The sequence below is a fragment of the Manis javanica genome, chromosome 7 (genome assembly GCF_040802235.1).
Source record: "Manis javanica isolate MJ-LG chromosome 7, MJ_LKY, whole genome shotgun sequence".
Taxonomy (NCBI): Eukaryota; Metazoa; Chordata; class Mammalia; order Pholidota; family Manidae; genus Manis; species Manis javanica.
The window spans coordinates 78328969-78401057 of NC_133162.1; the positions used below are offsets into that span (position 1 = coordinate 78328969).

Consider the following 72089-nt stretch of genomic DNA (forward strand, 5'->3'; position numbering starts at 1 on the left):
AGAGGCTGGTAAGAAGATGGAAGTGCACATATGCAAAGGGCTGCACCTTACCTTCCCAGTGTCCCAGAGGCCCCATTCATCACATGTATGTATTCAGTGCCTATTAGCCTCTGTGGCTCCGTCTTCAGTGCTACCCCCAAACAATCTCTTCTTCCTGCAGGTGTTTTATTTTTTCAATCCCTAAGAACATGGTTTGGAAGTGAGCTTTAATCACAGAATGTGTCAACACTGACATAAAACTATCATAAACATATGTATATCACAAATGTATCAGTTTCATTTATGAACACAGATAAACACTGAAGTAAAGCTGAAAACAGATACCAACAATTAGAAAGTGTCATATCCAAGGTCATCACGGTTTTTTCTGGGTTGCAAAATAAGTTAGCTTGGGAATACTTCACAAATATTAAAAGGGGCAAAAATTCAAAGAAATACAATCCAAAAGAAGACTCTCCTCTCAGTTAACTTTATGTGCAAATTCCTTGATATTGTTACAAACTGCATAAAGTTTTGTGACTATTTCATCACTGAATAGTATGCAAGGAAAATCTTTATTGGTAAGTGTATTTTATTTTATGTTTTTAATTTTTTTTTTTTTTTTTTTTGAGAGGGCATCTCTCATATTTATTGATCAAATGGTTGTTAACAACAATAAAATTCAGTATAGGGGGGTCAACGCTCAATGTACAATCATTAATCCATCTCAAGCCTAATTCTCGTCAGTCTCCAATCTTCTGAAGCATAACGAACAAGTTCTTACATGGTGAACGAATTCTTACAGAGTGAATAAATTCTTACATGGTGAACAGTACAAGGGCATTCATCACAGAAACTTTCGGTTTTGATCATGCAATATGACCTATAAACCATCAGGTCAAATATGAATATTCATTTGATTTTTGTACTTGATTTATATGTTGATCCCACATTTCTCCTATTATTATTATTATTTTTATTTTTAATAAAATGCTGAAGTGGTAGGTAGATGCAAGATAAAGGTAGAAAACATAGTTTAGTACTGTAAGAAGGCAAATATAGATGATCAGATGATCAGGTGTGTGCCTATGGACTAAGTATTAATCCAGGCTAGACAAGGGCAGCAAGACATCCACGGATGCAGAAGATTTCTCTCAAAGCAGGGGGGGTGAGGTTCTGAGCCTCACCTCTGGTGATCCCCAAATTCTCACCTGATGGCCCCCCTGCGACTGTGCCTGTCTTAGGTTGTTCCTCCCTTGAGGAATCTTACCCGTCTCTGGCTAACCAGTCATCTTCCGGGGCCATACAGGGAAATGTAAAGTTGGTAAGTGAGAGAGAAGCCATATTGTTTGCAAAGGTTAGCTTTTTACTTCTTTGCAGATTTATGCCCTGTGGCTTCTATGCCCAGCACTTGTCTCGAGGTATCTTTACCACCTGGAGGAATTATGATACTCGGTAAATTCGATATGAGGCACGAATTCTATTTAAGGGTTGTAATTAGGAAGGAAGAAGAAAAGCTATAGATGTAGCATACGAAGGAAACTTGGGAGGATTGATTATTTCTTTGACATATCTTCTTGTATAGTACCTTAAGTATGTATAGGTTTTAAACTACTAACTAATTTGCACACATATATTAACATAATAGGAATACGGTGACATAAACAAAGGAAATCGATAATTACCAGCCATCTCCAGTGAAACCAAGAAAACCATTTAGGCACCCTAGGCATTTGTGAAAATTTATCTATGATATGATGGATATTGTCCAACTGTACTTGAACCATCAGACAAATTAAAGCAGCCCATTTCTGGGATCTGTTCACATCCCATATGTTCTTTTAACCATAGATAGTCTATAGTCATGAGATTTTGGGGTGCTACAACTTGCACCCCTCCCAACTCCTGGTTGAGTTCCAACAGTACAGATCCAGTCAAATTCGTTGTCTCACTGTATGCACATGCCAGCCTAGACATCTCCCTCCTCCTTCTTATGGCAAGTCCAGGAGACGGTGGGCTGGATGCAGCCACAACCGCAGCATCGTCCGGATCCCTGTGGAGGCTTTTTGATGATCATCCCCCGGCACGAGTCCTCCAGAGAGTGCTGATGCCGGAAGCTCCTCCTCATATCGTATCTTAGTTCATTTTCTGGGTATCCAAGCTAGGCCTTGATCTTCTGCGTAGAAACAAACAGACCCTTTGCCCACACTTTGACATGCCCTCTATACCACTGTGCAGAACTCATTGGAGGTCAGCACACAGTAACTGCTTTTTTTTTTTTTTTTTAATTAAGAGAAAGGAATATTATCAGAAAAGAGTACCTCCATAGCTGATCATCTGACACCCTTTAAGTGATCAGCATTAAGGATATTTAAAGCATGCGTTGATCTTTGATTTACCAATAGTTTTATCCTGTTAAGGAGTAATCCCCCTTTTCTTTCTTTCTTTCTTTTTTTTTTAAAATTTTTAATCTACACTTACCTGAAGAATACTATGTTTACTATGCTCTCCCCTATATCAGGTCCCCCCTAACAACCACATTACGGTTACTGTCCATCAGCTTAGCAAAATGTGGTAGAGTCACTACTTGTCCTCTCTGTGTTGTGCAGCCCACCCTCCCCTTTCTCCCTCCCCCCCATGCATGCTAATCTTAATACCCCCCTTCTTCTTCCCCCCCCTTATCCCTCCCTGCCCACCCATCCTCCCCAGTTCCTTTCCCTTTGGTACCTGTTAGTCCATTTTTGGGTTCTGTAATTCTGCTGCTGTTTTGTTCCTTCAGTTTTTCCTTTGTTCCTATACTCCTCAGATGAGTGAAATCATTTGGTATTTCTCTTTCTCTGCTTGGCTTATTTCACTGAGCATAATACTCTCCAGCTCCATCCATGTTGCTGCAAATGGTTGGATTTTTCCACTTCTTATGGCTGAGTAGTATTCCATTGTGTATATGTACCACATCTTCTTTATCCATTCATCTACAGATGGACATTTAGGTTGCTTCCAATTCTTGGCTATTGTAAATAGTGCTGCGATAAACATAGGAGTGCATCTGTCTTTCTCAAACTTGATTGCTGCGTTCTTAGGGTAAATTCCTAGGAGTGGAATTCCTGGGTCAAATGGTAGGTCTGTTTTGAGCATTTTGATGAACCTCCATACTGCTTTCCACAATGGTTGAACTAATTTACATTCCCACCAGCAGTGTAGGAGGGTTCCCCTTTCTCCACAGCCTCGCCAACATTTGTTGTTGTTTGTCTTTTGGATGGCAGCTATCCTTACTGGTGTGAGGTGATACCTCATTGTAGTTTTAATTTGCATTTCTCTGATAATTAGCGATGTGGAGCATCTTTTCATGTGTCTCTTGGCCATCTGTATTTCTTTTTTGGAGAACTGTCTGTTCAGTTCCTCTGCCCATTTTTTAATTGGGTTATTTGTTTTTTGTTTGTTGAGGCGTGTGAGCTCTTTATATATTCTGGACGTCAAGCCTTTATCAGATCTGTCATTTTCAAATATATTCTCCCATACTGTAGGGTTCCTTTTTGTTCTATTGATGGTGTCTTTCGCTGTACAGAAGCTTTTCAGCTTAATGTAGTCCCACTTGCTCATTTTTGCTGTTGTTTTCCTTGCCCGGGGAGATATGTTCAAGAAGAGATCACTCATGTTTATGTCTAAGAGGTTTTTGCCTATGTTTTTTTCCAAGAGTTTAATGGTTTCGTGACTTACATTCAGGTCTTTGATCCATTTTGAGTTTACCTTTGTATATGGGGTTAGTTTCATTCTCCCTGATGAGATTCTCCAGTTTCATTCTCCTACATGTAGCTGTCCAGTTTTGCCAGCACCATCTGTTGAAGAGACTGTCATTTTGCCATTGTATGTCCATGGCTCCTTTATCAAATATTAATTGACCATATATGTTTGGGTTAATTTCTGGGGTCTCTAATCTGTTCCACTGGTCTGTGGCTCTGTTCTTGTGCCAGTACCAAATTGTCTTGATTACTATGGCTTTGTAGTAGAGCTTGAAGTTGGGGAGTGAGATCCCCCCTACTTTATTCTTCTTTTTCAGGATTGCTTTGGCTATTCGGGGTCTTTGGTGTTTCCATATGAATTTTTGAATTATTTGTTCCAATTCATTGAAGAATGTTGCTGGTAATTTGAGAGGGATTGCATCAAATTTGTATATTGCTTTCGGCAGGATGGCCATTTTGACGATATTAATTCTTCCTAGCCATGAGCATGGGATGAGTTTCCATTTATTAGTGTCCCCTTTAATTTCTCTTAAGAGTGACTTGTAGTTTTCAGAGTATAAGTCTTTCACTTCCTTGGTTAGGTTTATTCCTAGGTATTTTATTCTTTTTGATGCAATGGTGAATGGAATTGTTTTCCTGATTTCTCTTTCTATTGATTCGTTGTTAGTGTATAGGAAAGCTACAGATTTCTGTGTGTTGATTTTGTATCCTGCAACTTTGCTGTAATCCGATATCAGTTCTAGTAGTTTTGGAGTGGAGTCTTTAGGGTTTTTTATGTACAGTATCATATCATCTGCAAATAGTGACAGTTTAACTTCTTCTTTACCAATCTGGATTCCTTGTATTTCTTTGTTTTGTCTGATTGCCGTGGCTAGGACCTCCAGTACTATGTTAAATAACAGTGGGGAGAGTGGGCATCCCTGTCTGGTTCCCGATCTCAGTGGAAATGCTTTCAGCTTCTCGCTGTTCAGTATAATGCTGGCTGTGGGTTTATCATATATGGCCTTTATTATGTTGAGGTACTTGCCCTCTATTCCCATTTTGCTGAGAGTTTTTATCATGAATGGATGTTGAATTTTGTCAAATGCTTTTTCAGCATCTATGGAGATGATCATGTGGTTTTTGTCTTTCTTTTTGTTGATGTGGTGGATGATGTTGATGGATTTTCGAATGTTGTACCATCCTTGCATCCCTGGGATGAACCCCACTTGGTCATGGTGTATGATCCTTTTGATATACTGTTGAATTCTGTTTGCTAATATTTTATTGAGTATTTTTGCATCTACATTCATCAGGGATATTGGTCTGTAATTTTCTTTTTTGGTGGGGTCTTTTCCTGGTTTTGGTATTAGGGTGATGTTGGCTTCATAGAATGAGTTTGGGAGTATTCCCTCTTCTACTATTTTGTGGAACACTTTAAGGAGAATGGGTATTATGTCTTCTCTGTGTGTCTGATAAAATTCCGAGGTAAATCTGTCCGGCCCCGGGGTTTTGTTCTTGGGTAGTTTTTTGATTACTGTTTCAATTTCTTTGCTTGTAATTGGTTTGTTTAACTTTTGTGTTTCTTCCTTGGTCAGTCTTGGGAGGTTGTATTTTTCTAGGAAGTTGTCCATTTCTTCTAGGTTTTCCAGCTTGTTGGCATATAGGTTTTCATAGTAGTCTTTAATAATTCTTTGTATTTCTGTGGAGTCTGTCGTCATTTTTCCATTTTCGTTTCTCATTTTTTCTCTTTTTCTCTTAATAAGTTGGGCTAGAGGCTTATCTATTTTGTTTATTTTCTCAAAGAACCAGCTCTTGGTTTCGTTGATTTTTCCTATTGTTTTATTCTTCTCAATTTTGTTTATTTCTTCTCTGATCTTTATTATGTCCCTCCTTCTGCTGACTTTAGGCCTCATTTGTTCTTCTTTTTCCAGTTTTAATAGTTGTGATGTTAGACTATTCATTTGGGATTGTTCTTCCTTCTTCAAGTGTGCCTGGATTGCTATATACTTTCCTCTTAAGACTGCTTTCGCTGCATCCCACAGAAGTTGGGGCTTAGTGTTGTTGTTGTCATTTGTTTCTATATATTCCTTGATCTCTATTTTGATTTGTTCATTGATCCATTGATTATTTAGTAGCATGTTGTTAAGCCTCCATGTGTTTGTGAGCCTTTTTGTTTTCTTTGTAGAATTTATTTCTACTTTCATACCTTTGTGGTCTGAAAAATTGGTTGGTAGAATTTCAATATTGTGGAATTTACTGAGGCTCTTTTTGTGAGCTAGTATGTGGTCTATTCTGGAGAATGTTCCATGTGCACTTGAGAAGAATGTATATCCTGTTGCTTTTGGATGTAAAGTTCTATAGATGTCTATTAGGTCCATCTGTTCTAGTGTGTTGTTCAGTGCCTGTGTGTCTTTACTTATTTTCTGCCCGGTGGATCTATCCTTTGGGGTGAGTGGTGTGTTGAAGTCTCCTACAATGAATGCATTGCAGTCTATTTCCCTCTTTAGTTCTGTTAGTATTTGCTTCACATATGCTGGTGCTCCTGTATTGGGTGCATATATATTTAGAATGGTTATATCCTCTTGTTGGACTAAGCCCTTTATCATTATGTAGTGGCCTTCTTTATCTCTTGTTACTTTCTTTGTTTTGAAGTCTATTTTGTCTGATATTAGTACTGCAACCCCTGCTTTCTTCTCACTGTTGTTTGCCTGAAATATGTTTTTCCATCCCTTGACTTTTAGTCTATGCTTATCTTTGGGTTTAAGGTGAGTTTCTTGTAAGCAGCATATAGATGGGTCTTGCTTTTTTGTCCATTCTATTACTCTATGTCTTTTGATTGGTGCATTAAGTCCATTTACATTTAGGGTGACTATTGAAAGATATGTACTTATTGCCATTGCAGGCTTTAGATTCGTGGTTACCAAAGGTTCAAGGTTAGCTTCTTTAGTATCTTACTGCCTAACTTAGCTCGCTTATTGAGCTGTTATATACACTGTCTGGAGAGTCTTTTCTTCTCTCCCTTCTTATTCCTCCTCCTCCATTCTTCATATGTTGTGTGTTTTGTTCTGTGCTCTTTTTAGGGGTGCTCCCATCTAGAGCAGTCCCTGTAGGATGCCCTGTAGAGGTGGTTTGTGGGAAGCAAATTCCCTCAGCTTTTGCTTGTCTGGGAATTGTTTGATCCCACCATCATATTTAAATGATAGTCGTGCTGGATACAGTATCCTTGGTTCAAGGCCCTTCTGTTTCATTGCATTAAGTATATCATGCCATTCTCTTCTGGCCTGTAGGGTTTCTGTTGAGAAGTCTGATGTTAGCCTGATTGGTTTTCCTTTATAGGTGACCTTTTTCTCTCTAGCTGCCTTTAAAACTCTTTCCTTGTCCTTGATCCTTGCCATTTTAATTATTATGTGTCTTGGTGTTGTCCTCCTTGGATCCTTTCTGTTGGGGGTTCTGTATAATTCCATGGTCTGTTCGATTATTTCCTCCCCCAGTTTGGGGAAGTTTTCAGCAATTATTTCTTCAAAGACACTTTCTATCCCTTTTCCTCTTTCTTCCTCTTCTGGTATCCCTATAATACGAATGTTTTTCCTTTTGTATTGGTCACATATTTCTCTTAGTGTTGTTTCATTCCTGGAGATCCTTTTATCTCTCTCTATGTCAGCTTCTATACGTTCCTGTTCTCTGGCTTCTATTCCTTCAATGGCCTCTTGCATCTTATCCATTCTGCTTATAAATCCTTCCAGGGTTTGTTTCACTTCTGTGATCTCTTTCCTGACATCTGTGATCTCCTTCCGGACTTCATCCCACTGCTCTTGCATTTTTCTCTGCATCTCATCCCATTGCTCTTGCATTTTTTTCTGCATCTCTGTCAGCATGTTCATGATTTTTATTTTGAATTCTTTTTCAGGAAGACTAGTTAGGTCTGTCTCCTTCTCAGGTGTTGTCTCTGTGATCTTTGTCTGCCTGTAGTTTTGCCTTTTCATGGTGATAGAGATAGTTTGCAGAGCTGGTACAAGTGACCGCTGGAAGAGCTTCCCTTCTTGTTGGTTTGTAGCCTTTTCCTGGGAGAATGGCGACCTCTAGTTGCTTGTGCTGGGCAGCTGTGCGCAGACAGGGCTTCTGCTTCCTGCCCAGTTGCTTTGGGATTTATCTCCGCTGTTGCTGTGGGCTTGGCCTGGCTGGGGCTGTTCCTCCAAAATGGTGGAGCCCCGTTGGAGGGGGAGCAGCCAGGAGACTATTTATCTCCGAAAGGGCCTCTGTGCTCCCTGCTGCCCAGGGGGTTAGAGTGCCCAGAGATCCCCAGATTCCCTGCTTCTGGTCTAAGTGACCTGTTCTGCCCCTTTAAGATTTCCAAAAAGCAGTCTCCAAACCAAAACAACAGCAGCAACAATGAGAGAGGGAACAGAAACAAAGAGAAAAAAAAAAAGGAAAAAAAAGGAAAAAACAAGCAATTTTTTTTTTTTTTTTTTTGTCCTCAGGTGCCGGTCCCAGGCACCCGCTCACTGGTCCTGCTGCCCTGTCTCCCTAGCACCAGGGTCCCTGTCCTTTCAAGGCTTCCAAAAAGCACCCACCCACCGGTCCCGCAGGGAAGGAACGCTCAATATTCTTTGTCCTCAGGCACTGGTCCCACGCACCCGCTCACCAGTCCCGCCGCCCTGCCTCCCTAGCACCGGGGTCCCTGTCCCTTCAAGGCTTCCAAAAAGCACTCGGCAAAAAGAGAGAAAAAAAAGGGGAAAAACGCGCGATTTCTTCCGTCCTCAGGTGCTGGTCTCAGGCACCCACCCACCGGTCCCACAGGGAAAAATGCGGGATATTCTTTGTCCTCAGGTGCCGGTCCCAGGCACCCGCTCACCAGTCCCGCTGCCCTGCCTCCCTAGCACCGGGGTCCCTGTCCCTTTTAGGCTTCCAAAAAGCACTCGCAGAAAAGAGAAAAAAAAAAAGGGGAAAAACGCGCAATTTCCTCTGTCCTCAAGTGCCGGTCTCAGGCACCCGCCCACCGGTCCCGCAGGGAAAAACGGGGGATATTCTTTGTCCTCAGGCGCCGGTCCCAGCCACCCGCTCACCAGTCCCGCCACCGTGCCTCCCTAGCACTGGGGTCCCCGTCCCTTCAAGGCTTCCAAAAAGCGCTCGCCAAAAAGAGAAAAAAAAAGAAAAAAAAAAAAAAAAGGGGAAAAACGCGCGACCTCCTCCGTCCTCAGGCACCGGTCTCAGGCACCCGCCCCCAGGTCTCGCAGGGAGAAACGCGGGATATTCTTTGTCCTCCGGCGCCGTTCCCAGGCACCTCCTCACCGGTCCCGCCACCCTGCCTCCCGAGCAACAGGGGCCCGTCCCTCTAAGGCTTCCAAAAAGCGCTCGCCAAAAAAAAAAAAAAAAAAAAAAAAAACCGCTCCGGTTTCTCTCCACCCGCCAGGAGCCGGGGGGAGGGGCGCTCGGGTCCCGCCGGGCCGGGGCTTGTATCTTACCCCCTTCACAAGGCGCTGGGTTCTTGCAGGTGTGGATGTGGTCTGGATGTTGTCCTGTGTCCTGTGGTCTCTATTTTAGGAAGATTTTTCTTTGTTATATTTTCATAGCTCTATGTGTTTTTGGGAGGAGATTTCCACTGCTCTACTCACGCCGCCATCTTGGCTCCGCCCCTCAGTGTTTTTAATTTTTTATTAAGGTATTATTGATATATACTCCTATGACGGTTTCACATGAAAAAACAATGTGGTTACTACATTTACCAATATAATCAAGTCTCCACCCATACCTCAAAGCAGTCACTGTCCATTAGTGTACTAAGATGTCACAGATTCACTATTTGCCTTCTCTGTGCTAAACTGTTTTCCCTGTGACCCCCCACACCATGTGTACTAAACATACTATACCCCTCAATCCCCTTCTCACTCCCTCCCGACCTGCCCTCCCACACCCCTCCCCTTTGGTAACCACTAGTCCCTTCTTGGAGTCTGTGAGTCTAATGCTTTTTTGTTCCTTCAGTTTTGCTTCAATGTTGTACTCCACAAATGAGGGAAATCATTTGGCACTTGTCTTTCTCCGCTTGGCTTATTTCACTGAGCATAATATCATCCATCTCCATCCATGCTGTTGCAAATGGAAGGATTTGTTTCTTTCTTATGGCTGAATAGTATTCCATTGTGTATATGCACCACCTCTTTATCCATTCATCTACTGATGGGCTCTCAAGCTGCTTTCCATATCGTGGCTATTGTAAATAGTGCTGCAATAAATATAGGGGTGCATATGTCTTTTTGAGCCTGAGAAATAGTATTCTTTGGGTAAATTCCAAGGAGTGGGATTCCCGGGTCAAATGGTATTTCTATTTTTAGTTTTTTGAGGAACCTCTATATTGCTTTCCACAATGGTTGAACTAGCTTACATTCCCACTAGCAGTGTAGGAGGGTTCCCCTTTCTCCACATTCTTGCCAGCATTTGTTGTTCTTAGTCTTTTTGATGCTGGCTATACTTACTGGTTTGAGGTGATATCTCATTGTGGTTTTAATGTTTTAATTTGCATTTCCCTGATGATTAGTGATGTGAAGTATCTTTTCATGTGTGTGTTGACCATCTGAATTTCTTCTTTGGAGAATTGCCTCTTCTTATCCTCCGCCCATTTTTTAATCAGGTTATTTGCTTTTTGGGTGTTGAGGTGTGTGAGTTCTTTATATATTTTGGATGTTAACTCCTTGTCAGATAAGTCATTTACAAATAAATTCTCCCATACTGTAGGATGCCTTTTTGTTCTGTTGATAGTGTCCTTTGCCGTAGAGAAACTTTTTAGTTTGATGTAGTCCGATATGTTCATTTTTGCTTTTGTTTCCCTTGCTTGAGGAGATGCATTGAGGAAGAAGATGCTCATGTTTATATTCAGGAGATTTTTGCCTGTGTTGTCTTCTAAGAGTTTTATGGTTTCATGACTTACATTCAGGTCTTTGACCCTTTTCGAGTTTACTTTTGCATATAAGATTAGACAATAATCCAGTTTCATTCTCTTGCATGTAGCTGTCCAGTTTTGCCAACACCAGCTGTTGAAGTGGCTGTCATTTCCCCATTGTATATCCACGGCTTCCTTATCACATATTAATTGACTGTATATGTTGGATTTATCAGGGCTCTCTAGTCTGTTCCATTGGTCTATGGTTCTGTTCAGATGCCAGTACCAAATTTTCATGATTCCTGTGGCTTTGTAGTAGAGCTGAAGTTGGGGAGCATAATCCTCCCAGCGTTATTCTTCCTTCTCAGGATTGCTGTGGCTATTCGGGGTCTTTTGTGGTTCCATATGAATTTTTGAACGATTTGCTCTAGTTCATCAAAGAATGTTGTGGGTATTTTGATAGGAATTGTATTGAATCTGTAGATTGCTTTAGGCAGAATGGCCATTTTGACAATATTAATTCTCTTAACCATGAGCATGCAATGTGTTTCCATTTATTGGTATCTTCTTTAATTTCTCTCGGTCTTTCACTTCCTTGGTTAGTTTTATTCCTAGGTACTTTATTCTTTTTGATGCAGTTGTGAATGAAATTGCTTTCCTGATTACTCTTTCTGCTAGTTCATCATTAGTGTATAGGTATGCAACAGATTTCTGTGTATTAATTTTGTATCCCTCAGCTTTGCTGAATTCAGATATTAGCTCTAATAGTTTTTTAGTGGTTTTTTAGGGTTTTTTAAATGTACAATAGCATGTCATCTGAAAACAGGGACAGTTTAACCTCTTCCTTGCCAATCTGCATGCATTTTCTTTGTGTTGTGTGATTGCCATGGCTAGGACCTCCAGTACTGTGCTGACTAGAAGTGGGGAGAGTAGGCATCCTTGTCTTGTTCCTGATCTTAAAAAGCTTTCAGCTTCTCGCTGTTAAGTATAATGTTGGCTGTAGATTTGTCATATATGGCCTTTATTATGTTGAGGTACTTGCCCTCTATACCCATTTCCTTGAGAGTTTTTATCATGAATGGATGTTGAATTTTGTCGAATGCTTTTTCAGCATCTATGATCATGTGGTTTTTGTCCTTTTTGTTGCTGTGGTGGATGATGTTGATGGATTTTTGGATATTGTACCATTCTTGCATCCCTGGAATAAATCCTACTTGGTCGTGATGGATGATCTTTTTGATGTATTTTCAAATTCAGTTTGCTAATATTTTGTTGAGTATTTTTGCAAATATGTTCATCAGGGGTATTGGTCTGTAATTTTCTTTTATTGTGGGGTCTTTGCCTGGTTTTGGTATTAGAGTGATGCTTGCCTTATAGAATGAGTTTGGAAGTATTCCCTCTTCTTCTACTCTTTGGAAAACTTTAAGGAGGATGGGTATTAGGTCTTCACTAAATGTTTGATAAAATTCAGCAGTGAAGCCATTTGGTCCAAGGGTTTTGTTCCAAGTAGTTTTTTGATTACCAATTCAATTTCGTTGCTGGTAAATGGTCTGTTCAGATTTTCTATTTCTTTCTGGGTCAGCCTTGGAAGGTTTTATTTTTCTGGAAAGTTGTCCATTTCTTCTAGGTTATCCAGGTTGTTACCATATGGATTTTCATAGTTTTCTCTAATAATTCTTTGTATTTCTGTGGTGTCTGTCATCATTTTTCCTTTCTTGTTTCTGATTCTGTTTATGTGTGTAGACTCTTTTTTTCTTGATAAGGCTAGCTAAGGGTTTATCTATTTTGTCAAAGAACCAGCTCTTGATTTCATTGATTCTATTTTATTCTTCTCAATTTTATTTATTTCTGCTCTAATCTTTATTATGTCCCTTCTTTTACTGACTTTGGGCCTCATCTGTTCTTCTTTTTCTACTTTCATTAATTGTGAGTTTAGAGTGTTCATATGGGATTGTTTTCCTTTCCTGAGTTTGGCCTGTATTGCAATATACTTTCCTCTTAGCACAGCCTTCGCTGTGTCACACAGATTTTGCACTGCTGAATTACTGTCATTTGTCTCCATATATTGCTTGATCTCTGTTTTAATTTGGTCATTGATCCATTGGTTATTTAAGAGCATATTGTTAAGCCTCCATGTGTTTGTGAGTTTTTCATTTTCTTTGCGTAATTTATTTCTAGTTTCATACATTTGTAGTCTGAGAAACTGGTTGGTACAATTTCAATCCTTTTGAATTTACTGAGGCTCTTTTTGTGGCCTATTATATAATCTCTTCTTGAAAATCTTCCATGTGCACTCGAAAAGAATGTGTATTCTGCTGCTTTTGGGTGTAGAGTTCTGTAGATGCCTGTTATGTCCATCTGTTCTAATGTGTTGTTCAGTGTCTCTGTCTCCTTACTTATTTTCTGTCTGGTTGATGTGTCCTTTGGAGTGAGTGGTGTGTTGAAGTCTCCTGGAATGAATGCAGTGCATTCTGTTTCCCCTTTTAATTCTGTTAGTATTTGTTTCACATATGTAGGTGCTCCTGTGTTGAGTGTATAGATATTTATAATGGTTATATCTTCTTGTTGGATTGACCCCTTTATCATTATGTAATGTCCTTCTTTGTCTCTTGTAACTTTGTTCTGAAGTCTATTTGGTCTGATACAAGTACTGCAACTCCTGCTTTTTCCTCACTATTAGTTGCATGAAATATCTTTTTCCATCCCTTCACTTTTAGTCTGTGTATGTCTTTGGGTTTAAAGTGAGTCTCTTGTATGCAGCATATAGTTAGGTCTCTTTTTTTTAATCCATTCAGTGATTATGTGTCTTTTGATTGGTGCATTCAGTCCATTTACATTTAGGGTGATTATCAATAGATATGTACTTATTGTCACTGCAGGCTTTAGATTTGTGGTCATCAAAGGTTCAAAGTTAAGTTCCTTACCTTCCAAGAGTCTAACTTAACTCACTTAATACACTATTACAAACACAATCTAAAGGTTTTTTTTCTCCTCCTTTTTCTTCCTCCTCCATTCTTTATATATTAGGTATCATATTCTGTACTCTTTGTCTATCCCTTGATTGACTTTGGGGATAGTCAATTCAATTTTGCATTTGCTTAGTAATTAACTGTAGTTTTATTACCTCTGGTGACAGGTGTTAAACCTTAGGAACAGTTCAATCCATAGCAGTCCCTCCACTGTACACTGTAGAGATTGTTTGTTGGAGGTAAATTCTCTCAGCTTTTGCTTATATGGACATTGCTTAATCCCTCCTTCAAATTTAAATGATATTCTTGCCGGATAAAGTATTCTTGATTCAAGGCCCTCCTGCTTCATTGCATCAAATACATCATGCCACTCCCTTCTGGCCTGTAAGGTTTCTGTTGAGAAGTCTGATGATAGCCTGATGGGCTTTCCTTTATATGTGATCTTATTTCTCTCTTTGGCTGCTTTTAATAGTCTGTCCTTATGCTTGATCTTTGCCATTTTAATTACTATATGTCCTGGTGTTGTCTTTCTTGGGTCCCTTGTGTTGGGAGATCTGTGCACCTCCATGGTCTGAAAGACTATATCCTTCCCCAGGTTGGGGAAGTTTTCAGCAATTACCTCCTCAAAGCACTTTCTATCCCTTTCTCTCTGTCTTCTTCTTCTGATACCCCTATAATGTAAATATTGTTCCGTTTGGATTGGTCATAGAGTTATTTCAATAATCTTTCATTTCTTAGAGATCCTTTTTTCTCTCTGTGCCTCAGCTTCTTTGTATTCCTCTTCTCTAATTTCTATTTCATTTATTTCTCTTCTACTGTATCTAATCTGCTTTTAATACCCTCCATTGTGCTCTTCAATGATTGGATCTCCAACCGGAATTCATTCCTGAGTTCTTGAATATTTTTCTGTATCTCCATGAGCATGTTAATGAATTTTATTTTGAAATCCCTTTCAGGAAGTTTCATGAGGTCAATTTTCATTAGAATCTTTCTCAGGGGTTGTATTCATAATTTTACTCTGAACCAGGTTTCTTTGGCATTTCATATTTGTATATGGCACCCTTTAGTGCCCAGAAGCTCTACTCTCTGGAGCTTCTCAGCCACTGAAGCAATGTCAGGGGTCTCAGGGGAGCAGTATTGTTGCCTGGGGGAAGGAAATAGCTTTTTCCTGCTTCCCGGCTGCTATGCCTGCCTCCACTGCCAGAACCAGTGGGCTGGGTGCACAGGTGGTATAAGCCTCTATGCTTCGTGTTTGTAGTTGCTGTAAATGGGACTTCCCTCTGGCTGGCCTAATGCCAAGGGTTTGCCAGTTTATGAGGCAGGTTGGGCTGGCCAGGAGAAAAGCGCAGTAGGCTGTGCATCACAGAGGGGTCCTTCAAGCTGTGTAGCCAGGCAGGGAGCTAGAGCCCCTGAATATCAAGAAAGTTCCCAACCTGCTAGGCAGAGTGCACCTGGACAATTTTATCTACCTGTTGTTTCTCCTGAGCAGTAAGCTCTGTGCAATCCTTGCCCCTTTAGTAGCCCTCTTGTTGTTAGGAAGTCTGTCAGACTGCCCACCTTTCTTTTGTCCCAGAGCAGCTGGGTATGGATCCCTAATCTCCACAAGTGTCTGAAATCTCAGTCTCTCCTGGTATTCTGCCTCTATCAGCTTTCCAACCCCCTAATCATGAGAGTACCATGAAAGCACCATGAAATGTAGGTTTGTTTCCAGAGCAGATCTCCAGTTAAGTATTCAACAGCCCCTGGCCTCCACTCCCTCCCTGCGCCATTTCTCTTCCTCCGCCAGTGAGCTGGGGTGGGGGAAGGGCTTGGGTCCAGCTGGGCCATGGCTTTGGTATATTACCCTGTTCCATGAGGTTTATTCTTTTCTCCAGGTATATGCAGTTTGGCACAGCCCTCTTTCCTGTTGCTCTTTCAGGATTAGTCATAATAATTATATTTTCATATTATATGCAGTTTTAGGAAGAAGCCTGTGTCTCACCTCTCACACCCGCATCTTTAGTATCGATGGTGCAAAGATCTTGATAGAAAACTGGTAAATGTATTTTAATAATATAAAATGTCTCCCTATGTCCATGATGATAATATATTCAAGGGGTTTACAAGTTTAAATAAAAAATTATCTAGACATACATAAATGTGTAGTCTATATGAAGGAAATTATAAATCTTCATTGAATAGTAGTTTACAAGATAAGTAATAAGAGTTACAAATCATTTTCCTGAATAAAAAGATGAAGTATATTTTGGAACAACCTTCCAAACAAAATCTCAAGAAAGTTTTGTGTTTTCACTTTCTTGTTTGTATTCTGTTGCTAGAACAAATGCAAATTTTATATGGAATAATGAGGAGTCAAAAATTTTGTGAAAATGCAGACTAGAGCTTAGCTGAAGATACATCTTTAATAGCTAAAGTAATTATTTCAGTCCTGAGTCAGGAAAAAAAACATGTAAAGTCTTAAGACTGCATAACTTTGTACATGATAATGGTGATATTTCAAAGAAATGGAGAAAAATTTGTAACTGATTATCTCCAGGAGCATAATAACAGTAGATGTTGATTTTAATGTTGAGAATGCATGACATCATTGCAAAGATAAAAAATTATTTCAAAGTTTGAATTTATGAAATCTGAACTTGAAAAAAATCCTTCTGTAGACAAATTTTAGAGTGTATTTCAAAAAAATTGGAGAGGATATAATTTTGATGTGGAAAAATACAAAGTGATAAAAGCTATTATACATAGTTCTCATTGTTACTGTAAAGAGGTAAAGTTAATCTTTAGTTTATTACAAAGAGCATACAAACCAAGAATACAATAGTAATCTTTTATAATCAACTATTATCAAATGAGCACCTTAATTAAAATGAGGCTAAAGACATGAGCCAATGTTAATAAACTGAAGATGAGCAATCAACAAATAGTGTTCATTTGTTCAATATCTCTAGGAAGTCAACATAAAAACTGTCTTACAATGTCACATAAATAAGGTTGGAAAAAATGTAAAAGAACAGGATCTACTGTGGGAAATGGGTTTAGAGAACCCACATTTTCAGATTTTGGATACGAGTGAAATCCATGCAGCCTTTCTGGTGTCAGTTTAATCCAAAATGAAATGAACTTAAATTTGAATCCAGAAATTGCACTTTTAGAAAGAAATTCTAAGAAGAAAACTTGGAGAAATGTACAAAGATGGATGCTCAAAGGTGTTCCTCCAGTGTTTTCTTATGATGATAAAAATATTGGAAGCCACTTTCAATGAGATACAAGTTAAATGGTATTGGCCCTAATATGAAATCCTAGTCATTAAAAATATCATGTGAGAAAAATAGAAAAATGTTAATGACATATTATGAAATGACAAATGGAATTTGCAGTGTGTATCCTATTCTAAGACTGTGTGTGTGTACCAAAACAGAAAACTGAAATATAAGAAGTCAAGCCAAATACCATAGACAAAATTACAATCCACCTACAGCTAAATGTAAAGAGTAGTAGTATTATTTTTTCATTAAATTTCCCATATAAATAAAATTGAAGGTCACATTTTAGAGAATATGTTTATGACTCCTATGGTATTTTAAAGCCACTTTATTTGTATTTATGAGCATAATTATTTCCTCATCATTACCTATTAAGTGCATGGTGTTTCACAGTTTCTCACAAACCTCCAGTGTCTGCTTTTCCAAATTAAGTTCGATGTTTTTCATTACTACCACTAACATTACCAATTTTAAAACTGATACATTTTTATAGGATTTTGTTTTAAACTATATAATGGAGTATCTGCACAAATCACCATATCATTTGGAAAAAACATAAACCAATAAAGTAGATCATCCATAGGCTATTAAAAATGATAAGGTTTATTTCTCTTTAGTAGCAATTACAACTTGCAAATCACTGGGCATGCTAGCTTTAAAATGACATAATTCCAGGCAACAAAATATGATTTGGAAATGGTATTTATAATTATGCCTGCAATGTAGGACTTTAATACTTGGACAGTATTTCTGATTTGCAAAACTCAAATTCCCATAAGAATCCAGTCTATTACAAATTCTCTATTGGTACATATATATGGATTGAAATGCATGGAAAAAGGCCCAGGATACATGCTGAAGAAAAACAGTTATTTCAGGGGAAATATCTAAGGTGGGAGGGTTTGAAGAATACTCCTATTATAGTTCATAAATGTTTATGCCCTCTTCTCCCAATCTGGGTGCTGGTATGGACCATCAGCACAGCAGCAGCCAGTCCTGGAAGTCCCACTACCCCATGGGCAGCAGCCACCTGCCACTCTTCTCCAAGTTCCTTTTCTAAGGAATGTGGCCAGACCCACAGGAGCAGAGCATGCCTTCATTAGGAACTAGAGTTCAAAATGCCTCTCTTATTCTCTGAGGACGTAGGCTTCCTTTGAGGAGTAGACAAGTTAGAATTTTTAGCTTGTATGTGCAGGTAAACTCTTTCAGATGGAGTTAACCATGACCATTTTGTAGATGAGCCCACAGAGGATCAAGCATCCCAAACTGCGGACTCCAGACATGGTTGGGGAGGAGGCAATACAGTAAGCATCACTTCACCTCCCCAAGTATCTGAGGGGCACTTGCTCTTAAAAAGTGGTGTCTATGAGCAGACATCAGTTCCTCATTGCCTCAAAACCTGGGGATGTAAGGTCTAAGAGGTCTAAGGAAGGTATGGTTCCTCAGATAAAAGCTGGGAAACTGAGGTTATCCAGTGTCTGGTCACTGAGGGGAGATGAAGATTCAGTGGAAACAATAGGAGCTGTAACAGGGTAAGCCTTCCCCCCACAGATAAATGGGGAGGTCCAGGGCAATTACAGCTGCACTCTCCAGGCTGAGGGTGTCTAGGATATCTATCACAGGTTGAACCCTTCCAGAGACTATGGCTCTACCCTTCCCAGCCAAGTACAAGCTGGATGTGAAGTGACAAGAACACAACAGGTAAGGGGGGGCCAAGTTCAAACCAGAATATGGGCCCAATTCCCAATAAACAAGTTTTTGGGAGTTTATCAGGAAACAATTTCCAGGTTCTGGGAATTTCAACTGTTTAATCATTTCAGAAAGCCATACTGATGACTCAGCAATTCCTTTTCTGATTTTACATACTTGAGCATTTTCAAGCTCTGGGAGATGACCCCGTTCATTGGTAGTGAAATCAGTTTACTATATGGGAACAAGCATTTCTCTTAATACAATATAATCCAAAATAAAACATCAAAATACATTAGAGTTAATTAGGGTGTTGTTTTGTGAAATCAGATATACGTTGTTAGTCTTTCTCATATACAGACACACACACACACACACACTTCCTCCAGATATATGAATGGCTCACTCCCTCCACTGCAGCTTTCCCAAGTGAGATCTTTCTCCATACTATATAAAATCAAACCACCCTTCTGACAATTTTTTCCGTTTTTATTTTGCTACTTTGTAATGCTTTTTACCATCTTCTCCCTTGCAGATGTATTTCCTTGATATGACTGCTGGCAGCACCAAGGACACAAACTATGTGGTTATGGTGACTTCTCAGTAGAAATATTCTAGAATGGGTTCTCAGTAGCCTATTTTGTAACAAATGATCATTCTTAGATCCATACAAGTTGCTCAAGAAGAGATGTTATCATAGAGGGTGTGCTCACAACTCTGTGCTTAAGGACAGGTTGTAACACTGGAGGGAACATAGAAAAGTGCATTGAACAAGATAGCCACTACACATAATATTTACGTACATGATAAAAATGCAATAACAAGCCAATATGAAAAAGGGTGAATTACCTCACCCTTTTTCAAAAGAGCTGCTTACCTCATACCACATATAACAGGAAACCCCACAAGATATACGAATAACGTGTTTCATGCATGTCAGATACTTGCCACAGTGCTCAGTTCCAAAAAGAATTTACTTATGATGACACAAAGCCACAATGAAGCAGAAACACTTAATTTTCAACTAGTAGAATAACTTTATTTCTGAGAGCTTACATAGGGATTTATAGGATAAAAACACTGTGTTGCTTATTCTCCACTGGCTCCACCCAGACCTTCTCTCCACTTTGTGCCCTCCTGGGCTTACCTGTACATGGCATCTGACTGGATTCTCCAAAGGGAGGCCCCAGCAATTTGGTGCTATAATTCTGATAGTGACATCTCCTATATATATAAGGTGACCCTTCTTCCATGACAGAAACTCTTACTAGGCTCTGATAACATCGGTTTCTGTCCTTTGTCTCTTTAGTACTTAGAACCATGATAGCTTCCTGCTGATACTAGTCTCTAGGTGCTTCAGTATCCCTTGTCTCTGGCCCGTGGCACTGTAATTTAAAGTCCTTCATTAAAATCTTAAGCTGGGAGTTTTTCATTAGCACCATGGCTGACACAAATAGCTATCATTAAATTAACCTGTGAAAAGAAACCATTCTTCCCCCAATCACTCTATAGAACATTAACTTAGAAAAGTATTTTTATCAGCTGGAATGCATTCAGCTCTAAGAAACAGACAGCCCTAAGAATAAATAAGGAACTGTCAATACCGCAGTAATACAAAGTCCTAAGTACAGCAGGTCCAGATAGTTGTGCAGCTCAGTGATGTCACCTCTGAGCTAGGCTTTCACCATCATGTGTGCTGTTATCTCCAGGCTATTGCCCTGCAGGGCCATAAATTATAATCTGGTATAACACACAGATATGAAAAAGTCCAGCAGAAGAGAGACCATTTATTCTTGTCTTCTCCTGTCATGACACTATTTTATCACGAGTACTTTCCCAGAGTACTGCTGAGTATTTTCCAAATATTTCACTGGTCACATGTCCACCCCAACAAAATCATTAGCAAGGATCGCTATGATTAACCCAGACTAATCTGGGTTTACTCCTAAATCATCTGTGGGAAGGATGAACAGAGACAAAACAGACTCCAGCAAGTTAAGTAGTAGGGAATGGTTGCTGGGTGGGCAGTGTCTCTTGGAGCTGCTTATCAAGTGTTCCAAGGAAGCATGGAGAGCAGCAGGACAAAGGGGCAGAGATAGTACATGACACTCTGTTAAGTACAAATACACAGTTTCTGGGGTACATACAATATAGCATGCCTAAACAGGTATAGAATTGAGACACCAAGAGAATAAAAGAGGCATTTCATTACATACCACTACCTTTTTATTTGCACAGCGCAGCTTTACTGTTTATAACTGATGTTAACTTTTGCAAAACTTGTGTTAAGAACCGTTGTTATTGGCAGCATTTACATTACTCACTGACCCAGAAGCAGCTGAAAAACATAAAAATTGTTTCATTCTTTATATAAGTGGTAGCCCAGTAATAATGGCCATACTCATTCACATATGTGAACATCAGGGGAAAGGTAGGAGATACGGTTGTAAAATAACATCTGGCCAAACCCTAAAGAGACTATGCTAGTGATAAGATAGGGCTGATGCAGAGGTAGTTTAAAAACCTCACAAAAAATGTTTTTGGGTTCTTTTATTGAAAAGGCAGTTAAGCAATAATGTCCATAGCCATTTATTAACATCAGGAAATAGAAGGGGTATGTGACTTGTACTTTAAATCTGTTATGGTGTAAATACTCCCACTAAAGCCAGGCTACCAACATGTGGCACTGAACAGAGTTGGTAAGAGATGTACAGTAAGCACACCATTATATAGGCATAACTCATTTTATTGTACATTTTAGATTCTGTTTTTCACAAATTGAAGATTTGTGGCACTACCACAATCTTGATGCCATTTTTCCAGTAATATTTGCTTATTTTGTGTTTGTCACACTTTGGTAATTCCTACAATATTTCAAACTTCTTCATTAGTATTGTATTTGTTATGGTGATCTGTGATCAGTGATTATGATTCACTGAAAGGTCAAGTGATGGTAGCATTTTTTAACAATATTTTTAAACCTAAAGTATTAACTTTTTTCAGACATAATGCTATTTCACATTTCATGGACTTTTATTTATATTAACTGGGAAACCAAAAAATCATTGAGTCATTTTATTGCAATATTTACTTTACATCAGGAAATAGAAGGGGTATGTGACTTATACTTTAAATCTTCTATGGTGTAAATTTTATTGTGGTGGTCTGGAATGAAACCTACAATATCTTTGAGGTATGCCTGTATTTTTCACCATGTAGATTCAGTAAGTAAGTAACCCAAAGAAAAAAGATAATTGAAAAATGTAAAATAATTAGGAAGTGGTGAGTGTTGAGTATTCATTACCCTTTTTTAAAATAATGACCATTTAACAATTGGCTCACAAAATTCCTAAAAATTTAACAATCAGCAGTACTTGTAAGACAGCATGAACTTACTCTAGAGCATACCACTGTTTGTGAGGATGTGTGTATAAAAACATTTATATATACATACATAATTATGCTAACCTATATCCTTGTGGTAGTGTGGGAAATATTAAATAGGCTGCAATGCTTATATAACTAGGGATTCATATTTTCTCTTTACAAGCATGTTGGGCTCCAGTATACAAACCAAGCATACCTCAAATTTGTTATATTAGCACACTCACATAAGGCTTGCAAACATCAGGGACTCTTCATGTTTGTTTACTGCTATTGTTATTCAACTTTTTGTAAGCCTCAGACTCTACTCTGACTATGGGTATAACTGAATATCATTCATTATATTTACAAAAAAAATTTGGTATCACATCTAGGATATGGCACTACACAACATAATTTATAAATATTTTTACATTACTTAAAGGAATAAATTTCCCCTCGGTACAAATTTTATGTTTTTTTCTTGAAAGCTTTCACATACTTAAACATCAAGTTTTATTCTAAGTTATTATTTGAAGTATGCATGAGACATCACTTTCTAGCATTTCTAGTTCATTCTTTGGATTTCATTAATCTCACATTAAAATACTGTATTAAGAAACTGAAAGAGTGGATGAAAGCTTCTGAACATCAGGACGTTGAAAGAGCTTTCACCCTTGTGTGAATTCTCTGATGTTTAGTGAGTACCGACCTCTGACTGAAGGTCTTCCCACATCCATTACACTCATAGGGTTTCTCCCCTGTGTGAGTTCTTTGATGTTTAGTGAGAGCTGATTTCTCACAGAAGGTTTTCCCACACTCATTACATTTATAAGGTTTTTCTCCTGTGTGAGTTCTTTGATGTACAATGAGGTTTGACTTCACACAGAAGGACTTTCCACATTCATTACATATAAAGGGTTTCTCTCCTGTGTGTGTTCTCTGATGTACAGTTAATGCTGACCTGTGGCAGAAGGATTTTCCACATGTGTTGCATTCATAGGGCTTCTCTCCTGTGTGTGTTCTCTGATGTTCAGTGAGGTTTGACTTCACACAGAACGTTTTCCCACATTGCTTACATTCATAGGGCTTTTCTCCTGTATGTGTTCGCTGGTGGTTGGTAAGGTGTGGTTTCTGACAAAAGGCTTTCCCGCATTCAGTACATTCATAGGGTTTCTCTCCAGTGTGTGTTCTCTGATGTTGAGTGAGGTTTGACTTCTCCCAAAATGTTTTTCCACATTCACCACATTCAAAGATTTTTTCTCCAGAGTGAGCTCTTCTAAGTTGGGTAAGATGTGACTTTTTGTTGAAATTATTTCCATTTTCACTGTGCTCATAAGGTTTTCCCACCATGTGTATTACCTGATGTTTAAAGATGGGTGATTTTTCCCATATTTTATGATTTACTTTATATTCATGGGGAGTCTTTGTGTATGTTCCCTGATGGATAATGAATGTTGAATTGTCACAGAAGATTTGCCCATTTTCATTATATTCATAAGGATTCTCCCCTATAGGAGCTTGCCGATGTCCCAATCTTAAGTCCATATAGAAGGTCTTCCCACAAATATTGCATTCATATGGCCCCATTTCCAAATGAGTTCTCTGAGATAAACTGAGCTTTAAACTTTGGATGAAGGTCCTTCCACATTCATTATATTTACAGAGCGTCTTTCCTACCTGAGTTCTCTTGTTTGTGAACAAGGCTGCCTCCTCATGGAAGCCTTGTCCATTTTCATTGTACTCAAAAGCCTGGTCAAAAATTGGCTGAGTGAGATGCTGGCTATGATTAAGGATATTCCTTTTTTGATATTTATACAATTTCCATCCAGTAGGAGTTTTCTCATGCCTAATATCAAGAAGCAATTTTTCATATATATTAAACTCATCAGGTTTCTTTCCAGAATAGTTCTTTCTATTAATAATTAAGCCTGAAATATTTTTCAAACTCATTTCACATGAGTCACATACCTTACGTGGAAAATTTCTTGAAGGAACCAAATGTGTACCCAGGTTGAAAGTTTTCCTTATTCTGTCACTACTATCTAAAATTAATGTTTTGTTGGTGGTGAAAGCAAGTTGCCAAAAATGTTCATCTTGATTTTCCTGGCTGCTTTCTATCAGGTCATCAACTTTCCAGTCTTCTAGAAATGAGAAAAATAACCACATCTTATGAATCCTAGAACATTTGAAAGGGAATTGGACTTCTACATAAATGATCTATTATATAGTCAATTCTTTTGTTTTAGGCTCAGGTCCCTAGTGTGAACTAAATCCAAGTATACATTTCCTTTATGTTTCTGGTTTAAGTGGAACATACATACCTGCTACAGGAAACTGGGCAAGGAAACTGGCAATGTCATTTAATATTTTATATATATAAACTTCAAAACTGGATAGAAAAGGGTGAAATAAAATTTAAAGCTCAAGGAACTGGGGAGTGACTGATTCAGAAAGAGGGAAACTCAAGGAACAGGGTGTGTCCAACAGAAATCTTAACACTGAATAAAGTGACAGTGAAGATTAGTCAAGGGCTTTTGGAGGATGAACTGTATGGTGGAGGCAGAAGACAGTTCAATCCTAATCCCCTCAAACACAGATTACTGGAGTGTGAGTTTTACAAGAATACTACTCTGCACATCAACACCAAACTGTACTTCCACAAACACCAACTTCCTCAGGTTCAAATTAACAGTCCTATGGCCCAGGATCTAATTTTTCCTTTAATATACTTCACAGGGAATACTTATTTTTTAAAAATACTATGAGAGAGGCAGAAGAGAGAAGTTGAAATAACTCAAGACATGGTGAGCAAGGGGTGGAGAGTTTTCTGAGTTTTTCATTTATGGAGCAGAAAACTGAGAGAACTGGAACTGGATAAGTTCAACAAAGGAGTTTTCCAGCCTCCACCCTCAACCAAAAAAGGAAAATAGCCTGAGAAAAATTAGAGGAAAAATTCAGTTTGGCAGAGGCAAATCATGGTTTTTCTCTTATCTTCTCACAGCTTGATTACTGTGGTAGGATCCTCACTAATATCCTGTTGTCATTCCTTTTTATTTTCCACTTTATATAGCAATATAAAAATAGGTTTCTGAAAGCACCTATTTCCTGATGTTTTAAGGGCCAATGCTCTACTCCAGACCCTAGCTCTCTATTTAGCTGTAATTCACAATAACACAAAGGTCCAACAGTAACTACAAAACAGATGAGGGGCAAGCATCTCTGCAGAACTAGGTTCATTTTGTTTCCTTACAGCTGTTACTGAGTTTGCGAGACCACTGTCTCATGATTCCTCACTTCAATCTGCTGGTTTTCCCCCAAAACAATTTTGTTTCTGAGGCACTGCTGACCTTTAAGTCTGCGTTTAAACCTAAGTTTATCTTTTATATTTTTAGCTTTTATATTGAGGTTTTCTGCTTTTATATCTAACTTTATCTGTGGCTTTTACTTACTTATGGGACCCATAAGGATTGCATTTCTCTGCATGGTTCTGAGATCTCCAGTAAAACTTTGTCATTAAAATTCTTAGCTTTACTTCACTGTTGCTACCCAATGCAACAATGTGTCACATGCTAAAAAAAAAATCTATGATAATCCCCAGCCCTCTACTCCAAGGACTCACAGTATTATCCTGGTAAGAATGAATCAAAACAAAAATAAACATTCCACAAACTGGATTTGCATTAAGTGCTCAAGCTACCATTCCACAAGCCCATTAAAAATACTTCTGTACAGTTCAAATTGGGTCTCCTAACTTGCTTATTCCAACAGCACACCTTTCACTTAGCTAGCTGCACTCTGGCCTCAGCTCTCCATGGAAGCTCAACATCCTTCAGTGAATGCCAGTGAATGCTACTTTTAATTTAAAATAATAAACCTCAAAAACATAATAATAAAAGAACCAAAGCCAACAAACTCTACAACATCCCTACTATTTTCAGTGTCCACTTGCAGCCTGTAGAAGTTACTGCCTGTATAATTCAGTGTAATGTAAATAGATTCCTTGCTTAATGCTACAGACTTTGTCAAGATGACAGTCTGGCTCTTGACTAGTGTTACCATCTTCCTTCATTGAGGAGATGGTGCATTCAATGATTCTTAAAAAGCAATTTGCATATAAATTATTTCCAAACTGTACCTGCTTAGTGGTAATACATGAGGATAAAATATAGGAATGTGCATTTAGGAAAAACACTACAGAATGTTTTTGGAATGGATGTAAAAGAATGACCTCTTCTAAACTTGGCTTTATGGTTAATCAAAAAAATAATTATTAAAATGGCAGAATTAGGAAGAAAAAGGGCTCTCTTTTTGGAAAAACAAAATCCCAACAAGGAAAGACACCCTAATCAATACTCTCATGATCAGGTCTGAGTTTTTTAGGATACAGCTGCTGGTGGATTAAGGTCATAAAATACGACTATTTAAGTTAAGCAAAAAATTGAGCTCTAATTTAAAATAAGTGAAATAACAAGCCATTACTTTGTACCATGCAGTGTCTAAACACTTTTAATGAAGAATACTAATTTAAGTGCTTGAAAAGGCAAAGTAAACAAAAATGAAAGTTTTAAATAGAAAAACAAGCTTTTATAAATAAAATTCAAGTTATAAGACAGTATGGGGTTTAATATAAATTAAAAATTCTGGAAAGCAGGTAGAAATTGAGATAAATAGGACCACATGTAAGAGTCAATGAAAGACTTTCATTTCATTTCTTAGTAAGGAACTTTGTCAACCAGTGAAAGATAATTAATTGGATGCTTTAAAAATAAATTTGGAACTAAATTAAGCCAGGTATGAGAAAATACAGACACAGTTCTGGTTTTGAGCAGTATCAGTGAAACAAGATAATGAAGAGATGTAGAAGATGGCTTTGAAAGGAAAAAAACAAGAGTATGATGAGACTAGTAATAGGGGGATTAACAGTTTTAGCAGTGACCACATACTTGCCATCAAAGTAGTCATAGGTTGGTGGAACGTACCTTATCTGACTCCTGGGAAACCAAACTCTCTTGTTTTCATGCCACTCAGACTGTTCCTTCTCAATCTACTCTAATGAGATTTAATGAATTTATAAGCCTTGTAAGACTTGGCATGAGATCTCATTTTCTCTGGCGTTCACCTGCCTGTGAACTCACTGACTCACCTAGGTGGCCCTCGCTTGGGAGTACTTCCTCTAGTATCCAGGGTTCTTCTCCTTGCTCTATCTTGAAGATCACTTCTGGCTTAGTAATGCAATACCCTGTTAAAAGAAAATAATACAGGACTATGGCTAAACAGCCTGGCTTCAGTGACTCTGAGAAAATGATGGGGAAAAGGTGCACTTTCTCAAGCTGCCAAAGGAGATTAGTCATCTCATGGCCTTGAAGCTTAAGTTTCAAGTCAGAAAATTCCACAGGGAGTTCCTATGTTTCATCAAGTAAGAAATGCATGCTACTGGTTGTCACAAAGAAAAAAATTCTTACCTACTGAGACAAGGTGGCTGTAATTTTCCAAGATCACGTCTCTGTAGAGTATCTTCTGATCAGGATCCAACAGATACCACTCTTCCTGGGTGAAGTCTACACATACATCTTTGAATGACACTTGTTCCTGTAGCAGTTGTTTTGTTGGTAAACACAAGCATATCTTATTTTATTGCACTTCACTTTTTTGTGCTTCACAGATATTGCATTCTTTTTTTATAAACTGAAGGTTTCTGACAATCCAGAGTTAAGTAAGTCTACCAGCACAATTTTTCAAAAAGCATTTGCTCACATCATGTCTCTGTGTCACATTTTGATAGTTCCAACACTGTTTCCAACTTTTTCATTATCACTGTATTTGTTATGGTGATCTGGAATCAGTGGTTAGGACTCACTGAAAGCTTAGATGATGGTTGAGATATTTTAGCAGTAAAGTTTGTTTTTTCAGAAATAATGCTATTACATATTTGAAATACTACAGTATAGTATAAATTAACTTTTGCAAGTACTAGAAAACCAAAAACATCATTTGACTTGCTTTATCGCTATTCACTTGACTGCAGTAATCTGGAACTGAACCTGTGACATCTCCAAGGTATGACTGTACAATGTTTGGCACCAATAAAAAATTTCATGTTCATGTTATGTGAAAAGACAGAGACTGAATACAAAATAGGCAATAGAGGCAGATCCATAGGGGACCCAGATACTGAAATTAATAAACAAGAACTTCAAAAAGAATTATGATTAATATGTTCAATAAAACAGAGGAAAATGTTAATAAAATAAGATGAGAAAAGTTCAGACATATGGCCTGAGACTGCTCTCCTTTGGCAAGTCTGCTGTAAGCATGTCCACTGGCTCACATCTGGGAACTGGAATTCTGGAGGGTTCTTACCATTCCCTGATAAGAATGGTGCACTGAACCTAAACTGTTTATATACACAATATGCTTTATGCTGCACACATGCCTTCCTTCTAGAGTCTGGAATTTTTTTATGGGCAAAGCAGATATTACCTCTGTGACCAGAACCTGATAAAAGCTCTGAGCACTGTTTACTGAGCTTCATTGGCAGACATTTCATGTTTATTGTCACATCTGATTACTAGAGGCCTTAAGAGTTTCCTGGCAGAAGACTCAGAAGTTTGCACCTGGTTTCCTCTGGACTCCATGTGCCTTTTCCCTTTGCTCTTTTTACTTTGTATCCCTTCACTTTAATAAGTCATAGCCATAACTTATGCTATTATGTGTTGAGTCATCTTAGCCAATCACTGAACCTGGGATAGTCCTGGGGACCTCTAATACATGTGCATGCACACACGCACATACAGATACACACATGTACAAACATAAAATGGGCATTTTGGAGCTGAACAATACAATATCTAAAATTAAGAACTCATCAGATGGATTCAAAATCATATTAGAGAAAGAAGACAAAATCTGAAACACGTATGCATCTAACCAGAGAGTAAAGGCCAAAACTGACATAACTGAAAGGAAAAAGAAAAATCTATCATCACAGCTGGCAACTTCAACAGCTTTCTGCCTGTACTGAGAGATCAAGCAGGCAAAATAAGAATATGGATGACTTGAACAGCACTATCAGCCAGCACGATTTAACTTACATTTATAGGATAGTCCATCCAAAACAATACAATGTATATTCTATCATTTTATCCTAACTCACATGGTACATTCACTAAGATAGACAACTAGTGTAGGCTGAGAAACACACCTTCACAAATTTAAAACAGCTACCATACAAAATATGTTCTCAGACCACAATGGAATTAAAGAGAAATCAATAAGCAAGAGATAGCTGGCAAATCCCCCAAATACTTGAAAATTAAACACATTTATAAATAACCTATGGGTCAAAGAAGAAGTCCCAAAAGAAGTCTGAGAGTATTTTAAATAAAAATGAAAATATTGCCTATTAAAACTTGTGGGATTCAGTAAAAGCAGTGCATAGTATCAAATGTATATATCAGAAAAGAAAGATTAACCTAAGCTTTCACTTCAAAAACTAGAGAAAAAAAGCAAATTAAGCCTAAGGCAAGCAAAATAAAGGAAATAAAAATAAACAATAAATCAATGAACTTGAAAAACATGAAAAAAATAGAGAAAATCAGTGAAAGCAAAAGCTGCTTCTTTGAAAAGGTCAATAAAATACACCTCCAGAAAATCTAACCAAGAAAAAAGGGAAAATAAATTGCGTCTTTCAAAAATGTTGAAATATGACACTACTGATCTTAAGGATGTTTAAAGAATAATATGAGGATACTATAATTATGCTCCTGAAAAACTATTAACTTAGACGAAATGGACAAATTCCTTAAAAGACACAGCTACTAAATATCCACAGGGAGAAAGACAAACCTGAAAAAAATCTATGCCTGCTTAAAAAATTGAATCAGAAGCAAGAACATACAATAGAGAAGACAGTCTCTTCACTAAATGGTGTGGGAAAACTGGACAGTTACATGCAAAAGAATGAAAATGGATCACTTTTTCACCACACACCAAAATAAACTCAAGATGAACTGAAGACCTAAATATGAGATTGAAACCATAAAACTAGAAGAAAACATAAGCAGTAAACTCTTGAACATAAACATCACAAAGTTTTTTCTGGGTATGTCTCCCTAAGCAAGGGAAAGTAAAGCAAAAATGAACAAGTGGAACCACATCAAACTAAAAAGCTCCTTCCTGTGCAGCAAAGAAACCACCAACAAAATGAAAAGGCAACCTCTTGTATGGGAGAATATATTTATAAATGATATATCTGATAAGGGGTTAATATCCAAAATACATAAAGAAATCCTACAACTCAACACCAAAAAACCCACAAATAACCCAATTTGGGCAGAGGACATTAACAGATATTTTTCCAAAGAAGAAATACAGATGGCGAACAGGCGCATTAAAAGATGCTCCACATTGCTAATCATCAGGGAAATGCAAATAGAAACCACAATGAGATATCATTTAACACCAGTCAGAATGGCCACTATCCAAAAAAACAAGAAAAAAACAAGAAATAATAAGTGTCAGCAAGGATGTAGAGAAAAGGAAACCCTCCAACACTGTTGGTGGGAATGTAGATTGGTGTAGCAATGATGGAAAGCAGTGTGGGGGTTTCTCAAAAAACTGAAAATAGAAGATATACCATATGACCCAGTAATCCACTCCTAGGAATTTACCTGAAAAAGAAAAAATCTCTGATTCAAAAAGATATATGCACCCCTATGTTTACTGCCACATTATTTACAATAGCCAAGAAATGGAAGCAACTATCAAAAGATGACTGGATAAAGAAGATGTGGTTTGTATACACAATGGCATATTATTTATCCATAAAAAAGAAAATCTTGCCATTTGCAGCAACATGGATGGACCTAAACAGTGCCACACTAGTGAAATAAGTCAGAGAAAGGAATACCATATAGTTTCACTTGTATGTGAAATATAAAACAAACAAATAAAACAGAAATATATTCACAAACAGAATGGATAGTTTGTTACCATGGGAGAGGGAGGAATGGGTGATATAGGTGAAGGGGATAAAGAGGTACAAACTCAAATTAGAAAATAATTTAGTCACACAATTAGAAAATAATTTAGTCACACAATTTGAAATATAGTCTAATGGAATTATAGCTCACAATAATGCAGTATCTTTGTATGGTGACAGATGGTAACTACTGATCATGGTGAGCATTTAATAATGCATATGACTGATGAATCACTAAGTTGTTCATCTGAAACCAGTATTGTATATTAAATATAATTAAATAAAAAAGTGAAAAAAAAACTACAAGGGAATCAATCATTAAAACTTCTAAAATAAAAAGCACCAGTCTACTAATTCAAAGTCTACTCATTCAAATTTGACTAAATGCTTAAGGAAAAAAAATTACTAAATCTCCATAATTTCTTACAGTAAATAATATTTCTAAACTATACATTACAAATTATATGAGGCCAAAATCAGTACTAAATCAGATATACATTATACCATTAACCAAGACAATGTGTTAGTGGTGAGATACACACAGATCAATGCAACAGAACAGAGAGTCCAGAAACAGAACCACCAAAATATATTCAACTGATTTTTGACAAAGCCACATTATAAGGAAACTTAAGACCAAGATTTCCCATTAACATAGATGTAAAAATTCTCAAATATTGGTGAATAAAATCTATTTTGTATAGACAATGTATAAAAAGAAATACAAACCATAACCCAACTGGAATTTATTCCAGGTATGGAAGGCTGGGTCAACTTAAAAAAAAATCAATATAATCCAGCACATCAATAAGCCAAAGGAGAAAAATCATGATAATATCAACTGATGAAGAAAAAAGCATTTGACAAAATCCAATGGCCATTCACAATAAAAATTCTCAGCAAACTAGGAATAGCTGAGAATTTTCTTAGCTTGATGAAGACCATCTACAAAAACCTTAACAGCTTACATCATATTTAATGTTAAGAGACTGGACACTTTTCCCTGAAGCACAGAACAGGGCCAGGATGGATGTCCTGTCTCATGCTCCTATTCAACTTTGTACTGGAAGTCCTAGGCTAGTGCAGTGAGACCAAAAACGAACAAAACAAACAAACAAAAGAAACAGAAGTTATATGAATGGAAAGGAAAAATAATATTGTCTTTATTTAAAGTCAACATGTCTGTCAATGTAGGAAATCCCAAAGAATCTACAAAAAAAGAAAGAAAAAACAAACTCCTGGAAATAATAGGCAACTACAGCAACATTACAGGATACAACATCAATAAAGTAAACTGGTTTCTTGTATCTGAATAAACAACTTTCTAATTAAAAAAAATCATTTAAAATAACACCAAAAAAAGGGTATTCAAGTATACATATCTAACATATACAGGGATATAAAAAAACATAAAAACCAATGGAAGAAATCAAAGATGTAAATAAATGGATATTCCATCTTCTCAACTGGAAGACATTATTATTAAGATGTCAGTTCTTTCCAGCTTTATGTATAAACTTAATGCAATTCAAATAAAAATCCCAGCCATTTTTTAGATATTGACAAAACAATTCTGGTTTATACAGAAAGGTTAAAGGATCTAGAATAGCCAATATAGTGGGGAAGAAGTAAAAAGAGGATTCACATTACCTGATTTCAAGACTTACTACAGAGCTTCAAGTAGCCAAGACTCTGTGTTATTGATGAAAGAGACACACACAGATCAATGCCAGAGGGACCAGGAACAGATCCACCAAAATATATTCAACTGATTTTTGGCAAGGGCACAAAGTCAATTAAATGAAGAAAAGATAGGCTTTCAAGAAATGGTGCTTGAACAACTGGACATCTATGCAAAAGACATTAACTTAGACTCAGTCCTTATACCTTACACAGACATTAAAAATGAATCACACACCTAACTGTAAAATGCAGAACTATAAAACTTCTAGAATAAAATATAGAATATGGGAAAAAAATTCCTGTAACCCTGGATTTGTGGATGACTTTTTAGATATAACAGGAAAAGTACATTCAACAAAGAAAAAAAAAGGCTGGGTGTTATTAAAAATAAAATCTGCTCTGCATAGACAATTCTAACAAAATGAAAGGACAAGCCACAGACTGGGAGAAAAGATCTGCAAACATATATCTAGTGAAGGAGTTGCATCCAAAGTATAAAAAAGAACTCTTGGAGAGAGGGAGCCAAGATGGCGGTGTGAGTAGAGCAGTGGAAATCTCCTCCCCAAAACAAATAGATCTATGAAAATATAACAAAGAAGACTCTTTCTAAAATAGAGACCACAGGACACAGGACAACATCCAGACCACATCCACACCTGCAAGAACCCAGCGCCTTGCGAAGGGGGTAAGATACAAGCCCAGCCCGGCGGGACCCAAGCACCCCTCCCCCCGGCTCCCGCCGGGTGGAAAGAAACGGGAGCAGTTTTTTTTTTTTGGTGAGTGCTTTTTGGAAGCCTTGGAGGGACGGGGACCCCAGTACCAGGGAGGCAGGGCAGCAAGACCGGTGGGCGGGTGCCTGGGACTGCCACCTGAGGACAAAGAAAATCGCGCGTTTCTCCCTTTTTTTTTTCTTTTTGGTGAGTGCTTTTTGGAGGCCTTAGGGGGACAGGGACCCCAGTGCAAGGGAGGCAGGGTGGCAGGGCCAGTGAGCGGGTACCTGGGACCGGCACCTGAGGACGGACAGGGTTGCGCATTTTCCCCTTTTTTTTTTGGTGAGTGCTTTTTGCAGGCCTTGGAGGGATGAGGACCCCAGTACTAGGGAGGCAGGGCAGCAGGACCGGTGGGCAGGTGCATGGGACTGGCGCCTGAGGACAAACAATATCGTGCGTGTTTCCCTTTTTTTTTTTTCTTTGGTGGGTGCTTGTTGGAAGCCTTGAAGGGACAGGGACCCTGGTGCTAGGGAGGTAGGGCAGCAGGACTGGTGAGCGGGTGCCTGGGACCGGCACCTGAGGACAAAGAAAATTGCGCGTTTTTTTCTTTTTTTTTTTTTTCTTTTTCCTCTTTTGTTGTTGCTGTTGTAGTTTTGGTTTGGAGAGTGCTGTTTGGAAGTCTTAAAGTGGCAGGACAGGACACTTAGACCAGAGGCAGGGAATCTGGGGAATCTCTGGGCACTCTAACCCCCTGGGCAACAGGGAGCACAGAGGCCCCTTACGGAGATAAATAGCCTCCCGGCTGCTCCCCCTACAATGGGGCTCCACCATATTGGAGGAGCCGCCCCAGCCAGGCCACGCCCTCAGCTACAGCGGAGATAAACTCCATAGCAAACGGGCAGGTAGCAGAAGCCCTGTCTGCGCACAGCTGACAAGCATAAGCCACTAGAGGTCGCTATTCTCCCAGGAGAGGAAGGCCACAAACCAACAAGAAGGGAAGCTCTTCCAGCGGTTACTCATACCAGCTCTGCAAACTATCTCTATCACCATGAAAAGGCAAAACTACAGGCAGCCAAAGATCACAGAGACAACACCTGAGAAGGAGACAGACCTAACCAGTCCTCCTGAAAAAGAATTCAAAATAAAAATCATGAACATGCTGCAGAGAGGCAGAGAAAAATGCAAGAGCAATGGGATGAGATGCAGAGAAAAATGCAAGAGCAATGGGATGAAGTCTGGAGGGAGATCACAGATGTCAGGAAGGAGATCACAGAAGTGAAACAATCCCTGGAAGGATTTATAAGCAGAATGGATAAGATACAAGAGGCCACTGAAGGAATAGAAACCAGAGAACAGGAACGTATAGAAGCTGACATAGAGAGAGATAAAAGGATCTCCAGGAATGAAACAACAATAAGAGAACTATGTGACCAATCCATAAGGAATAATATTCATATTATACAGGTACCAGAAGAAGAAGAAAGAGGAAAAGGGATAGAAAGTCTCTTTGAAGAAATAATTGCTGAAAACTTCCCCAAACTGGGGGAGGAAATAATTGAACAGACCATGGAAATACACAGAACCCCCAACAGAAAGGATCCAAGGAGGACAACACCAAGACACATAATAATTAAAATGGCAAGGATCAAGGACAAGGAAAGAGTTTTAAAGGCAGCTAGAGAGAAAAAGGTCACCTATAAAGGAAAACCCATCAGGTTAACATCAGACTTCTCGACAGAAACCCTACAGGCCAGAAGAGAATGGCATGATATATTCAATGCAATGAAACAGAAGGGCCTTGAACCAAGGATACTGTATCCAGCACGACTATCATTTAAATATGATGGCGGGATAAAACAAGCAAAAGCTGAGGGAATTTGCTTCCCACAAACCACCTCTACAGGGCATCCTACAGGGACTGCTCTAGATGGAGCACTCCTAAAAAGAGCACAGAACAAAACACACAACATATGAAGAATGAAGGAGGAGGAATAAGAAGGGAGAGAAGAAAAGAATCTCCAGACAGTGTATATAACAGCTCAATAAGCAAGCTAAGTTAGGCTGTAAGATACTAAAGAAGCTAACCTTGAACCTTTGGTAACCACGAATCTAAAGCCTGCAATGGCAATAAGTACATATCTCTCAATAGTCACCATAAATGTAAATGGACTTAATGCACCAATCAAACAACACAGAGTAATAGAATGGATAAAAAAGCAAGACCCATCTATATGCTGCTTACAAGAAACTCACCTTAAACCCAAAGACAAGCATAGACTAAAAGTCAAGGGATGGAAAAACATATTTCAGGCAAACAACAGTGAGAAGAAAGCAGGGGTTGCAGTACTAATATCAGACAAAATAGACTTCAAAACAAAGAAAGTAACAAGAGATAAAGAAGGACACTACATAATGATAAAGGGCTTAGTCCAACAAGAGGATATAACCATTCTAAATATATATGCACCCAATAAAGGAGCACCAGCATATGTGAAGCAAATACTAACAGAACTAAAGAGGGAAATAGACTGCAATGCATTCATTTTAGGAGACTTCAACACACCACTCACGCCAAAGGATAGATCCACCGGAGGGAAAATAAGTAAGGACACACAGGCACTGAACAACACACTAGAACAGATGCACCTAATAGACATCTATAGAACTCTACATCCAAAAGCAGCAGGATATACATTCTTCTCAAGTGCACATGGAACATTCTCCAGAATAGACCACATACTAGCTCACAAAAAGAGCCTCAGTAAATTCCAAAATATTGAAATTCTACCGACCAAGTTTTCAGACCACAAAGGTATAAAAGTAGAAATAAATTCGACAAAGAAAACAAAAAGGCTCACAAACACATGGAGGCTTAACAACATGCTTCTAAATAATCAATGGATCAATGAACAAATCAAAATAGAGATCAAGGAATATATAGAAACAAATGACAACAACAGCACAAAGCCCCAACTTCTGTGGGACGCAGCAAAAGCAGTCTTAAGAGGAAAGTATATAGCAATCCAGGCACACTTGAAGAAGGAAGAACAATCCCAAATGAATAGTCTAACATCACAATTATCAAAACTGGAAAAAGAAGAACAAATGAGGCCTAAAGTCAGCAGAAGGAGGGACATAATAAAGATCAGAGAAGAAATAAACAAAATTGAGAAGAATAAAACAATAGCAAAAATCAACGAAACCAAGAGCTGGTTCTTTGAGAAAATAAACAAAATAGATAAGCCTCTAGCCCAACTTATTAAGAGAAAAAGAGAGTCAACACAAATCAACATAATCAGAAATGAGAATGGAAAAATCACGACAGACTCCAGAGAAATACAAAGAATTATTAAAGACTACTATGAAAACCTATATGCCAACAAGCTGGAAAACCTAGAAGAAATGGACAACTTCCTAGAAAAATACAACCTCCCAAGACTGACCAAGGAAGAAACACAAAAGTTAAACAAACGAATTACGAGCAAAGAAATTGAAATGGTAATCAAAAAACTACCCAAGAACAAAACCCCCGGGCCGGACGGATTTTCCTCGGAATTTTATCAGACACACAGAGAAGACATAATACCCATTCTCCTTAAAGTGTTCCAAAAAATAGAAGAAGAGGGAATACTCCCAAACGCATTCTATGACGCCAACATCACCCTAATACCAAAACCAGGCAAAGACCCCACCAAAAAAGAAAATTTCAGACCAATATCCCTGATGAATGTAGATGCAAAAATACTCAATAAAATATTAGCAAACAGAATTCAACAGTATATCAAAAGGATCATACACCATGACCAAGTGGGATTCATCCCAGGGATGCAAGGATGGTACAACATTCGAAAATCCATCAACATCATCCACCACATCAACAAAAAGAAAGACAAAAACCACATGATCATCTCCATAGATGCTGAAAAAGCATTTGACAAAATTCAACATCCATTCATGATGAAAACTCTCAGAAAAATGGGAATAGAGGGCAAGTACCTCAACATAATAAAGGCCATATATGATAAAACCACAGCCAGCATTATACTGAACAGTGAGAAGCTGAAAGCATTTCCTCTGAGATTGGGAACCAGACAGGGATGCCCACTCTCCCCACTGTTATTTAACATAGTACTGGAGGTCCTAGCCACGGCAATCAGACAAAACAAAGAAATACAAGGAATCCAGATTGGTAAAGAAGAAGTTAAACTGTCACTATTTGCAGATGATATGATACTGTACATAAAAAACCCTAAAGACTCCACTCCAAAACTACTAGAACTGATATTGGAATACAGCAAAGTTGCAGGATACAAAATTAACACACAGAAATCTGTAGCTTTCCTATACACTAACAATGAACCAATAGAAAGAGAAATCAGGAAAACACTTCCATTCACCATTGCATCAAAAAGAATAAAATACCTAGGAATAAACCTAACCAAAGAAGTGAAAGACTTATACTCTGAAAACTACAAGTCACTCTTTAGAGAAATTAAAGGGGACACTAATAAATGGAAACTCATTCCCTGCTCATAGGAAGAATTAATATCGTCAAAATGGCCATCCTGCCCAAAGCAATATACAGATTTGATGCAATCCCTCTCAAATTACCAGCAACATTCTTCAATGAATTGGAACAAATAATTCAAAAATTCGCATGGAAACACCAAAGACCCCGAATAGCCAAAGCAATCCTGAAAAAGAAGAATAAAGTAGGGGAGATCTCACTCCCCAACTTCAAGCTCTACTACAAAGCCATAGTAATCAAGACAATTTGGTACTGGCACAAGAACAGAGCCACAGACCAGTGGAACAGATTAGAGACTCCAGAAATTAACCCAAACATATATGGTCAATTAATATTTGATAAAGGAGCCGTGGACATACTATGGCAAAATGACAGTCTCTTCAACAGATGGTGCTGGCAAAACTGGACAGCTGCATGTAGGAGAATGTAACTGGACCATTGTCTAACCCCTTATACAAAGGTAAACTCAAAATGGATGAAAGACCTGAATGTAAGTCAGGAAACCATTAAGCTCTTGGAAAAAAACATAGGCAAAAACCTCTTAGACATAAATATGAGTGACCTCTTCTTGAACATATCTCCCCGGGCAAGGGAAACAACAGCAAAAATGAGCAAGTGGGACTACATTAAGCTGAAAAGCTTCTGTACAGCGAAAGACACCATCAATAGAACAAAAAGGAACCCTACAGTATGGGAGAATATATTGGAAAAGAACAGATCCGATAAAGGCTTGACGTCCAGAATATATAAAGAGCTCACACGCCTCAACAAACAAAAAACAAATAACCCAATTAAAAAATGGGCAGAGGAACTGAACAGACAGTTCTCTAAAAAAGAAATACAGATGGCCAACAGACACATGAAAAGATGCTCCACATCACTAATTATCAGAGAAATACAAATTAAAACTACAATGAGGTATCACCTCACACCAGTAAGGATAGCTGCCATCCAAAAGACAAACAACAACAAATGTTGGTGAGGCTGTGGAGAAAGGGGAACCCTCCTACACTGCTGGTGGGAATGTAAATTAGTTCAACCATTGTGGAAAGCAGTATGGAGGTTCATCAAAATGCTCAAAACAGACCTACCATTTGACCAAGGAATTCCACTCCTAGGAATTTATCCTAAGAACGCAGCAATCAAGTTTGAGAAAGACAGATGCACCCCTATGTTTATCGCAGCACTATTTACAATAACCAAGAATTGGAAGCAACCTAAATGTCCATCGGTAGATGAATGGATAAAGAAGATGTGGTACATATACACAATGGAATACTACTCAGCCATAAGAAGTGGAAAAATCCAATCATTTCCAGCAACATGGATGGAGCTGGAGAGTATTATGCTCAGTGAAATAAGCCAAGCAGAGAAAGAGAAATACCAAATGATTTCACTCATCTGAGGAGTATAAGAACAAAGGAAAAACTGAAGGAACAAAACAGCAGCGGAATTACAGAACCCAAAAAATGGACTAACAGGTACCAAAGGGAAAGGAACTGGGGAGGATGGGTGGGCAGGAAGGGATAAGGGGTGGGGGGGAAGAAGGGTGTATTAAGATTAGCATGCATGGTGGGGAGGGAGAAAGGGGAGGGTGGGCTGTACAACACAGAGAGGACAAGTAGTGATTCTACAACATTTTGCTAAGCTGATGGACAGTAACCGTAATGTGGTTTTTAGGGGGGACCTGATAAAGGGGAGAGCATAGAAAACATAGTATTCTTCATGTAAGTGTAGATTAAAGATTAAAAAAAAAAAGAAAGAAAGGAAGAAAAGGGGGATTACTCCTTGATAGGATAAAACTATTGGTAAATCAAAGATCAACACATGCTTTAAATATCCTTAATGTTGATCACTTAAAAGGTGTCAGATGATCAGCTATGGAGGTACTCTTTTCTGATAATATTCCTCTCTCTTAATTAAAAAAAAAAAAAAAAAGCAGTTCTTGTGTGCTGACCTCCAATGTGTTCTACACAGTGGTATAGAGGGCATGTCAAAGTGTGGGCAAAGGGTCTGTTTGTTTCTATGCAGAAGATCAAGGCCTAGCTTGGCTACCCAGAAAATGAACTAAGATACGATATGAGGAGGAGCTTCCGGCATCAGCACTCTCTGGAGGACTTGTGCCAGGGGACGATCATCTAAAAGCCTCCACAGGGATCCGGACGATGCTGCGGTTGTGGCTGCATCCAGCCCACCGTCTCCTGGACTTGCCATAGGAATGAGGAGGGAGATGTCTAGGCTGGCATGTGCGTACAGTGAGACAACGAATTTGACCAGATCTGTACTGTTGGAACTCAACCAGGAGTTGGGAGGGGTGCAAGTTGTAGCACTCCAAAATCTTATGACTATAGACTATCTACGGTTAAAAGAACATATGGGATGTGAACAGATCCCAGAAATGGGTTGCTTTAATTTGTCTGATTTCTCTCAGACTGTTCAAGTACAGTTGGACAATATCCATCATATCATAGACAAATTTTCACAAATGTCTAGGGTGCCTAAATGGTTTTCTTGGCTTCACTGGAGATGGATGGTAATTATAGATTTGCTTTGTTTATGTCACCGTATTCCTATTATGTTAATATGTGAGCGCAAGTTAGTTAGTAGTTTAAAACCTGTACATGCTTAAGGTACTCTACAAGAAGATATGTCAAAGAAATAATCAATCCTCCCATGTTTTCTTCCATATGCTACCTCTATAGCTTTTCTTCTTCCTTCCTAATTACAACCCTTCAATAGAATTCATGCCTGATATCGAATTTACTGAGTATGATAATTCCTCCAGGTGGTAAAGATACCTCGAGACAAGTGCTGGGCATAGAAGCCACAGGGCTTAAATCTGCAAAGAAGTAAAAAGCTAACCTTTTCAAACAATATGGCTTCTGTCTCACTTACCAACTTTACATTTCCCTGTATGGCCCCGGAAGAAGACTGGTTAGCCAGAGACGGGTAAGATTCCTCAAGGGAGGAACAACCTAAGACAGGCACAGTCGCAGGGGGCCATCAGGTGAGAATTTGGGGATCAACAGAGGTGAGGCTCAGAACCTCACCCCCCCTGTTTTGAGAGAAATCTTCTGCATCCGTGGATGTTTTGCTGCCCTTGTCTAGCTTGGATTAATACTTAGTCCACAGGCACACACCGGATCATCTACATTTGCCCTCTTACAGCACTAAACTATGTTTTCTACCTTTATCTTGCATCTACCTACCACTTCAGCATTTTATTAAAAATAATAATAATAATAAAGGGAGAAATGTGGGATCCACATATAAATCAAGTATAAAAATCAAACGAATATTCATATTTGACCTGATTGTTTATAGTTCATAATGCATGATCAAAACCGAAAGTTTCTGTGATGAATGCTCTTGTACTGTTCACCATGTAAGAATTTATTCACTATGTAAGAATTCGTTCACCATGTAAGAATTGTTCGTTATGCATCAGAAGATTGGAGACTGACGAGAATTAGGCTTGAGATGGATTAATGATTGTACATTGAGCACTGACCCCCCTATATAGAATTTTATTTTTGTTAACAACCATTTGATCAATAAATATGAGAGATGCCCTCTCAAAAAAAAAAAAAAGAACTCTTAGAACTCCTATAATAGTAAGAAAACAAAAGACCCAATTGAAAAATGGGCAAAAGATCTGAACAAACATAAACATTTCACCAAAGATACATGGATAGGCAAATAAACACGAAGAGATACTCAACATCATTTGTTATTAGGAAAATGCAATTAAAACAAAAATCAGATACCATGACACATTAGAATGGTTAAATTCAAAATAAATGACAGTATCAATTTCAGGTCCAGATGCAGAACAGAAATTCTTATTCATAGTTCATAGGACTGCAAAATGATATGGCACCTTTGTAAAACAGTTTGGCAGTTTTTTGCAAAGCTAAACATAATCTTCACACATGATCCAGCAATTTCATGGTTGAGGTGTTTGAAAACTTACATCCACATGAAAACCTACATGTGAATGTTTATAGCAGTTTAATTCATAATGGCCAAAAACTGAAGGAACCAAGAATCCATGGGTTAACAACTCTCAAGTCACTTCTAAATATATGCTGGAATTGAACTAATTAAGTAAGCAAGATGTAGGTGGAGGTAGCCAGATTCTCAGAGTGGGAGATTACTGAGATGCCAGAGGAGAAGGCTACAATGTTCCATATGGTAATGATTATAGCAGGAGACATCAGTGTGAAGTAATATTTAGCTTAATATATATAGATGGTTACATATTGAAATATTTATAAATGTGTATATACATGAATTAGTATACACATATATGTTCTTGTTCAGTCATCTTAGAGGGTCTGCAAGTTATGACACATTACTGACAAAATGATTCTTGTTTACATCATAGTCTCCCAATCTTGGTTTCTAATAGCATGTTCCAATAAAAGGAACCAGAGCTCTTCAGGAAAGAAGGGCTGATTCTAGGTCATGGAATACATAAGATGAGCCTGGAATACCTTCTAGTACCAGGAAGTAAGGAACAAGCACAAACAAAAACACAATAATGGGATGTGTCAAAAGGGCAGAGGAACAAATGCCGAGTGCTCTGAATAACCAAACTGGCACAAAATAAACAAGGTAATATTGGACTGTAATATAACCAAACTATAAAATAACTAGCCATGAGTTCATACTGATATAGCTGAATAAATTAATAAGAAAGAAACAGAAAAATCTCCTGTGCAGAATTCCTAATGACTTATGTGGCTACTCCACTATGAAGAAGGTGTAGTATAATAGCCCACTTCCTTCCAAAGATTATAGTATGAAACAGAGGGAAAAAAGAGTAACTTTGCAGCAGAAACACCTGACCACATGACTTCAACCAGGTGACCAACACTGATACAACTGTGGTAAGACATATTTACGCTGGATATGAGATGACATAAATCTACCTCTGTGGTCTTCCTCCAGGAAACCTGCAACTCCCGCCTAATCTTAAGTAAAACAGCAGACAATTCCCAATTGAGGGACATTCTACAAAACACCTGACTTGTACTCCTCAAAACTACTAAGGTCATCAAAAATAAGGAAACTGAGAAACTGCCACAACCAAGAAGAGCCTAATGAAATGACTAAGTGGAGTGTGGTATCCTGCAACAGAATACCTGCACGGGGAGAAACACCATGAGCAATTATCAAAAGATAAATGATATACCATAAAATAAAAGTTTGTAACTCATATAATAGACAAGGATTGGTATCCCTAATATACAAAGAAGTTAACTAGACACTGAAAAACTAAAGTCAGAAACCTAAGAGCAAAATGGGCAAAGATATGAACAGGTAGTTCACAGAAATATAAATACAAGACACCTTTCAGATACATGAAAAAACATTCTTCACTCATAGTTAAGAAAATTGCAAAGCAATCTACCACTTTTTACCTCTCAAATTCCCTAACTTGAACCACATATGTGTGGGAGAAGCTATGTAGAAACAAACTCTCTCACACAAGTCAATGGGAATACAAAATATTATAATTCTACCAACCAATCAAGTTTATCTTTTTACTCACGCCACCATCTTGGCTCCCCAAGTTTATCTTTTTTATTTACCCTTTGACCTAGCTAGCAGTCCCACTTTTGTAAATTCACCTGATAGAATAAACCTCTATGTACAAGATTATTCATTAAAACATGGTGTGTAGTTGCAAAAGGTTGGAAATAGTAACTAGTTTAATAAACTATGGAGCATTCACACTTTAACTACTGTACAGTTATAACAAAGATGAAGCAATTCCTGTTTGGCTACACAAAGTCTGGGACAGGCTGAAAAAAGAAGTTATAAAAAGCAAAAAAAGAACCAGAAATTGTGTGCAAATTGGATACTCAAAGTGCAGGGCCCTGATGAGCAGAATCAGCTTCATCTGGGAGCTTATTAGAAATGCAGAATCTAGGGCTCCACCCAGAGTTACTAAATCAAAATCTGCATTTTAACAAGATCCTTGTGATGGACAGGTGCCTCTAAGTATGAGAACCCCTAAGGGTAATGGATTCCCTTTTAAATAAGGGAAGCGGGCACACATTTTAACTGAATTAACACTGGGAAGACAAATAAGAAACTAGAAATAATGGATACCTACAGTAGTGTGACCATACACTCCAATTTGTCTGGGACTCCCCCACTCTATGCCAGTTGTCCCAGCATAACTGTTTACAGAACCTCTTTCACTCTCAGGGTAAGTGTCTCAGTTTGGAGGAGAAATGTTACACTACCTGGAAGAAGCATCATATAGAAAATGGGAGTGTAAATTTTTCCTTAACATTTGTATCATTTGCTTTTTTAATCATATTAATATATTACCAATTCAAAAATCTTTTATTAAAAACAACACAAAACCAGTCAGTAAAAATAGCTGGACTGGGAAGAGCAGTGGATCAAGAATGGATGCACAATAAAAGCAGAAATATGCAATATCTTGGGCAAAAGGAAAGGCCAACTTCATGAGGAATAGAAAAGGACTCAGAGTTAGCAAAGGAGAGCTAGCAGGGCGGTGTCATGGGCAACAACAGAGGAGGCTTTCCAAACAGAGAGACTATGGAGAAAAGTATCAAATGCTACAGAAGGACCAAATAAGACAAAGGTGAAGACAAAAACTATATTTGTCTACTTTTGGATTTGATTACAATTGGTGGCTTTTCTCAGAAGTGATTCGGATGATAGGGGTGAAGGAGCAAGACTGCATTCGTTATTTACACATAAATGTAAATGAGAAATGCAGAAACAAAAGCCTGCATGCCTGACATTCAAGCCAAAAATACAAACAAGCTGACACAAACATCTTTTGGAGAGTGATTTTGAGGACATGCAAGCTCTCTGTTCTGCCAGGTCTTCAAGGTTTTATTTGTGGTTCAGACAGGACCATGAAAGAGCTGTCCATTCAAACCACACTGTTTGGTGCCCTGAAAAGCATGTGCATTGAGTCTGCTTTGGCACTGTGTTACATCCACTGAGAAAGCACTATAGGCAATATATTGTGTTTATTTCAGGATTATTAGAAAGGTCAGAGAAAATTTTACACTAACTTGGATAACTCTAAAATTAAAAATCCTGCAACTAATCCTGTCAACTGCCCTATTTTAGCTTTGCTACTATTTCTCTTAAAAATACAAATTCTTACCTACTTCTACTTTTTCATTTTAAAAATATGAATCCTTATAAACTTCAGAAAACACATTTTATAACAAGTGGGAGTAAACAAGCAAAAACTCACCTGGGATTTGTTCATTTTCCGCTCTTAGTGGAAGAGGGAGAACTGAGGAAGGAAGGAAGGAAGAAGAAAGTCAGAAGAGACTTGGCCTGCCTTGCAGTTCCTGGATTCCCCTGCCTACACAGTGCCACACACAAGATACTTACATGTCCATGTAGTGGCTCCCATATGTGTTGAACTTAGACATGATAGTTTTCATTGAGAGAATGTAAACATTTGTTTCTTACTGATTTATTACCAATTTAGGTTCTGTGACACAGAAAAATTAAAAACATGAGAAGATGAGTTGAACATATAACAGTAAAAGGGGAAACACTATGGATTTGTCAAAACTGATGTAGGGGAAAAAACTAGCCATATTGTTTATTTTTCTGCTACCACCACTAATCTCTTGAGGTTACATAATCCAAGAAACCTCTGAAAAAAGAGATGCGGATTTCAAGATAAAAAAATTAATGTTTGTTCTAACCTGCTTATAGTTTTCAGAGGGATCTTTTAATAAGAAACGAACACCTGACTTCGCAGTGACAAAATGGGCAGTGGCCTTGGAATTTGCGGGCCTGCCTTTTAATCTTGGTTCTGCCACTAACTGCATGTTATGAGCCAGTCACCTCAGTTTTATTTTTATTTTTCAAATGAGAAATGAGATCAAAACAGATAACCCAAAAAGGGCGTGCGTCTCTGTCTCTAAGGCCAAGAGCACAAGAACCTCAGCGCCTCTCTGGATGCCATCAACGCTGGGGGACTGAGGGTGGCTCGCTCCGAGGCATAGTGAACGGAGTATGAGGCGAGTGACGGGTGAACAGGGAGGGGTAATGACAATTTCCTTGGCTTCGGGGAATGAGCCTTTCACAGGCACCCCCCGACCGCGCCCTCACAAACTGTCAAAGCGCTATTTCCCGCGTGGCCGTGTGCCCACCCATCGGCTCCTGCTCACCTCTCTTCTTAAAATTGTCCCAGACCTTCCACGGAACACAGCCTTCGATGGCTTCAGGAAACTGTGTCTTGATTGTACATAAGTAACAAATGAGTACACGGGAAATAACTCAGGCTCCGGGGCATGTTAGAGCCGAGCGAGGTGGCTGCTAGCTGACCCAGCCATCCCCGCCCCTTCAGATGAGTGAATCGCGGAATGGAGGCCTGGGGGCGCGCTGGGGTTCCAGCAGCACTGACACACGGAACTAATACATGACGGGGGCTAACAAAACGAGTACTTAGTACACGCGTGGCAACAGCTCTTCATATCCGCGTCTTACGGAGAAGGAAATCGCGTCTCACGTCAGCTACTTGCTGCAGGCAACTCCTGGTGTTAGACCAGAAGCCAGACGGGCACCCCCGTGCAGCCCCACACTCCCGACACCAGTCCGGGTGAACCTGGTTCTCAAACCACGCACGCTCACGCGGCACTACGCCCAGGGCGCGCAGAAGTCGCGCACGCGCACGCACTCTTCCTCGCAGTCCCACCTCCTCCCCACAGATCCACCGTGCACGTCACGCACGCGCACTCCTCTCCCGCGACCGCAACACGAGCACCGACCACTTGAAGCTGGGGGCTAGACGCCTGTGGACCCCGCGAGCCGCTGAGCCCCCGTTCCCTCGGTTTGGACGGAGACGCCCGCGCTCGCCGTCCCTTCAGCTCTGCCGGCGCCATAGACGCCTGGCGTCCCGCGGCTCCCACCCACCTCCGCCGGCCCCCCAGAGCCGCGCCGGCCCTCGCCCCTACCTTCCGGCGCTTCCACAGCTCCCTCGCCGCATGGACCCGGGTGCCACGGATTGTTTCCCACGACGGAGTGAAGGCCGGGAAGAACGAGCTGGGAGGAGGAGGCGGGGTCGCACATGCGCAGACGGCGGGCTGGCGCGGGAGCGAGGCTCCTGGCTGCTGGGGGGAGAAGGGGTTCCAGCCGCGCCGGGAGTAAACTGACACCGCCAACGGGGCTTTTGTACCGTGTACGGCGTCAACGTAGTCCAAACGCTGCTCTGGAATGTTTCTGTGGACTCCCCTCTCTGGCGCCACTGTGCCCATTCCTTTGGGAGGCAGCTGTGCTGCCTGGCTCCGCGTTGAGAGATGCTGTCAGACGTCCTGTAGCCTTGGCAAGGGACGGGTGCCAGAGCAGCCGGCCTTTCACACAAGCCAGAGGACAGGTGTGCGCTGGATTTCATTATGACAGTGGTATTTTATTTAGATCATTTATTGACAGATGGTGTTTTAGTTCAGGTAAATTTATCTAAACTAAAATAATATGTCACTAGCATACTTATTCTCTGGAATGCAGGAAAAAGCCAGCAATTCGGTATTAATAGTAACAGCAAAATCTGTTCATATATAAGAAACTGCTCAAACACCAAGCTTAAAGAAGAAAGCACTCTCATCTCCCAGAACTGACCATACTTCACCTGGAATCAAAATATTTTTACATGTACATCCTCCTGACATCGTCAGCACTATACGGTAACCGGGGTATATTATTTAAAACACACTTTATAAAAAAAACAATATAGAGCAAACTTTTTAGTCAATGTCATTTTTTAGCTTTTTTGTTTTCTAATAATTTCAAATTTATGGGAGAACTGCAAAGGTAGTTCCCATATGCCTTTCACTCCTCTTCCCCTAATGTTAACATTGTACATTGGTTACAATTCTATTAGCAAAATTACAGTGTATTCAGATTTCATCAGTTTTTCCAGCCGTAATCTTTTACTGATCAAGGATCCAATCGGCGAGACCATAGTACATTTAGTCATCATGCCTCTTTAATCTCCCCGAATCTGTAACAGCTTTTTGGTCTTTCTTGTCCCTTATGACCTTCCGATGTTTGAAGAATGGTGGTCGATATTTTGAAGAATGTCCCTAAATTTGAGTTTGCCTGGTTTCCCCTCCTGAGACTGAGGTTATACATTTTTAGGAAGAATACCACTGAGAGGATGTGCCTACTTTATCAACTATATTAACCTTGATTACTTGGTAAGGTTGGTGTCTGACAGTTTTCCACATTTAGTTAGAATTTTTCCCTTTCCAGGCTATACTTAGAAGTGGGTTGCTAAATCCGGGGGACACTTGGAGGGGAAATAAGCTCCATCTTGAATTGTGGTCCTGTTTTAAACCATTATCACATTTATTAGTAAATTTGGGGAGAGACCTTTTGAGGCTATGCAAATATATTGTTTCTAGTTGGAGATTTGGCCATACATTTTAGCTTTGTTGGTGGATCTTGCCTGCAACCATTATTACTGTGGTGTTCTAAATGATGATTTTTCTATTTTATTTTTTCCTTCTGTATTTATTGATTGAGATTCTTCTGTAAGGGAAAGTTTTTGTTTTCCCCACTTATTTATTCTACCATTTATTTATATCAGTATGGACTCAGATATTTGTTTTCTATTTATTTTTTATAATGTTGATATACAATATTATAAATATATTAGTTTCAGGTATACAATATAGTTATTTGACAATTATATACATTACAAAATGCCCATATTAAGTACAGTTACCATCTGTCAACACACAAAGATACTTAAAAATTATTGACTATATCCCCTATGCTTTACTTTTCATCCCAGTGACTTATTTTTTAAATAGTTAGAATATAAGTCTTTATCTCCACCTATTTTTACTCATCCCCCTACTCCCCTCCCCTATAGCAACCATCAGTTTTTCTGATTGGACTGAGGTTATACATTTTTAGGAAGCATACCTATTTCTGGTTCTTTTTATAAGTCTAGTTCTGTTTTGCATGTTCTTTTTTTAAATTTTATTCTCAATCATTGTTATTCAACCCCAGCGTTCTCACCCAATCCTTAGCACCCTCTGATCTGTTCTCTGTTCTATAATTTTACCCTTTTCAGAATGTGGATGGAATTACAGAATATGCATCTCTAAGGTTTGGCTTTTTTCATCTAGCAAAATTCATCTAAGATTAGGTCATGTTGCTACTTTTTTTTGGTCAGCTTCCCCTGCCTGGTGCCCCCACCCCCACTTTTTCTTTCATTTGATACTATTATGTTATTATATTGTCAAATTGTTCCAGCTTTGGGCGTTGAGAGCTATCACAGGTTACTTTTAGATTCTTTTAATGTATTTTTATCATTCTTTAAAAAGCACTTTCTTAATTTTTGATACTACAAGATACCCCTGGCTCATCTTGCCCTTTCCCTGCCCCAGCCCTAGAATCAGCCATTTTTCCATGGAACCCTTGTTTCTTTTATTGGAGAAATCAATATCTGAGCTCTAGGTTGCTTATTGATAATTGTGTGTTAACCAATTCAAGTTAGTAATCTATATTTATGTATCTGTATGTACATATTCACACATGTATACACATATATATTAAAATTAATGAATTTACATTGATATCTCCTACTCTAACCCAAAGTTCATTCTGACCTTCCCACCTACCCCTTGCTTATTTTTAACTTCATACTTAGACACAGAAACACCTGGCTACCGTTGTCTACAGTGTTTACTTACTCTTTACATGTAAAGTAGTTTCAGAATTGCTAACCTCTGTGAGAATTTACAACTAGACTGTAATGTTTATGGACAGTTTTTGTTTTCAGCCTTATAGTATCCAGTCAAAATATTATTTTATAAAGCCAAGGTCACAAGAATTCCCTGTATATTCATCTAGAATATAGGTCAGCTCATTTTCCCTTGCCCTTTTAATTTAGGTTATGTGATACATACATTTATGATAACAGAGTCACTTGTCACAGTCTGTGTTCCATCCACAGCCTGTTTGATTTTTTAAAAAATTTGAATAGAGTTAGGTTCACTCCTATTGGTGTACAGCTCTGAGTTTTGATGAATACATCACATGATGAGTACCATGCACAACAGTTCCTTTATGAAAATTCCCTTTGGTGACCTGTTGTTACTCAATCTCTCCTTGCTTTCCTAGCTCCTGGCATCTACTGATCTGTTCCCTGTTCTATAATTTAATCTTTTCCAGAACACCAAATAGATTGAATGATATTATATGCAGCTTTTAGGTCTGGCTTCTTTCACTTATCAAAAGTCATTTAAGATTTATTAATATTGTGGTGTGAGATTTTAGTTCATTCCTCTTGATGACTGGATGGTATTACATTTATAGATGTCCCACAGTTTTTTTAATTCACTCACCTGTTGAAGGATATCTGAATTGTTACCTGTTTTGGTGATTATGAATAAATATACTATAAACATTTGTGTTGAGGCTTTTGCAATGACATAAGTTTTCAGTTCACTTGGGTAAATTTATAGGAGTGGGATTTCTGGATTGTATAGGAAGTATATGTTTAAATTTATAAGCAATTGTGTAACTGTGTTCCAAAGTGCCTGTATTTCTTTGCAGTCCCACTAACAAATGAGAATTTCTGATTTTCAACATCCATTTGAGTTCACATTTTCAGTGTTTTGTTTTCCCAGTCTAAAAAAGGCCTTATGTTGGTTTTAATTTGCATTTCCCTAAAAACAATTGTTGTGTGTGTTTTCGCTTGCTTATGTGTTAACTGTGTATCTTCTATACTAACATGTGTTCAGATCTTTCAATTTTTAAGTTGGATTGTTTATTTTCTTATGGCTGTTTTTAAGAACTCTATATATTCTGAAACAAATTTTTTGTCAGAAATGTGATTTGCCAGTATTTTCTACCTGTGTGTGGCTTCTTTCCTTTCCTTTTTTTTTCATTAAGGTATCATTGATATACACTCTTATGAAGTTTTCTCAAGAAAAACAATGTGCTTATTACATTCACCCTTATTATCAACCCCCCCATACCCCATGGCAGTCACTGTCCATCAGTGTAGTCAGATGCCGCAGAGTCACTACTTGTCTTCTCTGAGCTACACTGTCTTCCCCGTGACCCCACACATACCATGTGCACCAATCATGATACCCCACAATCCCCTTCTCCTTCCATCCCCACCGGCTCTCCCCAACCCCTCCCCTTTAGTAACACTAGTACCTTCTTGGAGTCTGTGAGTTTGCTGCTATTTTGTTCCTTCAGTTTTGTTTCTTTGTTATACTCCACAAATGAGGGAAATCATTTGGTATTTGTCTTTCTTTGCCTGACTTATTTCACTGAGCCTAATACCCTCTAGCTTCATCCATGTTGTTGCAAATGGTAGGATTTGTTTCTTTCTTATAGCTAAATAGTATTCCATTGTGTATATGTACCACCTCTTCTGTATCCATTCATATACTGATGGACACTTAGGTTGCTTCTATATCTTGGCTATTGTAAATAGTGCTCTGATAGATATAGGGGTGCATATGTCTTTTTAAATCTGAGAAGTTGTTTTCTTTGGGTAAATTCCTAGGAGTGGAGTTCCTGGTCAAATCGTATTTCTATTTTGAGTTTTTTGAGGAACCTCCATACTGCTTTCCACAATGGTTGAACTAGTTTACATTCCCACCAGCAGTGTAGGAGGGTTCCCCTTTCTCCACATCCTCACCATCATTTGTTGTTCCTTGTCTTTTCTATACTGGCCATCCTAACTGGGGTGAGGTGATATCCCATTATGGTTTTAATTTGCATTTCCCTAATAATTAGTGATGGGGAGCATCTTTTCATGTGCCTGTTGACCATCTGAATTTCTTGGCTTGTCTTTTCTTATCCTTCACAGAGCAAGAGGTTTCCATTTTAATAAAGTCAAACTTAACAGTTTTTGCTTTTGTGGACTGTGTTTTTAGTAGAAAACTTAAAGAAACCTCTTTGCCTGAGCCAAGGTCACAAAGATTCTCTATATATTCATTCATCTAGAAATTTTAGAATTTTAAGTCTAAGATCCATATTGAGTTAGTTTTTACCCAAGCTGTGAAGTATAGATTGACCTTCTTTTTTTGTTTGGTTGATTTTTTGCATATTATTATTTAAGTGTTTCAGTGCCATATGTTAAGAAAAAAAGTTATCATTTTTCCACTGAATTGGCTCTGTATTTATGTCAAAAATGAAGTAGCCATATTTGTGTGGGTTTATTTCTGTGCTCTCTGTTCTAGTCTCTTTGAGCCTCCTTTCACTAATACCATGCTGTATTTAATATTACAGCTTTAGAGTAAGTTTTGAAATTGGGTGGTGTGAGACCATCAGGTTTTTCATGTTCAAAATTGTTTTGACTATTCTAGATCTTTTGCATTTCCATATTAATTTTAGAGTAGGTGTATATCCATACTTAGCTTTGCTGGGATTTTGACTGAAATTACATTGGGTCTACAGATAAAATTGGGAAGGATCAACACATAATACTGAGTGTTACAAACCATAAGTACGGTAAATCTCTTCGTTTTTTAGAACTTTAATTTCTTTCACCAATGCTTTTAGGTCTCAGGATATAAATCCTATACATACTTGTTAGGTTTATACATGTCTTTTATTTTTGGCACTTCTTAAAATTATGCACACACATTTACAAAAATTACACACATGTAATTTAAAATGCACCATATGTGTATATATATATATATGCATATGTACATATACATATATAATTTCAAATTCCAATGTTTCATTCCTAGTACATGTAATAAAATTGATTTCACGTGATGACTTTGTAGCCTGCAATCTTGTGTTATATTTAAAAAGTATCTGTGGGATCCATAGGATTTCCCACAGGGGCAAACATGTCCTCTCCAAGTAGAAATTTTTTTATTTCCTTTTTCTTGCATATATGCCTTTTATTTATTTTTATTGCTCTATTACATTAGCTAGAAACTCTAGTGCAATGTTCAGTAAAAGTGGTAAGAGAGGTCATCCTTCCCTCTTTCCTGGTGTTAAAGGGAAAGCATTAATTCTTTCACCATTAGCTATGATGTTAGCTGGAGGTCTGTTTCAATTCCCTTTGTCAGGTGAAGGAAATTCTCCTCTGTTCTTACTATTCTGAGAGTTTTTACCACGATTGGATTTTGCCAAGTGTTTTTTCCGCATATATTGAGATGTAGTGAGTTACACTGATACATATATTTTTTATTTTGGTATCATTAATGTACAATTACATAGAGAAAATTATGATTACTAGACTCCGCCTAGTAACAAGTCCCCACCACATACCCAATTGCAGTCACTGTCTATCAGTGTGGTGAGAAGCTATACAATCACTACTCGTCTTCTCTGTGTAGTACTACCTTCCCTGAGTACCCCCACTACATTATACATGCTAATAATAATGACCCTTTTCCCCCCTTATCCCTCCCTTCCCACCCATCCTCCCCAGTCCCTTTCCCTTTGGTAACTGTTAGTACATTCATGGGTTCTGTGAATCTGCTGCTGTTTTGTTCCTTCAGTTTATTCTTTGTTCTTATACTCTACAGATGAGTGAAATCATTTGATACTTTTCTTTCTCCACCTGGCTTATTTCACTGAGCATAATACCCTCTAGCTCCATCTATGTTGTTGCAAATGGTAGGATTTGTTTTCTTCTTACGGTTGAATAATATTCCATTGTGTATATGTACCATATCTTTATCCATTCATCTACTGATGGACACTTAGGTTGCTTCCATTTCTTGGCTATTGTAAATAGTGCTGCGATAAACATAGGGGTGCATCTGTCTTTTTCAAACTGGACTACTGCATTCTTAGGGCAAATTCTTAGGAGTGGAATTGCTGTATCACATGGTATTTCTATTTTTAGTTTTTTGAGGAACCTCCATACTGCTTTCCACAATGGTTGAACTATTTTACATTCCCACCAGCAGTGTAGGAGGGTTTCCCTTTCTCCACATTCTCGCCAACATTTGTTGTTTTTTGTCTTTTGGATGTTGACCATCCTAACTCGTGTGAGGTGATATCTCATTGTGGTTTTAACTTTCATTTATCTGATGATTAGGGATGTGGAGCATCTTTTCATGTGCCTGTTGGCCATCTGAATTTCTTCTTTGGAGAATCAGTTTCTCTATCCATCTTTTAATTGGGTTATTTGCTTTTTGTTTGTTGAGATGCATGAGCTCTTTATATAATTGGGATGCCAACCCCTTATTGGATATGTCACTTATGAATATATTCTCCCATACCATAGGATGCCCTTTTGTTCTACTGATGGTATCCTTTGTTGTACAGAAGTTTTTAGTTTGATATGGTCCCACGTGTTCATATTTGGTTTTGTTTCCCTTGCCTGGGGTGATATGTTCATGAAGGAGTTGCTCATGTTTATGTCCAAGAGATTTTTGCCTGTTCTTTCTAAGAGTTTTATGGTTTCATAACTTACACGCGGGTCATTGATCCATTTTGAGTTTACTTTTGCTTATGGGGTTAGACAATAAAGAAGTTTCATTCTCTTACATGTAGCTGTCCAGTTTTGCCAACACAAGCTGTTGAAGAGGCTGTCATTTCCCTATTGTATATCCATGGCTCCTTTATCATGTATTAATTGACCATATATGCTTGGGTTTATATCTGGGCTCTCTAGTCTGTTCCATTGGTCTATGGGTCTCTCTTGTGCCTGTACCAAATTATTGTGGTGCCAGTCTTGATTACTGTGGCTTTGTAGTAGAGTTTGAAGTCAGGGAGAATAATTCCTCCTGCTTTATTCTTCCTTCTCAGTATTGCTTTGGCTATTGGGGTCTTTTGTGGTTCCATATGAATTTTAGAACTATTTTCTCTACTTCATTGAAGAATGTTGTGGGTATTTTGATATGAAATGCTTTGAATCTGTAGATTGATTGAGGGAGGATGACATTTTGACAATATTAATTCTTCCTATCCATGAGCACAGGATGGGTTTCCATTTATTGGTTTCTTCTTTAATTTCTCTCATGACTGTCTTATAGTTTTCAGAGTATAAGTCTTTCACTTCCTTGGTCAGGTTTATTCCTAGGTATTTTATTCTTTTTAATGCAATTGTGAGTGGAATTGTTTTCCTGATTTCTCTTTCTGCTGGTTCATCATTAGTGTATAGGAATGCCACAGATTTCTGTGTATTAATTTTGTATCCCACAACTTTGTGAATTCAGATATAAGATCTAGTAGTTTTGGAGTGGAATCTTTAGGGTTCTTAATGTACAATATCATGTCATCTGCAAACAGGGACAGTTTGAGTTCTTCCTTGCCAATCTAGATGCCTTTTATTTCTTTGTTTTGTCTGATTGCTGTGGAGAGGACCTCCAGAATTATGTTGAAATAAAGTGGGGAGAGTGGGCCTCTTTGTCTTGTTCCAGATCTTAAAGCTTTCAGCTTCTTGCTGTTAAGTATTATGTTGGCTGTGGGTTTGTCATATATGGCCTTTATTATGTTGAGGTACTTGCCCTCTTTACCCATTTTGTTGAGAGTGTTTATCATGAATGGATGTTGAATTTTGTCGAATGCTTTTTCAGCATCTATGATCATGTGGTTTTTGTCTTTCTTTTTGTTGATGTAGTGTATGATGTTGATGGATTTTTGAATGTTGTACCATCCTTGCATCCGTGGGATGAATCCCACTTGATCATGATGAATGATCTTTTGATGTATTTTTGAATTCTGTTTGCTAATATTTTGTTCAGTATTTTTGCATGCATGATCTTCAGGGATTTTGGTCTGTTATATTTTTGTGTATGGTGTTTTTGCCTGGTTTTGGTATAAAAGTAACGTTGGCCTCATAGAATGAGTTTGGGAGTATTCCCTCCTCTTCTACGTGTTGGAAAACTTTAAGGAGGATGTGTATTCGGTCTTCACTACATGTTTGATAAAATTCAGCAGTGAAACCATCTGGTACAGAAGTTTTGTTCTTAGGTTGTTTTTTGATTACCAGTTCAATTTCTTTGCTGGTAATTGGTCTATTCAGATTTCTGTTTCTTCCTAGGTCAGCTTTGGAAGGTTGTATTTTTCTGGAAAGTTGTCAGTTTCTTCTAGGTTAGCCATGTTGTTACCATATAATTTTTAATAGTATTCTTTCATAATTCTTTGTATTTCTCTGGTATCCCTAGTGATTTTTCCTTTCTCTTTTCTGATTCTGTTTATGTGTGTAGATTCTCTTTTTTTCTTGAAAAGTCTTGCTAGGGGTATTTCTGTTTTGTTTATTTTCTCAAAGAATCAGCTCCTGCTTTCATTGATTCTTTCTATTGTTTTATTCTTCTCAATTTTATTTATTTCTGCTTTAATCTTTATTATGTCCCTCCTTCTACTGACTTTGGGCCTCATTTGTTCTTCTTTTTCTAGTCTCATTAATTGTGAATTTAGACTGTTCATTTAGAATTGTTCTTCTTTCCTGAGGTAGGCCTGTGTTGCAATATATTTCCCTCTTACCACGGCCTTTGCTGCATCCCACAGATTTTGCTGTGTTGAATTATTGTTGTCATTTGTCTCCATATATTGCTTGATCTCTGCTTTTGTTTGATCATTGATTCATTAGTTATTTAGGAGCATGTTATTAAGCCTCCATGTGTTTTGGGGCTTTTTGTTTTCTTTGTGTATTTTATTTCTAGTTTCATACTTTGTGATGTGAGAAGCTGGTTGGTAAACTTTCAATCTTTTTGAATTTACTGAGGTTCCTTTTGTGGCTTAGCCTATGATCTATTCTTGAAAATGTTCCATGTGCAGTAGAGAAGAATGTGTATCCTATTGGTTTTGGATGGAGTGTTCTGTAGATGTCCGTTAGGTTAATCTGTTCTAAGATGTTGTTCAGTGCCTCTGTCTCTTCACTTATTTTCTCTCTGGTTGATCTGTCCTTTGGAGTGTGTGGTGTGTTGAAGTCTCCTAAAATGAATGCATTGTATTCTATTTCTCTCTTTAATTCTGTTAGTATTTGTTTTGCATATGTAGGTGATCCTCTGTTGAGTGCATAGATATCTATAATAGGTATATCCTCTTGTTGTACTGAGCCCTTTATCATTATGTAATGTCCTTCTTTGTCTCTTCTTACTTTCTTTGTTTTGAAGTCTATTTTGTCTGATACAAGGACTGTAACTTGTGCTTTTTTTCTCACTATTAGTTGCATGGAATATCTTTTTCCATACCTTTACTTTCAGTCTGTGTATGTCTTTGGGTTTGAAGTGAGTCTCTTGTAGGCAGCATATAGTTGGGTCTTGTTATTTTATCTATTCAGTGAGTCTATGTGTTTTGATTGGTCATTCAGACCATTTACATTTAAGGTGATTATCAATAGGTATGTACTTATTGCCATTGCAGGCTTTAGTTTTGTGGCTACCAAAGGTTCAAGGGTAATTCTGTTACTATCTAACAGTCTAATTTAACTCACTTCATATGCTATTACAAACACAACCTAAAGGTTCTTTTTTATCCTTCCTTTTTGTTTTTCTTCTTCCTCCATTCCTTGTATATTATGAATCATATTCTGTACTCTTTGTCTAACCCTTGGGTGACATCTATTTAGCCTCAGGAATACTTCCGTCTATAGGAGTCCCTCCAAAATTCACTGTAGAGGTTGTTTGTGGGAGGTAAATTCTCTCAGCTTTTGCTTATCGGAAAATTATTTAATCACTCCTTCAAATTTAAATGATAACCTCGCTGGGTTAAGTATTCTTGGTTCAAGGCCCTTCTGCTTCTTTGCATTAACTATATCATGCCACTCCCTTCTGGCCTGTAAGGTTTCTGCTGAGAAGTCTGATGGTAGCCTGATGAGTTTTCCTTTGTATGTGATCTTTTTTCTCTCTCTAGCTGCTTTTAAAAGTCTGTCTTTATCCTTGATCTTTGCCATTTCAATTATTATATGTCTTGATGTTGTCTTCCTTGGGTTCCTTGTGTTGGGAGATCTGTGCACCTCTATGGCCTGAGAAACTATCTCCTATCCCAGGTTGGGGACGTTTTCAGCAATTACCTCCTCAAAGACATTTCTATCCCTTTCTCTCTCTCTGTCTTCTTCTTCTGGTACCCCTATAATGTGAATATTGTTCCATTTAGATTAGTCACACAGTTCTCTCAATAGTCTTTCATTCTTTGAGATTATTTTTTCTCTCTGTACCTCAGTTTCTTTGTATTCCTCTTGTCTAATTTCTATTGCATTTACCATCTCTTATACTACATCTAACCTGCTTTTAAATCCCCCCATTGTGTGTTTCATTTCAGGTATGGAATTTCTTAAAGATTGAATTTCCATCTTAAATTTGTTCCTGAGTTCTTGAATATTTTTCTGTACCTCCATAAGCATGTTTATGATTTTTATTTTGAACTCTCTTTCAGGAAGATTGGTGAGTTCAGTTTCACTTGGCCCTTTTTCTGGGGTTTGTGAGAGTTTGGTCTGAACTAGGTTCTTTTGACATTTAATATTTCTATGCAGTGCCCTCTAGTGCCCAGAAACTCCAGTCTGTGGAGTTTCTTAACCCCTGTAGTGAGGTTGGGGGTTGTTGGGGAGCAGAGCTGGTGCCTGGGTGGAGTAAAGGTCTGTTTCCTGATTCCCATCTGTGGTGCTTGTCTTCAGTGTCAGAGCCAATGGGCTCATCACACAGGTGTCAGCCTCTGTCTGTGCTTTGTGTCTCTAGCTGTTATAGGTGGGGCCTCCCTCTGGATGGCCTGATGCCAGTGCAGTGACTGCTGCTTTGAGAGCCAGTGCTGTCAGGCCAGGAGGAAGGCTCGGCAGGCTGCGTGTCTCAGTGGGGGGCCTCAGAGCTGAGCAGCCAGCCAGGGGATGGAGCACCTGAAGTTCCTCAAAGTTCCCAACCTGCTGGGTAAAGTGCACTCAGATAACCTTGTCCAGCTCCCCCTTCTCTCATGCAGCAAGCTCTGTGCAAACCCCACCCCTTCAGCAGCTCTGTCCCTGCTAGGAAGCTTCTCAGACTGCCTGCCTTTCCTCTGTCACAGAGTGGCCGGATGTGGATCCCGTCCTCCACAAACCGCTGGAATGTCAGTCTCTGAAGCACTCCACCTGTCCCAGCTCCTCAACCTTCAGAGCACCACACAGTGTAGGTTCGTGCTCCAAAGCAGACCTCCAGGGTGAGGTGTTCAGTGGTCCCAGGCTTCCACCCCTTCCCCGTTCCATTTCTCTTCCTCCCATCCACTGGTGTGAGATGGGGTGGGGGAATGGCTTGGGTCCCGCTGGATCAAGGCTTTCTTATATTACCCTGTTTCATGAGGTCTGCTCTGTTCGTGATGTCTGTATGCAGTCTGGTTCAGCCTTCTTTCCTGTTGCTGTTCTAGGGTTAGTTGTATTAATTAACTATATTTTCATATTATTTGTGGTTTAGAGAGGAGTTTTCTGTCTCACCTCTCATGCTGCCATCTTGAATCTCCTTCTCTACACTGATATTTTTATTTTGCTTTTTATTTCAAAGTAGTTTTATACTTACAGAAATGTTGCAAAGATAGTACAGAGCTTCCATATTCTAACACCTAGTTTTCCCTATTATACACATCTTACTTTAGTTTGATGCTTTATTAAGATTACCTTATTGTTTACCCCTGTCCTTTTTCCATTCTCCAATCCCATCTATGGTGAACTACATTTACTTGTCATGTCTCCTTTGGCTCTTTCAGCTGTGACAGTTTCTTGACTTCCCTGGTTTTTGATGACTTTGATATATTTGAAGAGTACTGATCAGGTATTTTGTCGAATGTTCTTCTATTGAGATTTGCTGTTTTTCTCATGGTTAGATTGGAGTTATGCACTTTTTGGGGAAAGACCTTAGAGGTGAAATGTTATTCAATCACATCCTATCAAGGAAGCATACTATCAACATGACCAACTGATCACTGTTGAGGTTTCCTGTTAATTACCTGTAACCTGGAGAAGGTAGCATTTTTCAGGTTTCTTCATTGTAAAGTTACTCTGAGTTCTCCTGTTTTCATACTGTCTTCTTTGGAAGGAAGCCATGTGTGCAGGCCACACTTAAGGAGTAGGGAGTTATGCTCCTCTTCCTTATGTGCAGAGTATCTGGGATTTCTTTGGAATTCACACAGAAAATTTGTGTGTTCCTCAATTAGTACTTTATTCAATCATTTATTTGTATCAGTATGGTGTCATGGATATTTGTACTTTGGGTCATGGTCCAATCCTATTTTATTTATTTTGGTGCTCAATTTACCTCAAGTTTGGCTACTGGGAGCTTTTTCAGTTGGCTTTGGGCCACCTTTCCTTTTATAATAACAGTTTTATTGGAATATAATTTACATAACATACATCTCACTGATTGAAAGTATACAGTTCAATGGTTTTTAGTATATTTTTAGTAACAAATAGGAGTGATAATCAACACAGTCAATTTTGGAACATTTTCTTCACCACAAAAGAAGCCTATCTATCTACACTATCTATCATCCCCCATACCTTCATTCCCTCAGTCCTAAGGAACTACTAATCTATTGTTGTCTGTGTAGATTTGCCTTTCTAGGCATTTCAAATAAATGACATCCAGTAATATGTGGTCTCTTGTGGCTCATTTCTTTCACTTAGCATAATGTTTTACAAAATTCATCTATGTTTTATCATGTTTTATTAGTGCTTCATTCTTTTTTATGACTGAATAATATTCCATTGTATGGCTGTACACATTTTGTCCCTTTATTAGTTGATAGACATTGGATTATTTTTTGGCTATTATGAATAATATCAATATCAACATTCATATATGAGTTTTTATGGACATATGTTTTCATTTCTCTAGGGCATTGAAGAATTAAATCACTGATTTAGATGGCAACTATGTTTATCTTTTTGAGGAATAACCAGACTGTTTCTTAGAGTAGATTTACCACTTTTCATTCTTACCAGAAATGTATGATGATTCTTATTTTTTTACATCCTTTTGTACACTTGTTTTTATCTGATGTCTTATTCTAGTCATCTTTGTGGGTGTAAGGAAATATCCATTGTAGTTTTGATTTACACTTTATTGACTTTTAAATATTGATTTGTAAAAGTCTTTTATATATTCTAGATAGAAGTCTCTTATCAGATACATAACTTACAGATCTGTAATCCTATTCAATGAGTTGTCTTTTCACTTTCTTGATAGTCCTTTTGTCCTTTCAAGCACAAAGGTTTTTCATTTCAATAAAATAGTTTGTTTTATTCTGTTGCTTGTGTTTTGGTGTCATATCTAAGTGTTCACTGCCAAATGCAAGGTCAGGCAGATAAACCCTTATGTTTTCTTCCAAGAACTTTAGAGTTTTAGTGCTTACATTTAGGTCTTTGATCCGTTTTGACTTAATCTTTCATATGGTGTGAAGTAAGGGCCCAATTTTGTTTGTAACTGGCTATCCAGTTGTACCAGCACCACTTTTTTAAAGATTATTTTTTCCTTATTGAATGTCCTTGGAACACTTGCCAAAAATCAGTTGACCATAGATGTATGGGGTTAATTCTGGAATCTCAGTTCTGTTCTGATGTCAACTATTCATTTGTCTATGTAACATTGTCTTGGTGCTGTTGCTTTATAATAAGTTTTGAAATTGGTTAGTGTGAGTCCCTTAACTTTACTTTTTAAAGATTGTTTTGGCTATTCTAGGCCCGTTTCTAAGCCATATACATTTTTTAATCAGCTTGTCAATTTCTTTGATGAAGCCAGCTAGCATTATGATAGGGATTGCATCAAATCTGTACATCAGTTTGGGGAGTATTGCCATCTTAACAGTACTAAGTACTCTGATCTAAAATTATGGATAACTTTTTTCCATTCAATTACATTTTTAATTTCTTTAATCAATGTCTTGTAGTTTTTAGGTGCAAGTATTGTACTTTTCTTAAAATTATTCCCAAGTATTCTACTTTTTTGATGCTATTACAAATTGTATTGTTTCCTTAATTTCATTTTCAGATTGTTCATTAAAAGTGTATAGAAATACAGCTGATTTTTACTACTGATCCAGTATTATGCCATCATGTTAAACTCAAAGATTCTTGAGGATTTTATATATACAAGATAATGTAATCTGCAAATAGATTTACTTTTTCCCTTCCAGTCTGGAGAGCTTTTATTTCTTTTTCTTGCCTAATTTCTCTGGCTAGACTCTCTAGCACAAAGTAACAAAACTGGTATCCTTGAATTGTTATTGATCTTAGGCAGAAAGTATCTAATCTTTCATCATTGAATATGATATTAGCTGTAGATTTTCAGAGATGTTCTTTATCCAGTTGAGGAAATTTCCTTTTATTCCTAGTTTGTTGAGTGCTTCTATTATGAAAGGGTTAAACCAACCTTGTATTCCTGGGGAAAATTTGCCTTCATCATGATATATAATGTTTTTGTATGTTGCAAGATTTAGTCTTCTGTTATTTTGTTGGAGATTATTGTGCCTATCTTCATAATAGACACGTGTCTCTTATTTTATTCTTTTGTCATGCCTTGATTTTGATATCAGGATAATACTGGCCTTGTAGAATGAGTTGGGAAGTAGACTATTCTTTTCTATTTTGGAGGTGTTTGTGAAGAAGTCATATTGGTTCTTAAATTTAAGTGTTTGGTAAAATTCACTAGTGAAACCATCTGTAGGTTTTCCTTGCTGGTAGTTATTGGTTAATGTCTTGATCTCTTTACATGTTATAGGTCTACTCTGACTGTCCATTTCTTCTTCAGTCAGTTTGGTTCTAGGAACCTATATCTCTAGGAAAATTTCCATTTACACCAAGGCATCTAATTTATTGGTACAATTGTTACAGTATTTCTTATAATATTTTTTTTGTTTCTCCAGGGTGGATAGTAAAGTCCACTCTTTCATTTCTGATTGTAGTACTTTGGCTCTTTCTCTCTTTCTCTCTTAATCTCTCTCTCTCTCTCTCTCTCTCTCTGATCTATCTAGCTAAATATTTGTCAACTTTGTTGATCTTTCAAAGCAACAGATTTTTATTTTATCAGTTCTCTATGTGTTCTTCTATTCTCTATTTTATTAATTTGTGCTCTAACCTTTTATTTTCAACTCTGCATGCTTCAATTTTATTTTGCTCTTCCTTTTTTAAATGTCTTAATGTGGAAAGACCTTTCTTTTTTATATGTAGGCATATGCAGCTGTAAATTTCCCACTAAGCCCTGCTTTAACTATATCCCATATGTTTTGGTATGCTGTGTTTTTATTTCCATTCATCTCAAAGTATGATATAAATTCTCCCTTAAATATTTATGAAAGGAATGTGACATAATTGATTAAAAGTAAATAACCTTAATAAATCTGGCACAAATATATCTTACTGATATATATTGGTAAGTTAAACAAAAGCAAAAATTGTAGTTCATATGTATATGTGTATATATGTATATTGTAGCATTATTTGTAATTGCTAAAAACTAGAAATAAATCATGACTCTGATTCTGGTTCATGAATATGGGTAAGATCCTATGTTATGTTTATACCTAAACACCTCATTTTTCATGGAGCAATTGCAAATGGTATTGATTTCAGTTTCCACATGTTCCTTGTTAGTTCCACAAAGTGTGATTGGTTTTGTATCCTGTGATCTTTTTGTACTTGCTTATTAATTCTCAAAGATTTTCATAGATTCTTTGGATTTTCTACACAGACAATTTGCAATATACAGTGTCATCTGCAAATAGGGCTAGTTTTATTTTTTACTTTCTGAACTATATGACTTTTGTTATTTTTGTGTGTGTATGTGTACCTTATTTCACTGGCTAGTACTTCCAGTATTATGTTGAGTACACATGGTGAATACTATCCTTGCCTTATTCCTGATTTTTGGGAGGAAGCATTCAGTCTTTCAACACTAAGTATAATATTAAGTATATAACTTTTGTAGATATTCTTAATCAAGATAAAGGAGTTCCCATCTATTCCTAGTTTTCTGGGAGGTTTTTTTTTATCATGATGAGTGTTCAATTCAATCAAATGATTTTTTCTAAATCAACAAATATGATCATATGAGTTTTCTTTAGCCTGTTGGTATGGAGGATTACACTGCTTGATTTTTGATGTTGAACCAGCCTTGAATACCTAGAATAAATGTGACTTTGTCATGATGTATATAATTCTTTCTATATATTGTTGGGTATAACCCTTTCACCGCAAGAACGTTTTACTGTCATTTCTTTGGTCATCCTGAATCCATAGTGAACTTGCCAGGGGCTGAAACCTATTGGCAAGACAGGGTGAAAGGGTTATACCCAACTTTATTTCCACGGTGGCAGGTCAATCACTAAAATCTTGTTCACTCAGAGAAACTGTGCATGCAGCAAGCCAATCTCTGCCTCTGGGCCTGTCTGCCTGCACAGCCATCCTCTGGGCCTCTGTCCTTGGCAGTGTCACTACTCCAGCCTCTGCTCTCCTTGAGGCCTGCAGCTGTGCCACCATGTCACCCACAGCACTGGGCAGAGTTCTTTATATAGAGTCAGTCACAATGTATTGCCCACACCTGTGTGGTAAGCTAGCCAACCAGGGCTAGGTGAGAATCCTGGCCACAGGAACTTTCACTTTATTCACACCCGGGCAAGTTCACTATGGATTTAATGTGACCAAAGAAATGACAGTAGGGCATTCCTGGGGTGAAAGGGTTATGCCCAACTTTATTTACACAGTGGTAGGTCATTCACTAAAGTCTCATCCACTCTTAGTCTGCATGCAGCAAGCTGGTCTCTGCCTCTGTGCCCCTCTGCCTGCACAGCCATCCTGGTCTCTGTCCTCAGCACTGCCACCACTCCAGCCTCTGATCTGCTCTCCTGCAGCCGTGTGGCCATGCCACCGCATCACCCAGAGCACTGGGCAGAGCTCTTTATATAGAGTCAACAACAATGTATTGCCCACACATGTGTAGGGAGCAAACCAACTAGGGCCAGGCAAGAATCCTGGCCACAGGAACCTTCATTTTATCCACACTCCACCCCTCCAGGATTCTCACCTCTCAATCTATGTGCCCTCAATCCTCTGCAATAATCCCTGTGCAAGGAAGCTGGGATGTTGTAACCAAATTTAACCAAAAGGGCCATGGGTGGGCCTTACAATATCCACCTTCTCCAGCCTCCCCAGCAAACTGTCTTGCAGACACACAGGCCGATCTTGTTGCTTTATCTCTGCGTTCTGCTTTGTCTTCAGGAGCCAGAACCACTGCTCTGGTCTAAGTTGTTGCCACAGCTCCAGTCCAGTTTCTTTCTGTCTCCTCCTGCCTTTTCAAATCAACGCACATCTGGGTCCTCGTGACCTTCACAGGGCCCTTTAAATTCTTCCTTCGAGAAGCAGACCATATTTCCTTTTGTGCTTGAGCCTGAGGATAGAAGCAGAGCATGGAGTGCTCCACAACCTGAGGAGGGGGCTGCAGCTCTCCTGAAAGAACCCACAGTTGCTGAGTTCTTCTGGCTTTCCACCAGCTTTCATCCAGGTGGGGTCTCAACCAAGGAGGGGCTGATGCCTCCGGCACCGGCAGGGCCTCCACTTCCACCTGTTCGTCAGACCTCTACTCCTCCATTTCTGGAGCTGAGGGTTCCACTACATCCTTCTCTTGCCCCATGGCACCTGGCAGCCTGCGTGCTGCTTCTTGTGCCGCTTCTTCTCGGGTCTCTTTCTTCACCTGCCCCATGGCACCTGGCAGCCTGCAATCCCATACTGCTGCTGCTGCTTGTGCTGTTCCTTCTCGGGCCACTGCTCCTTCTCATGCTGCTTCCTTTCGGGCCATAGCACTTCATAGTGATGCCATTTCAGTCAGCTTTCTCTTGAGGGGGGGACCCCAGTCCTCCACCTCTTCACAGTACCACATGTCCACAGGGGATTATAGAATGTCTCCCTGTCCATAGGTGCAGCCCGCTGAAACACTCCTTCCATGAGGGCAACCTGTTCTTTTCCTTGGTCACTAATGAACCCTGCCGACTGTCTCCAAATGTCTTGCCAGTGGGTTTTAGCCCCAGGCAAGTTTACTATGGATTCAATGTGACCAAAGAAATAACAGTAGAGCATTCCTGGGGTGAAAGGGTTATACCCAACTTTATTTCCACAGTGGCAGGTCAATCACTAAAATCTCATCCACTCAAAGTGCGTCTGCATGCAGCAAGCTGGTCTCTGCCTCTGGGCCTCTCTGCCCACACAGCCATCCCAGTCTCTGTCCTTGGCGCTGCTACCACTCCACTCCAGCCTCTGCTCTGCTCTCCAGCAGCCTTGCAGCCATGCCACTGTGTCACCCAGAGCACTGGGCGGAGCGCTTTATATAGAGTCATCAACAATGCATTGCCCACGCATGTGTAGTGAGCTAGCTGACCAGGGCCAGGTGAGAATCCTGGCCATAGGAACCTTCACTTTATCCACACTGGCCTCACAACTTTACTGAATTCATTTAGTTGTAATAGTATTTTGGAGGAGTCTTTAGGGTTTTCTATATATAGTATCATGTTGTCTGCAAATAACAACAGTTTTACTTCTTCCTTACCAGTTTAGAACCCTTTTATTTCTAAATTTAGTATTTTAAAAGATTAAGTAATCTGTCCTTATGTGTAGCGACCAACATATTTGAGAGGTGTGAAGGCTGTCTCTTGGGACACTAACTTTCAGAAGCCCTGAAATGAGTAGACTCAGCAAAGAAGAGAGTAGCAGCAGTTTGGGGATAAGGCAGAAACAAAGAGAATGTAGCCAAGTTAAGGGTATAGTGAACTTGTTTGAAGAAGGATGTATATATAAAGTCTGCATTTTCTCTATGTCTACCTGCACATCATTCTGAAACACTAAGGAAAAAGATCACTATAAGTGTAAAGCTATAAAATGACTGAAAAACTCAAGCAGGCATGTATATATCAGTAAATAGAAAACAAAAGCATTTCTGATGCTCATAGGACCTGGCAAGGTACTTTTCAAAGACAACATACATACTGTGAGATGTGGAACCTAAATCTTTATAGATTAACAGCAGAACTATGACCAAGATAGCTGGAGCTTCCTTGGGTACAGTTTGGTTCTGCAAAGCAGACATTGTTTGGTTAAATTTGGAAGCAGAAACATAAGTCACATTTTTCAGTATGTGACATTTCTGTGACAGTATGAGTAACTTTCCATTTGGGGGCAAAAACCTCATAGATACCTATGGGTGGAGAAATAAACTTACATGCTATCTTAGTGGGTACTCCTAGAACACAGAATTTGAAGCAAAATCTTACTTGATAACAGCTGGTCAGGATGGATAGGTGTCCTGCAAAAATGAGGGAACAGGGCTTATTAAGCTGGGTTAGGAGGAAGGGAAAGTACAAGGGGCAGTTACCTAGTTAGCTATAGCTCTGCGACGAGCACGTTGGACTTCTCAGGCCGGCAGGGTGTCTTCAGTCTTCATGGGAACCAGCATGTCCCAGAAGAGCCTGTCAGAGAGGTGGAAGGGAGGATGATGTATCTGTTGTCTTCTTGCTCCTCTCATTAGATGAGACTGCTGTGCAGGGTTGCAACTTGTTCTCATTTCTGGATTGCATCAGGCCACCTCTCTAGGCAGATGCTGGGGAAGCCAGAGCCTCCATGGGCCCAACTGTTGCTTGGGTACTGCAGGCAGCACAATACTCAGTTTTCTTCAGTCAGTAATTGTGGTAATGCTAACCTCGGTGACCTGACTCTCTGGTTTCCAACAAAGCAAGTCTGGCTAGAAAGGAGGGCAAATCAGGTTAATCTAGAAACTAAGCCTGGTACATGTGCAAAACCATGTATGCATAAGGAATTAGCCTATTAGCCTATGACATGCCTCTATTCCCTCTCCCAAATAAACTTCATGTAGCAAGCTGTTCCCTAAAAATCTTGTCTTTTGAAGCTGAGTAATGAAAAAGGAACCAGCACAAAATGCATACAAAACTATTGCAAGAAAAAAGGTGGAAAAGATTTTTTAAAGTAATGTTATTGAATAATCATAAAGGAGATAAATAATAATGTGACTTAAATTTGAAACCATGAATTTCAAAAAGGAGAACTAGTTGAGTTAATCACTTCTGTAACACATGAATTCAAAGATGTTAATAAGGCCAATAGCAGAAAACAAATTTTGGGATGTCAAACTCAGAAAAGAACTGGAATAAAATAAAATCACCATAAAGAAAAGCATATTGGAGGAATACTGAGGAAGAACAGGTACTACTGAAATTATATTTAGAAAGAAATGAGAAATGTGAGGAAGAAAAACTAAAATAAACTAAACTTGAAGATTACATGAAAAAGAATAAGAAAGATGGCTCATACATACCATAGCACAATTTATTCCCCAAAATAGAGAATAAAAGAAGTAGAACAAATACTTAAAATATTCCAAGAACAATTGTTTGAGGGGATGAAAAGTACACTTAAATCTATAGAAAAGAGCAAACCCTCTGTCAGACATGGACCTAAACTAGACAACATCATGATATATCCAAATAAAGTTACCAGATTGCAAAGACAAAGAATCACTTTGACAGCCTGCTAAAAAGAATAAGTCCAGCTAGCCCCTTTCTTTTCCATGGCAAAATTTGCTGCTATCTACAGAGTGATTCATTAAAAAGCCTCAAGGTGTCAAATTAAGAATTTATACCCAGTTAGAAAAATATTCTTCAACAATAAAAGAACAGCAAATCTTTTTTGAATAGGCAAGAAGTTTGGAACTTTTGTACTCAGAAGCCTCTATTAGAGGACAGATACAACATACTTTGTTTTTTACAAATTGGATGTTTGGGGCAACCTTTTGTTAAGCAAGTCAGCACCATTTTTCCAACAGCATCTGCTCACTATGTATCTCTGTGTCACATTTTGGTAATTATTAAAATATTCCAAGCTTTTTCATTATTATTGTATTTTTTATGGTAATCTGATCAGTGATTACAACTTGCTGGAAGCTCAGATGCTGGTTATTTTTAGCAATAAAGTATATTTGAATTAAGGTATGCACATTGTTTTTTCAGATATAATGCTATCACACACTTAACAGACTACAGTGTATTGTAAATATCATTTTTATACTGCACTAGAAAACCAAAAATTCATTTGACATACTCTTGCAATAAATGCTTTAATGTGGTAGTCTGGAACCAAACCTGCATTACCTGTGAGGTATGCCTGTATGAAGTAACCAAGAAGTGACATAGAAAAGGATAGTAAAAAGATTAGTGCTGGGTTCTGAATTTAACTAAAGAACCAGTTATAAAGCAAGTGTGGAAATTAGATGACAAAGAACACGTAACAGTGACACATTTAGGCAACACAGAAAGGCAGTATCTATTTTGATAAGGGGAAGCTGAAAACAAGCAGAAAGAAATAAAGGAATCCTAAATACAGTAAATTCTATTATAACATGATGTGTGCATTTCTAAAAGTCACTGCTCTGCACAGAATAGTGCACTTAAAGTCACAGGGCTAATGGAGAAATGGAGTGAGGATGTGATGCTCAAAACTTCATCAGTTACGCAGTAAGAGAGCAGTAGTGGAGCCTCCTGTTGTAATTTTCATTCACTTATTTCTCCTTCTTGTTCTATTGGTTTTTGAAGAGTTTTTATTATAAAGTGCATAAATCTTAGCATCTTTATGCCTTTTGATGAATTGACCTCTTATGAAATGTCTGTGGAAATACTCTTTCTTCTGAATTCTACTTTGATTTAATATAGCTACTCCAGCTTTTATTTAATGTTGTCAGGGTGTATATCTTTTTCCATCATTTTACTTTTAACCTATTTACATTTCTTATAGAGACCATATGGTTGGATTTTTTTTTAACGTGAAAACCTCCACTTTTTAACTGGAATATTTCAACCACTTAAATTTAACACGACTTTTAGGGCAGAGCCAGGATGGCGGCGTGAGTAGAGCAGTGGAAATCTCCTCCCAAAACCACATAAATCTATGAAAATGTAACAAAGAAAACTCTTCCTAAAATAGAGACCAGATGACACAGGACAACATCCAGACCACATCCATACCTGCAAGAACCCAGCGCCTCGCGAAGGGGGTAAGATACAAGCCCTGGCCCGGCGGAACCCAAGTGCCCCCCACACCCAGCTCCTGGCAGGTGGAAAGAAACCAGAGCAGTTTTTTTTTTTTTTTGGCAAGTGCTTTTTGGAAGCCTTAAAGGGACAGGGAGCCCAATACCATTGAAATAGGGCAGCAAGACCGGTGAGCGGGTGCCTGAGACCGGCACCTGAGGACAAAGAAAATCGCGCATTTTTCCCAGTACTGGGGAGGCAGGGCGGCAGGACCAGTCAGCGGGTGCCTGAGACCGGTGCCTGGGGACAGGGAAAATTGCGTTTTTCCCTTTTTTTTTTTGGCGAGTGCCTTTTGGAAGCCTTAAGGGGACAGGGACCTCAATGCCAGGGAGGCAGGGTGGCGGGACTGGTGGGCGGGTGCCTGAGACCGGCGCCTGAAGTCGAAGAAAATCGCACGTTTTTCTCTTTTTTTTTCTTTTTGGCGAGTGCTTTTTGGAAACCTTAAAGGGACAGGGACCCCAATACCAGGGAAACAGGGCAGCAAGACTGGTGAGCGGGTGCCTGAGACCAGCGCCTGGGGACAAAGAAAATTGTGTGTTTTCCCCAATACTAGGTAGGCAGGGTGGCAGGACCAGTGGGTGGGTGCCTGGGGCCGGTGCCTGAGGACAAAGAATATTGCGCATTTTTCCCTTTTCTTTATCTTTTTTTGGTGAGTGCTTTTTGGAAGCCTTGGAGGTACGGGGACCCCAATGCCAGGGAGGCGGGGCAGCAGGACCAGTGAGCGGGTGCCTGAGATGGGCACCTGAGGACAAAGAAAATCGCGCATTTTTCCCTTTTTTTTTTTTGGCAAGTGCTTTTTGGAAGCCTTGGAGGTACGGGGACCCCAATACCAGGGAGGCAGGGCAGCAAGACCGATGGGCGGGTGCCTGGCAGACAAAGAAAATTGCGCATTTCTCCCTTTTTTTTCTTTTTGACGAGTGCTTTTTGGAGGCCTTAGGGAGACAGGGACCCCAGTGCCAGGGAGGCAGGGCAGCAGGACCGGTGGGTGGGTGCCTGGGACCGGCACCTGAGGACAAACAATATCGTGCGTTTTCTCCTTTTTTTCTTTTTTTTGGCGGGTGCTTTTTGGAAACTTTGAAGGAACAGGGACACCGGAGCTAGGGAGGCAGGGCAGCAGGACCAGTGAGTGGGTGCCTGGGACGGGCACCTGAGGACAAAGAAAATCGCACGTTTTCTCCTTTTTTTTCTTTTTCTCCTCTTTCATTGTTGCTCTTGTTGTTTTGGTTAGGAGAGTGCTTTTTGCAAGTCTTAAAGGGGCAGGACAGGACACTTAGAGCAGAGGCAGGGAATCTGGGGATCTCTGGGAACTCTAACCCCCTGGCCAACAGGGAGCACAGAGGCCCCTTACGGAGATAAATAGCCTCCCGGCTGCTCCCCCTCCAACGGGGCTCCACCATTTTGGGGGAGCAGCCCCAGACAGGCCACTCCCACAGCAACAGCGGAGATAAACTCCATAGCAAACGGGCAGGTAGCAGAAGCCCTGTCTGTGCACAGCTGCCAAGCATAGGAAACTAGAGGTCGCTATTCTCCCAGGAGGGGAAGGCAACAAAACAACAAGAAGGAAAGCTCTTCCAGCGGTCACTTGTACCAGCTCTGCAAACTATCTCTATCACCATGAAAAGGCAAAACTACAGGCAAAAAAAGATCACACAGACAACACCTGAGGAGACAGACCTAACCAGTCCTCCTGAAAAAGAATTCAAAATAAAAATCATGAACATGCTGCAGAGATGCAGAGAAAAATGCAAGAGCAATGGGAAGAGATGCAGAGAAAAATGCAAGAGCAATGGGATGAAGTCTGGAGGGAGATCACAGATGTCAGGAAGGAGATCACAGAAGTGAAACAATCCCTGGAAGGATTTATAAGCAGAATGGATAAGATGCAAGAGGCCATTGAAGGAATACAAACCAGAGAACAGGAACGTATAGAAGCTGACATAGAGAGAGATAAAAGGATCTCCAGGAATGAAACAACACTAAGAGAACTATGTGACCAATCCAAAAGGAATAATATTCATATTATACAGGTACCAGAAGAAGAAGAAAGAGGAAAAGGGACAGAAAGTCTCTTTGAAGAAATAATTGCTGAAAACTTCCCCAAACTGGGGGAGGAAATGATTGAACAGACCATGGAAATACACAGAACCCCCAACAGAAAGGATCCAAGGAGGACAACACCAAGACACATAATAATTAAAATGGCAAGGATCAAGGACAAGGAAAGAGTTTTAAAGGCAGCTAGAGAGAAAAAGGTCACCTATAAAGGAAAACCCATCAGGTTAACATCAGACTTCTCGACAGAAACCCTACAGGCCAGAAGAGAAT

At 38.8% G+C, this 72089-nt stretch overlaps 1 protein-coding gene across 8 annotated transcripts; it reads right to left on the reverse strand.

Moving 5' to 3' along the window:
* Positions 1 to 8002: 8002 nt before the first annotated feature.
* On the reverse strand, positions 8003 to 47536 carry ZNF248 (zinc finger protein 248). Of its 8 annotated transcripts, none has more exons than XM_073241199.1 (7): positions 45953 to 46730; positions 45162 to 45264; positions 45019 to 45060; positions 27325 to 27451; positions 27006 to 27101; positions 23831 to 24003; positions 8003 to 9233 (listed from the first exon to the last, which is right to left on the reverse strand). In XM_073241199.1, the coding sequence occupies exons 3-7, from the start codon at positions 45031 to 45033 to the stop codon at positions 8736 to 8738; spliced, it is 909 nt and encodes a 302-aa protein (XP_073097300.1). In that variant the 5' UTR covers positions 45034 to 45060; positions 45162 to 45264; positions 45953 to 46730; the 3' UTR covers positions 8003 to 8735. The 8 variants fall into 8 exon arrangements, with proteins under 8 accessions (XP_073097300.1, XP_036855222.1, XP_017511055.1 ...); XM_036999327.2 differs by lacking the exon at positions 8003 to 9233 and adding an exon at positions 16230 to 20834; XM_017655566.3 differs by lacking the exon at positions 8003 to 9233 and adding an exon at positions 46739 to 47535 and having other exon boundaries at positions 21511 to 24003; positions 45953 to 46019.
* Positions 47537 to 72089: the final 24553 nt, after the last annotated feature.

Coding starts and splice junctions, on each gene's coding strand:
- ZNF248 (XM_017655567.3), bottom strand. Junction 27,102..27,324: donor CAGCCACCTTGTCTCAGTAG/GTAAGAATTTTT, acceptor TTCTTTTAACAG/GGTATTGCATTACTAAGCCA. Junction 24,004..27,005: donor CCCAAGCGAGGGCCACCTAG/GTGAGTCAGTGA, acceptor TCTCATTTCTAG/AAGACTGGAAAGTTGATGAC.